Consider the following 72,089-nt stretch of genomic DNA (forward strand, 5'->3'; position numbering starts at 1 on the left):
CGCGGGAGGAGAACGAGACCCAAGTTCAAAACCACACAGGACACACACAGGCCACAAATGGGCAGACGAGACGAGACGAGACGAAGAAGAAGGTAAACCGATAAAAGCAGAGAAGGGCAGCGAAAGACGCATTGGGAAAAACCCAACGCCTAGTTATAAGCTGGCGTTTGGTGAATAAGTTGGCGTTGCATGCATGAACAGTGCGAATAAGCTGGCGTTCGAAGAGTGGGTGGCAGCGCCGTGATGAATAAACTAGCGTTCGAAGCATGGGTAGCAAAATCTTTTAGACGATAAAGACCGCCAATCGACCCCCGACCGTAACATTACCGCCGGCGACCACCCGAGAGAGAAGAGAAGAAAACCCATCGCGACGAGACGACGGCGGTAGCTGAGGAAAAAGGAAGGTGCTTCGCATCAACAACTTCAGCGCTGCGCCCTGAGACCACGTGGCGACGGGGTACCCCAAAGGACAGCGGGAGCGGACCTCAAAACTCACAACCGTTTAAGCAACAGGTTTTGGATCGGTGAGCATGAATTCCTGGCCCCTCATAGCTTAATCTAGTTAGGTATAGGGGGTGGGATAAGGATAAGGGGATTGTTTAATGTAGTTGTTTTCCCTCGATGTGCGGTGTGTTCTCCATTCCCATATAAGTGTAATTGTTTATGCCTGTAATTTTCATACCAGTAATTTTCATAAGATTGTTTTATTCTGCTTTTAATAAAATTTTGGTTTTCTTACACCAAACCACTTGTCTACTCGATTTTCTGTATCGCCGCCTGTACCTAAGTCCGGTGTCTAGAACCCAGGGGTGTGGGAGCGATTCGAACCGCTCAAAAGGGACAGTCAGAGGCGAAGCTGATTGGGCGCCACACGCCACCCCCTACATGGGAAACAGGTGATTAAAGCCTTGTTTTATACTCAGACCAAGTGCCTAGTAGTTTTCTTACGTCAGGCAGTTTCTATAACTGGCGGCTGATACGCGATGCCAATTTGTACACCCATGTGACAAGTTGAAAATCTACCTCACTGACTTTTGTGTGGTACTAATAATAGCGGTCAATGCATTAAAAAGTAATTATCCAGTTGTGGGGTTCAGCTAATGACAAATATCTCCCAGGATTTGTGACATATTTGAATCCCTCTGTTGGTTAACTACTTTATAATGCACAGGCAGCCAGCACTCTCAGTTTGCAGTCTCCTTTAGCTCATAGCGTACTCGAACATTTTTAGCTTCCAAAAGACTTGTTTTCTTTCACGTGTAACAGCTGCCAAAGTATTTTCCTACTCGTTTCTAATGGGGAATATTGCAAAGGATAAGTTCATCCATGTACCAAAACAAAGGACATTCTTTAGTTAATGGCAATCAGTGAATCGACTGGAAAAAAAAGGTAGACTTGTTCCAGTTTTAATTTCCATGCTCATTTATCAAAGAGTTAAGTGACACATGAGCTGGCTGGCAGGAGGAGGCCCTGCAGAACCTGACAACTAGGCCCGAATGTCCTGAAAGATACAGGCCTCAATCGTAACCACACACCCCCGCCCTACCCCACAAGGGGCAGCAGAGAGTGGGGGTTCAAACATCGGAATCGTGCAACCCGACCACAACCCGCCGCAGGTGCGACCACCGTCATTTTAACTCTGCCGATTATTGGGGCCAACAAGTCTCCCACTGTGGAGAGTTGGTAGGCTCATCAACATATTAAAGTCGGTGTCCTAGGGGGCGATTTCGCCAATGGGGGCGCGTTGGAGGCGGGACTGCTGCTTGTCGGGTCGATGTCCCGCCTCCATCAATTTGTGGCCAACCCATGCTATTTTCCCTTGATTGACCTTGTTAAGCCCACCCAGCGGGCTTAGCAGGCCAATTAAGGGGAAGCTGGTTACAGAGAATGTCAGTGTATGACGTTTCATCTGTCAAAAATTTTTGACAGATGAATTGTCATTGTTTGACAGCCCTGTGAAGCTGTCAAACACTGACATTCTCTGTAGTTTGATGAGTTCTTGAATTCAATACTCAACAAACCTCTTTCTTTAGCAGAAATGAGATGGTTGTTGCATTGGAGAATGTCATCTGTGCTGCGGAGGTGCGAGACTCTCCGCATACCCAACCCTTGAAGCCTGCAGGAAGAAACAAAGGTAAGTAAACTTTTTCTAACACTTTCCACTCACCTCACATACTCACCGCTCCACACTTGCACCCATCACTTACCTTCACAGCGCACTTTTGTACCCCTCCGACCCCCGCAGACCCACTACTCACCTCAGTGACCCTGGCAGGGTTCACAGACTTCGGGAAGCCCGCACTTGTGTGGGCAAAGTGGGGATAATCCTCTTATCTGCCTGTTAATTACCTGTTAACAGACAGTTAAGTGGCTGTAATCCCCTTACCGCCTCCAAGGAGACGGGAACCGGCGCGGGTCGGGTACCCGCCTCCTGGTAAGATGGCGCGGAGGCGCGTTGGGGGCGGGATTGGTACCCGCTCCCAGATTCTGCCATTTTCCCAGCAGTCCCACCTCCAAACCCGCCTCCCCAGGGCTGGGAAAATCGCCCCCCTAGAGTCTGTAAATGCAGTAAAATGCTTACATGTGTGACAAACATGATCGCAAAATAGTATTTTATTGTCTAGTGATGAATGTTAACCTGAGCTTTTATCACAGTCGTGACACCACAAATGTGAGAAATAAGTCAACTCGTAGCTATGTGTGAGTCCTTCCAATACTCACGGAAACAGCTGAAACACAGTAAGTGGATGTCCCCACAACACAGTCATGATGTATACCTATTTATCAATTTTTATTTTAAAGAAAGTTTTCAACAGCCATTTTAAAAACAAAAATAAAGCCGGGGGAGGATTCAACGTAAATTGAAAAGCGAAGGTCCTGTGTATTACCATCTATAAAGTTTCTAATCTTGCATTTATAATGATAATACCCAACAGAGTTGCGGACAATATGCGAGCTGTGTATGTAACTGTTTCAGCTGTCTTTTGTCAATGCTTCTCCTCTCCCTCGAGGAAGCCCACATGCCAAAGGCTTTGGAAATGTTCTGCTTTCTATTGCTGTTCAGTTTTTTATTACAAATATTACTTTATTACAAAGAGCTGGATCTTTGGATGTTGGTGTACAGTGACACTAAAATATTCAAACTTTGTTAACATACACTTTGAGCGCACATTGTTTAGGCTTCTGTTACAATGAATTCTTGATCTGTAAGTTATGCAAGGGTTATAAAATGAGGATATCTTTGCAGAATTAAATCATACCATTCTTCAGCTCTCTGTACCTGGGGCTTTTAATGTTGCAAGCCTGAAAATACTATACACAATCTGCTGTTTTAATACTTTTACATTATACTTTTCTAGAAACTCACTTGACACGTAGATTTAAATGATTGTTAATAAAACTTTAAAAGTAAACCATCTTTTAAATTCAATGGGAAATTATAGGGATTATTCAACCGTTTAAAGCCTTTTTAGTAATGCACTTTCCATATGGCTTCTCTAAGTGTATTTATATATTCTAGGAAATGGACCTTAAGTTAGAATATACTTTCATTCACTTTTTAGCCCCATAAATACTGAACTTCCTTTACAGCTTTGAAAATACGCACGCTCTCCATCATAATAACACTCGCGAAGGTGGAAAGAAAAGTCTCTTTAGTTGCTATTATTGAATATTATAAAACAGAACTAGAGAAACGTGAGGAAAGTTGCAGAAATCCTGCTCAGCATAATCTCTGAGAAATGAATCACACTTTAATGAGCTGCACTGTGTTCAGTCAAAGCAAGGCAGTTTATAAAAGAAGTACAATAATATTTTTAACTTTCTTCAGGAGTGCTGACATAATAAGTAAATCTGATACTTGGTGTGTTTTATCGCAGGTGTTTCAAAATCACAAAATTCACTTAATCAGCTAAGAAATGGGGATAAATATGCCATCAAGTAGTCAGCAGAATAAAAGCCATTGCATTTGCTAAAGTAAAACGTCTGAACAAAGGCACGTATATTTATGCTTTATATAAAACTTTACTGCTCTAATGTGCAATGTTACCAATAAAGTCCACAAAGGGTGAAGCAAAAAGGTTCCATTATAAATCTGCGAACCTTTTATTTATCTGCAAGGTACTCAGGAATATTTTAATGGAAAGGAAAATGGCACTTGGAATAATTCTTTCTTCACTTAGTCAGAATCTCCGTGAGCCAATTCCAGAAACCTGCACTCCTACACTGCAATCATTTACAGTCACAAACAGCTGAGATCAGTTTGAATTCTGTAACCTGATCTTTCCATAGAAGAAATGCCACATTATCAGCCTCAAGACTTACTTCAATGCAATTTCTTTCCTTTTTTTTTGCTACATACAGTACTTCACATGTGGCACTTGGCGAAAGAAAGCTTATTGAACGGTTTGGGAAAGCTCCTTTTGTCGAGATTTATTGTAAGCAGTTTACTTTGCTCTTGCTGCATGCAACCAACTGGTTAGGGTTCTAGTCACGTTAAAAATAAAAATAAGAGTGAATGTCGGAAATTTACAGCAAATCTGTCAGCATCTGGAAAATGAAATGATTAGTTAACTTTTCAGGTAGAGACCTCTTGCCAGAACCGAAAGGGAAGGCAGGAGTGCCGTGATGTGGGATTGACTAAAATAGACTTCTTTGTTTTAGTCATTCCTGTCCAGGATCTCTTCTGCCTTCCTTTTTAAAAAATTCTGACAAAGGGGTCTCTACCTGAAAGGTTAATTTTTTTTAAAAATTGTGCAGACTGGCTGTACATCTCCAGCACGTTCTGGTTTTTATTTCAGATTTTGTGCATTTGCATTTTTCCCTTTGGATCTCTACATACATGAAGTGCGATTAGTTTCCAAAATTTGCTGTCTGTTTCACTCTTGAATCTCATTCCCGGCGGTTGTAAGGAGTTCCACTTAAAGGGACATGATGTGCTTTTGTTAGCATGTATAAGAATTAGTGAGCAAAGTATTCCAAGCAACACCAACGGGAGAAGTTGCTTTACATTCTATTAACGGTGCGATGCAAAATCCTGTCAAATTTATTCTTCTTCTTGGTTGAGTAGTTTAAAATCTTTATTGTTCAAAATAAATCTGTGATGCAACCACAACTAATTTTACGAGACGAAGTAGTATGTCAGATGTGTTAACCGTACAGATATTGTACAGTATGTTGGATGGTAACAAGTGGGTACTATATATAAAAAGGTGTTCAATTTAGTATAGAGGTGTTAATCTGATTTTTGGTGACTTCAATTTAAGTAGATTAAGAAAAATTGAAGCATGTGATTTAAAGGAGCCGAATTGGGCCTACATTATTTTTTTCCCCAACTAACAGAATTGAAATCCAGTGTGTATTTTTACACTGCATGCAACGAGTGTCTGTAGAAATTTAATTTTGATTTAAATAAAGTAAGTTTTAAAAGGGCAGTGTCATCATATTTCAGGCAGGCTCTGTTCTGGAACTACTTGCTCTGAAAATTTACTGCAGTGTCATTTTCATGGCCACCCAGGAATGTTCACATGTCAACTGGTGATATCTCTGTTGCCAGGCAAAAGCCCACAAAGCAATCTTCTGATATTTACAATTTTTATTTAAACTGTAAAGTGATTTTTGAGGCATCAGACACCACTGATGATACAGTGGCATAGTCACATTGCAGATTGCATCACCGCACTCTTCTAAGTACAAACGTAGCAAAATGTCTTACACAGGTGACACCTCCGTGCCCCTTTAAGGTGGCACACTCTTACTGGTTAATCCCAGCAGTTTCTGGATTTTTTTATGGTCAAGCACAGAGGCAGGCATGGTAGTGAGCCCAGTAAATCTCTCCTCTATTATACAGTAACTCCAGGGGAATAAAGTCAAGCATTTGTAGGGGAATGGGTGATGGTACAGGCACAGTTTCCCAGATAGATTCAGTTCCAAGATGGCAGATCTATTGCTGGGAGCAGTCTGGACTATTTCTCTCTCCACGGATGTTGCCTGACCTGCTGAGTTTTTCCAGCATTTTCCGTTGTTATGGCAGGTCTATTGCTGGGATAACCAGTCACTCTTAATTTTCATTATTTTTTTGTCTTAGAATTTTTAGTGGTTATTAAAATTTTAAAAATCACATTCTGTTTTCTACTATTTGTTAGCAGTAGAATGATCAATATTTGTGCTACTGTCAATTCCATCTGGACTGAACAACTCCATTAGAGGGGCTTTGTCCTAAGCAAATTATAAACTTTTTTTTAGTTTGGGGAGGGTCAAGAACCAACAGAGCTATGGGTTATTTTCAATGACAGTGGCATCCAATGCAAGTAACAGGATGATGTCTTTTGATGCTATTCCATCATCGTGTCATGTCTTGTATACAACAATAAAAGGTGCGTCAAACACTCTCTTATTGGTTGCTTAAAATCTTGAAGTTGCAGAAGGCTAGAGCAACTGTTTGTGACATGATCAATGGAGGATTACACGATTAATTAAAGGCTACTACAGGGTTTTATTAAACCACAGTTTACAGGGTTATTTTCCACCCAGCACATATTATGAAACAGATGTAGTCTTACTCTGTTTCTCTCTACCCTGACAAGATCTGAAATTTGAAATCACTTTTCTGGAACTAGGTAAAAGGCTGCACTGTAATAGTGCAAAAACAGGGTATAGGACTTTTAAAATTTACTATAACAGTAAATAACCCTATAATCTACTATAAAACAACTCATAGTGGTCCATCTTTTCATATTCAACAAAAACAGCACCAATCACTGTATAAAATATTTTCATGGGAATAATTCCTGGGAATGAATAAAATGGGCATCTTCAGTTTTGCATGTTTATAGTTGTGTGATGCGGTTATGTAAATCACATTAAAACGTTATATGATCCCGCTTGCTCATGACCAAGACTCTGCTACCCGTTTCCTAACTCGCTCCAAGTCCCGTTCACCCATCACCAAAGTTCCCTCTTATTTTTTCTTTGGGTGCTCGGCCCCTTTAAGGGGCTGTGCGGCCTATTCACAGTTTCGCTCATGCGTGAAACTTTACACTGAAAAAGCTGGTGCCATGCTGCGCGGGACTGGTAGAGAGGCGCCCTTGTAGGGAACGTTGCCCATCACCCCTGTGCCCACTAACCTACAGTGGCTCCTGGTCCACCAATGCCTCGATTTTAAAATTCTCATTCTTGTGTTCAAATCCCCCATGGCCTCGCCCCTCCCTGCCTCTATAACCTCCTCCAACCCTCTGAAAGCTCTGCATTCCTCCAATTCTGGCCTACTGTGCACCCCCCACTTCCTTGGTCCCACCATTGGCGGCCGTGCCTTCAGCCACCTAGACCCTAAGCTCTGGAATTCCCTCCCCAGATCTCTCCGCCTCACCACCTCTCCTCCTTTGATGGTGCTTAAAACCTAGCTCTTTGACCAAGCTTTTGATCACCGCTCTTAATGGCTCCTTCTTTGGCTCGGTGTCAATTTTTGTCTGATTACGCGCCTGTGAAGCGCCTTGGGACGTTATTCTACGTTAAAGACGCTATATAAATGCAAGTTATTGCTGCTGACATCATTCTGATTAAAATGATGCACAACTCTCTCCTCAAAATAAAAATATGAACACTTCCTTACAATGCCCTTTTACAGCCCATAAGAGTCTCGGGGTCACATGACCTTCATAAACCCACTGAAACATTGCTCAATCCCGTCAATGACATCATCTGAATCTCTAAACAAGGTTACTGCCCAAGAGCTCGTTCAAGTATATTGTAATAATCTCAACGTTACCTTTTTTCCCCCATAAAACTTTTCCCTCTTTATTTGCATTTGGGGCTCCTTCCTTGAATGCATTTGGCTAAACGCATTCTGAAAATTGTAGTTGCAATATGAATTATTCCAAAATTGATGGTGCAGGTGTTTGCCATCCTGTAAACGTCCTGCATGTGGTTGTTGGAGAGGGAAAGACTACTTGAGATATATTTACAAATCATGTTATATGTGTTCAGTGTGGGCTTTTTTTTCCCTTTTCCCTGAGAATGCAACTTAAGGAGGGACGATGCTGTCTCACTTTCAAAAGTCTGTGATGTCCTTGGTCTGAAAAAGCCATTAAGTTGTGCATATAAAATTTCTGCGCATACAGTAATGCTGCTGATTAATCGCAGCAATGTTTTGCTTGGTTGGAGCAATCCAACATGTGGTGCCCAACCCCGCCCCTCTCACATTACACACTATAAACTTGTCACTTTTCCCACCAAAGCACTCAGAGGGAGTCAGTCTCATTGACTGCAGACATGTGAGCATTTATTTTTTTATTTTTAAAAAAAGGATCTGATCATTGCAAGCTTCCAATTGAAGACTTAAAGTGACAAAAGGCGCTGCAATTTGCAGAGATCTGCCATTTACAGCACTTTCAGTGCAGGGAAGCACCTTCCAGCCTTTCAATGGATCAGACCACAGGCAGCTGCATGCGCAATTCGCATTCCGGGGCCGCCGTCTGGGGCTGCATGAGAAATCCACATTCCGGGGTCGGGGTGCCCGGCCTGCACCATTATCCGTCTCCTTTCTCTTTTTACAAAAAAGCCGAAGCCGCCGACTTCTCCAGCAGCAGCTACTCGGAATTCACTTCGCCCTGCCTGGTGGCGGCGGCGGCGCACAGCTTTCCCGGCGAGGAGCGGCTTTACGTGGACCATCACCCGCCCCGCTTCCCCCGCGCCGAGTGGCACATTCCGCCGCAGCCCCCGCCTCCTCCTCCGACGGCGGCCAGGGAGCGACAAACCTCGTGCTTGTCCGCCCACTCCGCGAATTTCGAAACCGGCGGCTCGGAGCCGGCGGCGTGCGTCGGGACTGGGGATTACTGCGGCCACAGGGGTGGCGCTGCCTCGGAACCCGACAAGAAAGCAGCGAAAAGGAAACGCGACGTCTTAGGTGGGTGCAACATTTAAAGATCCAGTGGAAACCAAACATTGATTGAAATAAAGTCCAGTAACACGATTATCAAATAAAATGCAATACAGTAAGATATTATTTTCGATTAAGCCCTTAGTTGTTTCAAAAGTATTTCGCTTGCAACAAATTCAAAGTTAAATTTGGTTTAAAGGTGATGAACTGCACTTGTTGCAATCCCGCAGCCACGAAAAAAGCCAAGAAAGTCTCAAATTGACTTTTTCTCCCCCCAAAAAACGATTAAAAGTTCTGAATAAATCACAAGTGATGCAGCTAATAAACCAGAGCCTCGCAGTGTGGAGGAAAAAAAACTTTATAAAGCATTTTGTTTCCTCACCTGTCGAAAAGTTACATTCTCACCCTGTCACTAAATTAAACAGGAACAGAAGGAAACTTAACGCAGGTTCCCAAAAAAAAATATGCCTGCAGAAGATTTATTAGAATTAATTTCAGTGCAGTTTCTAATTTGAAGTTTCGTTTTCAGTACTATTAAATAGTATCAAAAAGTTATGCCCCCAAAATCCCATCCTGTTGGAGCAGTAATTGGTCCCATGCAGGTATACTGCCCTGACATTACTGCTTGAACCCAGGCTAGTTAGTGGAAATGCAACGAATCTTGCTCTATTCAGTAGCCGGGGATGAATTAAAAACGTGATATAACGGGACTGACTAGTTGCCGAATGAGTAGCCCAACCGGGGCTTGGCCCCAGTTGCAGGAATCAGGAGGTTGCCAGGAATCTGCTTCTGTCAGAACTGAACAGCGATGGCTCGTGCTGTGTTGTCAAAACCCCCTTCACCCACTTTAGATGATCTGATGATAAGTTCTGCATACAAGAGGCGTGCAAACACCTCAACAGTCGCAGCAATTGCGTGAAACAAAAGTTATCGATCTTCCTGGGAAGGACATCTAGATGTTTCTGATACTTTTGCAACACACAAAAACCAAGCGAAAAAGAATCTTCGCCCAAACTGCAAAATCTGATCAAATAATTACATGTATGGAAATATTTAACTGAACAGATGCCAAATAGTCGATTACAGGGTCAGTTCAGTTGGTTTAAATTACTCAAGCTTTTCTCTCAGCTTTTGACATCATTTGAACTCATTGATTTGGTTACAACCTTGTAACTCACTCCGATGTATTCACCATTCTATATATTTTCAGTTATTTCCAATCTTAATTAAATTAGCAATAAAAATATATGTGCAATAGCAAAATACTGCAGATGTTGGAAATATATGTGCAGTTTGTTTTAACATAATTCACATCAGTACATAGACTATTCCTAAAACTCTTTAATACAATCTGCATATGTTTTGGATTATCATAGTCTAATATGTGCTTTAAAGAGGTCCAGGTGCTAATGTGTAAAATAACTTAAATTGAGAACAGAATGAGCGTAGTAGTGCACTCATTTATGAAAAGTGATTCTATAAAAGTGAATTTTCTAAGCACGACATTATTAAATGTGTTCATTTTACACTTCAGACATGTTCCAAATCTCAGTGGTGACCTCCACCTTCATACAAGCAGGTGTGTAATGTACAGTTTAATATATATATATAAACACTGGTTTTGAATAAAGAAAGCAAATCAAATGCCATTTGAAACTACAGAAGCGTGTATGTTGGAGTAATGTTGCAGTTCCTACAACTTTCATTTTACTTTCAAAATAAAACGCTTGATGTATATTAAGTACTGAATCGGGGAGAAGGGTAAGTTAATAAAAAGCCATAACAAATACAAGACATGTGAGCAGACAGCTTGCCATTGACTAACACCATGAAATTACATTGTGGCATTTGTTGGGCCCCACCGGGTAGTATATGACTTAAATGAAAAATAAGGCTAGCAACATTGCGGAACTAAACACATCTCCAGTGCAGTATCCATGAATCTTTTGATCTAAACATAATTTAAGACAATGTAAATGAACATCACCTAAAATACTTTCCTAATGTAAAAAAAGTCTTCTTGAATTCTCTGATTTGAAGAGAGGATTTTCCAAAATCTAACTAAGTGTAAAATTAATTCTACTTGACGAAAAGTTGCAATGCCTTAATAGACACAGGAAGATGTTTTCTTATTGATTCTTGGTTCTTGGTTCATGCCCACTTTTCTATTTATTTTGTTGCTAATTTTAACGTTTTTTAGAAAATTTACTTTTGCAAAATTAGTAACACCCACACTTGACAATTTTGAATTTTAGAGAAATTTTCTAAATGCAAGAAAGTTACTTTGTTCATGAAGATATTGCAAGTGCCCGAGATAATTCTTCATCACATGCAATAGTTTTATTTTATATATAGTAGTTAGATTGTAAATCAGCTTCAGAAATATATTTGGATGAAGTGTTTTCATGACAGTCAAATAGGTTTTGATGGTTGTAATATTTCTGTGAACCTTTATAGTTTTTAGGATACATTGTCGGTCGGTCTCCCGTGTGATTGTTCACAGTGAAAAATATTTTTTTTTTAATTGGAACTCTATATGAAAATTGAGTTGGTCCTAAAAAGTGACTTATTTGTGTCTCCACATATTTTATTTTTTACCTTCTGCCTTCTTGCTTCTCTACTTTTCTTTCATTTTGACTCTATATTTTTCTCTCTTTCTGGCTTGCTAGCTCAGTCTTCCCTGGTTTTATTTCATCTTTCTTGAGTCTTTTGTTTGCTACTTTGGTTCATTTTGTTTTGCCTTACTCTTCATTTTTCAGATTCTGGTTCGGGCCTACTTTAATCATTGCTTAAAGCTACCCGTAATACCCGATACGATTAGCCCAGAGCAGATCCACGCTGGCAAATCTCATCATTGATAACATGATTACAATTTCCATCATTAATCACAATTTGCTGCATTTTATTGTGATATTTTATGTTAAGTAACCATGAGAGATTTGCTGCAATATCATAAAGATTTCACCAGCATGGTAGTTCTAGAAAAATCATAAATGTGTTTAAAAAGAACTGGTGTAACTTTTTACCTGAGATATTGATAAGAGGAAATCTTCATGAATGTATTTACAAGTTGTTCTAAAAAGTGAGCAGTGAAATCTTTCCCCCTTGTTTACCAAGGTTTCTGCTCTTGTGTTTTTCAGCATCGCGTGTGATTTGTGTAAGGGAAGTAGCCATAAAAATGAAGAGCAGGGGTATACTTTGCTTTTTTAATGCTCAGTCACGGGAAGGAGCTGTTCCTTTTACCACTAAACAAAGAATTGTAGAACGTGCATCCCCTGAGAGAAAGCCCCCATTTGAACAGACGTCCCTTTGAACAAACTGGGTGCCTATTCAGCAACACATAACGTTATCCCACTGATACCTTGGCGTTTCTTCCATTTTGCTACTGGAACAGCTCCTGAATTTGGTTGCTCCTGAATAACGTTTAGGTATTTTGCATTTATACTTTATAAGATATATACTGGACATAGAAACTTCCTGCAGTTGGCTGCATATCATTGATACCCTTACGTGAATAATATCATAAATCAACAATATGGTGCATAACGGCAACTGCTACCGTTGCAAAAATAAAACTGAACACCAATGAAACAAGGTGCATTGTAAAGGTGCATTGTAAAGGCCTCGGGTGACTGTCTGTGTGGAGTTTGCACATTCTCCCCGTGTTTGCGTGGGTTTCCTCCGGGTGCTCCGGTTTCCTCCCACAGTCCAAAGATGTGCGGGTTAGGTTGATTGGCTATGATAAATTGACCCTTAGTGTTAGGGGGATTAAATACGTGGGGTTACGGGGATAGGGTGGGATATGTGTTAGTGTTGGTGTAGGGGTTACGGGGATCGGGTGGGATATGTGTCGGTGCAGGCTCGATGGGCCGAAATGGCCTCTATCTGCATTGTGGGGTTTCTGTGATTCTGTGATATATCACACCAACAGGGTGTCCCCTAATTTTAGGGTCTAGTTATAAACGGCTTGAACTTGACTCAAGGTTTATGACATCAGTTATACTTCGTGAGTGGATAACACATGCCGAGCTAATCTTGAGGTAATCAGTGTGATCTGCTTATTAACAATAAAAGGGATTTTTTTTTTAGAAAGCAACATCTGGATAAAATTGATTCAACCTTATTCCAAATTTGATTGGACGTATAGTTAGGTGGAAGGTTTGCAAAACTGGTAGTGCGGTTATGTTTGGTATATTTCAAAGTTAACCATCATCACACATACTGTACTAGGTACTCCTTTTACCCACTGATTACACTTAGAATCCAGTGTAGACTTATTTCCAGAATTCAGATGCTTTATTAACCTTATTAAAATAAATCTTGAAAATTTAAGGGTGCAGACGGATTACTCAAACTGGATCAATAACATTCTATGTTTCTGGAAAATGATGCAGTATGCAGTTGCACGCTTTCAAAATCAGAGTGAAACATCGTGCTGGTTATGTTTGTTCTGGTTGCTGCATAGTTCAGGTGCCTACAGAAACAATTGTAGTCTGTCTTTGGCACGGGATCTCAACCAGATTCAGGAGCTGTTCCAGTATCAAAAATGAAGAATAACCAGGGTATCAGTGGGATCCACTAAACGGCAGAATTATAAACACACAAATCAGCAAAACATTTCTACAAAGTTAGTTGTAAACTCCATGAGTGTTATATTGTTTTCTGCTTATGACAGCACTATAATAAACCTCCTGAATTTTGAATGTGTCATTATTATAGTGTGAAAGATCTGCTCTCCATACAGCTTTACTTCTGCCTAGACACATTGTAGAAATTTTGTGTATCGCAAATTTCACAAGACACGAAAGTCACAACTTTTGAAAATTCTCGATTACGAGATGACTTAAAATAATAATCTCACTTCAGAATCCGATTTAGATTTTTCACATCGCACATGCCATAATTAGCTTCTCTACTAATTAACATCACACCTGTAAGTTAAAGCTTGTGTTTTTTTTAAAACACCCCATTAGCACTAAATGCTCTGGGAATATGATACTTGTATGAAGTCTCGCTGAATTGATCATTTTTCATTTATTTCAGGAGTATGTACTTAAATTACGAAGACATCTTGGGTTTTTACAGTATAAAGTCCTAACTATGACTCTTTATTGCATTTGTTCTGACAACAACATAGTGATCTAGCAGGGTAGGTTATAATAAATCACAATCACGCTTTATTTATGGATCAATTCATTTGAGTCTTTCCTGGCTGAACGTAACCGAGAAACCCTTTCTGCCAGCACTAATAGAGGAGTTGCTGATTGAGCAGAGGAAGTGCTATTGTTGCAGGCTGGCCCTTCAATACATCAACACTTTGTCTCCTTTGTTTCCTCAATTAAGTGTTTTTTTTTTAAAGACATGACTTTTTATCATTAAGGTGAGAAACTTTAGTGCTGGGAAATGGAACATTTTCTCACTTTTTTTCTGCACCCAGTTTCTGCATCAAGTACTCCCAAGTCAGATAGAATGACATAGAATTTACAGCACAGAAACCGACCATTCGGCCCAACTGCTGTGTGCCGGTGTTTAGGCTCCACACAAGCTGAAAGAGACGATACCGTACAGACTGAACACTGAGTAAAGCTCCTCTACTTTGCTCCAATAATGGGATGTACATTTCCTCTTTTTGCAAGTGGGCTGAATATAAAGTGTAGTGTTCCCACTTCATATTTGTTCCGTTGTTTTTGCTAATATTTGCTAAATGGAAGGAAATATACCCCAATGTGCCTTAACCCATAGTAAGAGCACAGTTGTCGTATTGAGTGCAGTTTTGGACTCCACACTATAGGGAAGATGTTGAGGCAATAGAAAGAATACAGCATGGATTCACTAGGATGCTGCTTGGTATGAGGAAATACAAATACAAAGAAAGACTTAAAAATTGGGGTTGTTTTCATTATAACAGAGGGGATATTAGGGGTGATTTGATAGAGGTGTTTAAAATTATGCAGCGATGGGACAGAGCATATAGAAACAGACTGTTTCCAATGACTGAGGGGTCCAGATTGAGGTATAAGATTATATTTAAGGTTTAGGACAGAGAGTTGGAGAAGAGGTTAGGTAGGCGGTTGAAGAAATGGGAATAAAGGGATATGGGAACAGAGTGGGCTCATGTGGAGGATAAACGTCAGCACAGACTGGTTGGGCTGGATGGCCTGGTTCTGTATTGTAATTTCTATGTAACCCCAGCTTCAGGAGTGAAGCCCCCAACTGCACCAGTGTGAATTTTTCCAATTCCAAAATGAATCGTCTTTGTATAATCTCTTAGTGATAATGATCATTTCATCTTAATTAGTGATGAAGACTGTATAATTTTATCCTTGGAAGTCACAGCCTGCAAAAAGGGACTTCCAACTTTTCAGTATCAGTTGAAATCAAACCTCTGTCCCAGAGATGAAAGAACGTTGTGCGAACCCACTGATACACCCAGTCCCCAGGCAATGGTATTTCATTTTTACAGTTTAAAATGAAAATGCGTTTTGCCCAGATGTATTTTTACAGAAGCTGTTTACTGAGTGCTCCTGAAATTCCTTCTGTTTTTTAAAAATTACACATCGAGCGGGTCAATAACCAGAGGTCATAGATTCATTGGCAAAAGATCTAGAGGGCAGATGAGGAGAATTTTTTTAAATTCAGAGTTGCGGGGATCTGGAGTGCTCTGCCTGAAAAGGTGGTGGAAGCTGATTCTATGAATAATTTAAAAAGGGAGTTGGACAGGTACTGGAGGACGAGGAGCTCGCAGAGTTATGGACAAAAGGTGGTTGAGTGGTTTGGGACTAAGCCCCAGTACTCTTTCAAATAGTCCGTTTCTATGATTCTATGAAATAAGAATAACAAACTGTAGGGTTAGAAAGTTTGTATATTGTACAGTTAAAAGTTACTCTAATTGTTGAGTTGTAAGTATTTAAAAGTTGCGTTTTATTAGTGTTCTTTGAAGGTTACCTTTTGATACCTTGGGCGATCGTGTGAAATGGGCGATAGTGAATTCGCAGCCCGTTTTACACCCACCTAGTTTTCAATTTCGTTAAAGCCAAAATGGGCTGTTGAGTCGTTATCGCCCCTCATGTGCTAACGGCCGAGACTAATTTCAGCCCTGCTGTCTTTTGTGGTTGGATTCATCCTTTACTGCTCTCTTTCCCCATGTGTTAGTACGGCAGTAAGAATGTGAGTTAATGGGACGCACTCATTGAACTGAAACATTGAGGAACTGTTAGGAGGGAAATTTCGGATCCGCAGAAGTGAGGCAAATAATAAAACTACTTAAACATATGGAGCAAAGACGACGTACATCAGAGTAGGACACATTTTTAAACCAAAGTGAATGACTGACAGTCACTCCCAGTGAGTGACACTTGGCAGGGCTGTGGTAACTTGTAACGCATTAACTTCCTGTAATCAAGTCTATGGTAAAATTGTCACAATCCCACATTTTTACCAAGACTGTGCTGATATGTTGGGGAGTTTATTGACAGGCAACAGTCCTGGAATAGCCAAGAATTTCCTGCTTTGAAAATTCCACTCAAAAACGACCATGTTAGTCATCAGGGCAGATGTACATCTGCTACATTGCAAATTTTTACTGCACACTTTTTTTTTCCTTTAATTTTCAAGGCACAATTGATACATCATTACATAAAGATTTATTAGTAAAACATTGCTTTTTTTCCCCAAACGTACTGAGTGCGCATTTGAAAGAGTGAAAAGCAGTTGAGGAGGCAACGCACATTGTAGAAAACATCTTTCCTTCCACAGTCTTGGAAATTACTGTTGTCTTTGTTATCGTATAAAAGCTTAATGCATTTACAGCAAATTCTTCTCTCTGCTGTTTTAATGGAGGCATTAACACATTTATTGGTCAACACTTATACTAGAATAACAGAGCGGGAACCGAATAGCACAGTGGATCAGTCACTTATATTTTCCCTCTGGGACTTGGATTCAAATCGAGCGGATCCTAATAGGATGAAAGAAGCATCTGTTTGCTGGTTGTAAGAGTCTTCTCTGAAATGGGTTTGGGCAGGCTCCGGTTCCTGATACATGGGCCTACAACAAAAAAGTTGGCACTAATTGGAAATGCCATTCAGAGAGACAACAGAGCGGCTTGTGTGGAAAAATGATCACATTGGTGCAGAATAGGGTGTAGCTTGAAGTTAGGGCTGGGGGCTGAGATATGTTGTTGGCGAAGAGAAGGGTTGGGGTAATGTAGTGGGAGCTATACTCTGCATCTTTTTATTTCATTTGTTTCTGGGATATGGGCAATGATGGCAAAGATGCATTTATTGCTCATCCCTACTTGTTCTGAGAAGGTGGTGGTGGGCCTCCTTCTTGAACTGCTGCAGTCCTTGTGCTGGTGACGCTCTCGCAATGTTTTTTGGTGGTGGTCTACCTCACCGGGAAGTGCTTGATGCTGACAGTCAATGGAAAGTGTTCCATATCCAAGCACGAATATTCCTCATTGTGATTAGCATAAAATTAAAAACATAAGAGAGAGGAATTTGATACGTTTGTATGGTAACATCACTGCAAGTAATTTCCAAACAAGTAAAACAACAGCCAGTGTAGCAGAATTATTTTTAGTTATAGTCTGTGGGAGGAAAAGGCCTGATGGGCTGAATGGCCTTTTCTCATTTGATGCTTGGTTTAGAACGTAAGATTTATTTACACTGCATTTAAATTCCAACATCCTGGAGGAAGTCGCACTTCTTACCTGCTACCTGTATAACAATTTCAATGATATGAAGGCAAAAACTAGTGAGAAAGTCCTGCATATTTAATAAACAAAGTTGAATTGAAAATTTCAGCACGGGGTAAAAAAATAGTTTTCTCTCTAAATATGGTAACATTGACTTAATTACTAACATTTTACTGCAGTGAAATCATTGCCCCTACAAAGATGAGATGCTGTGGCAACTTTGCTTTACAAAGAAGTGTAAATCGTCAGAATCCTTATAAAAAAAAATTTTAAACTATTTTTCCCCCCCGAGGCTATTTCTCTGTTCCATCGGTGCTCCTGATCCGTGCACCATCTGTAGCTGAGAGGGCAGGCGTCTGGCCTGCTTCCCTCCCTCAGCCAGTAATGTTTCGAGCAGGCCAATAAAGAAGTGCATACCAGCTAAAAGATGACTCTGTCCAGTTCTCCCTGTTCCATTTCAGGACGAAGCCTGGCTTACGCTCGGCAAATCAGGATTGTTGCAATCAGGGTTCCTCTGACCCTACAATGAAATCTCTTGCAGCATTGAGGGTGCATTTCCCCTTCGGCAAGCCAGTGATTTGGTGCATTGATGGTTCAGTGCGTTGGAGCCACGTGGCACCTTTTAGTTCTGTTTATATTTGTGGTGGGGAAATGCAACTTGGATTGTGGATTCCAGGAAGGATTGATGGAGGAAATAGCCTGATTCTTTTAAAAGCAGATGGCATTTGGAATCCTGTCACGGTTGAGGTCATTGCAATTAAGACAAATTACTTTCTCGCTATGTTTGACGTGACATGTCTATTGTTTTTACACCTTCTAGACACATATGCCTTTCCTAATTGCTGCCATTCTTCCACAAACTCCGTACAATGTAGTACTGTATGGTTTGCTCCTCATTGTACACACTGCTTGGCTCATAGTTGCTACTCCAAAGCTATACCTTAAAAGGTGCGCTGCCCCATAGATTTCAGTATTTAGAACCAAGCCTATTTATATATCTTCAGCTGTTTAATTTGGAAATTATGAGGGCTCCCTCAATGGCTTTATAGGCAAATTTTACCTAGAAGGAAAGAAAGAGCTTGCATTTATATAGCGCCTTTCACAACCTCGGGATGCCCCCAAAGTGCTTTACACACAATGAAGTACTTTTTGAAGTGTAGTCACTGTTGCAATGTAGGAAATGCGGCAACCAGTTTGTGCACAGCAAGCTCCCACAAACAGCAATGAGATAATAACCAGATAATCTGTTTTAATGATGTTCATTTGAGGAACAAATATTGGCCCAGGACACTGGGGGCGGTGGGGGGGAGGGTGTGTGCAGGAATGCCCCTGCTCTTCTTCGACTAATGCCATGGGATCTCATACGTTCACCTGAGAGGGCAGTTGGGACCTCATTTTAACGTCTCATCTGAAAGATGGCAGTGCAGCGCTCCCTCAGTGCTGCACTGGAGTGTTTGCCTAGATTTTGGGCTCAAGTCTCTGGAGTTGCACTTGAGCCCATAAACTTCTGAATCAGAGGTGAGAGTGCTACCACTTAGGCTAACACCACCCAATTTACTTCTGATCCCAGACTGTGCTTACTTAGCTGATCTAAGTTGAGGCACTTGGTGGGGGTGGGGGAGTACAATAATTAGACTCAGCACACTTGGACTGGGGAAGGGAAAAATCATTCAGCATTCCTACTGATGAGCTCTGACGTAAGAAAACTACTAGGCACTTGGCCTAAGCGTTAAACAAAGCTTTAATCAACAGTTTTACAACATGGAGGTCTAGTTGTGTCCTTCACTAGTTCCTGTTAAGAATGTCCTGCGCAAGCTGGGCCCGTGCCCGAGTATTTATACTCTCCCTGGACAACGCCACCCGCAGGCTGCTCAGTATTGTTTCATAAGTCTTTCTTTCATGAATGACTGATTCGTGTCAAGCTCCTTCTGGTGATCCTGCTAAAAGGTGAGTGTGTGTGTGTAGACCTCAGATGAGGACAACTACTGTCAATAGTCAAATGGCCACTGAAGTGAGATACTACAGGGCCACCAGTGCCCATGGAACTGTATCTCACTGTGATACAGAAGAGAGAAAGTTAGAAAAAAAATTGGAAATGGAGACCGCTGTCAACTTTATGTTTCAGATGATGCAGGAATTGCTCTAGGATTAAGAAATCAGGGTGGGATTTCGTAGCTGGTGGAAAGAGTGAAATTATTTTAAAATTGTATTAAGACAATTCAGCTCAGTTCTGACTGAAGTATTTCAAAAAAGTAACTAGTTGGCTATGAAGGCACCATATAAATCCAGGTTCTTTTTTCTGTTTTTTATCTTGCATATAAGGAGAATGGCACTGCTATTTTGTTTTTGTAGGTGCAGTCTGAACTTTTCCACCGCTGTCATTTTGTTACCATCTGCTCATTAACTGTAAACAGCACAAAGTGAATACAAATCACGAGAACGATTGATATTTACAGCACAGACGGAGGCCATTTGGCCTATCATGTCTGTGCTGGCTCATTGCCAAAACAAACCAAAACTCGTCCCACATTGTAATCAGCTGATGAATATCATCCAATGAGTGGCCAGTGATTGTCACACTTGTTGAGCCTCAGTATGGATATTGTTGCTCAGTGGTAGAAGCACTGGCTATCAGTATTCGACATGACACTCAATGCCAGGAACAGTAAACTGTTCCAGAACAGGATCAGTTCTGTGGTGTATATTGTAACTAATAATGGGAGCAATTTCAATCCCATATGCTGGCTTCATTGTTCAGAATAACCGCTACAAATCTGCAGTTTAAGTGTCAGCTTGGCTCACTCGCGTCTCTGAGCTACATAAGAACGTAAGTAATAGGAGCAGGAGTAGGCCATTCGGCCCCTCGAGCCTGCTCCGCCATCCAATAAGATCATGGCTGATCTTCTACCTCATCTCCACTTTCCTGCACTAGCCTCATATCCCTTGATTCCCTTAATATCCAAAAATCTATCCATCTCTGTCTTGAATATACTCAACGACTGAGCCTCCACAGCCCTCTGGGGTAGAGAATTCCAAAGATTCACCACCCTCTGATTGAAGAAATTTCTTCTCATCTCAGTCCTAAATGGCCGACCCCTTATTCTGAGTCTGTGACCCCTGGTTCTAGACTCCCCAGCCAGGGGCAACATTCTCCCTGCACCTACCCTGTCAAGCCCTGCAAGAATTTTGTATGTTTCAATGAGATCACCTCTCATTCTTCTAAACTCTGAGAATATAGGCCTAGTCAATCAATCTCTCCTCATAGGGCAATCCCCCATCCCAGGAATCAGTCTGGTGAACCTTCGTTGCACTCCCTCTATGACAAGTATATCCTTCCTTAGGTAAGGAGATCAAAACTGTACACAATACTCCAGGTGTGGTCTCACCAGGGCCCTATATAATTGCAGTAAGACGTCTTTACTCTTATACTCAAATCCTCTTGTAATAAAGGCCAACATACTATTTGCTTTTCTAATTGCTTGCTATACCTGCATGTTAACTTTCAGTGATTCGTGTACAAGGACACCCAGGTACACCAACATTTCCCAATCTCTCACCATTTAAAAAATACTGTGCTTTTCTATTCTTCCTACCAAAGTGGATAACTTCACATTTCTCCACATTATATTCCATTTGCCATGTTCTTGCCCACTCACTTAGCCTGTCCATATCCCATTGAAGCCTCTTTGCATCCTCCTCACAACTTACATTCCCACCCAGCTTTGTATCATCAGCAAACTTGGATATATTACATTTGGTCCCCTCATCCAAATCATTGATATAGATTGTGAATAGCTGAGGCCCAAGCTCTGATCCTTGCGGTTAAAATGTTTCGGGCTCAAGCTCCACTCCCAGACTTGAGCATATAGTCTAGGTGCAGAGGCAGTGCTGCATTGTTGGTGGTGCTGTCTTTTTGGATGGGACGTTAAGCCAAGGCCCCAGTCTGCCTGTACAGGTGGACATAAATAAATCCCATGGAACAATTCGAAGAAGAGCAAGGAGTTCTCCCCGTGTCCCGTCCAATATTTATCCTTCAACTAACAATACCCAAATGGTTTAACGTGTCAGTTATCACATTGCTGTTTGTGGGATCGCACTGTGCACAAACTGGCTGCTACATTTGTCTATATGACTGCACTTCAAAAGGAAGTCATTGGCTATAAAGCACTTTGGGACATCCTGAGGATGTGAAAGACGCTACATAAATGCAAGTTCCTTCTTTCTTACGATGATGCTACTTGAACCTGACAATTTTTACAACCTTGTAATCTCTCCCAACCAACAATTATAAATAATAATTCTTCCATTGATTCAGCACCTTATCACATCAAAGCATTCCAGGCAATGCATTGTTTCTGAAGTGAAGGAACTGTTGTGTAAGCAGATGTGATGGCCATTCTGTGCCAGCAACATCCCACAAACAGCAATGAGATGAATGACCAATTAATCTGTTTTTCGGTAAAAGTGATTGAGGGAGGAATGTTGACCAGGACATCATGAGAACTTTCGTTTTAACATCTAACAGGATGACTTCTCTGACGACGCGTCACTTCCTCGGTGTTACACTGGAGTACCGGCTTACATTAGGATCTGAAGCACTGATAAAGAGCTGAAACCCCCACAATCTCGTGAGCCAAGCTAAAACACAACCCATTACTCTCTATACGCACCATGCAACTCAAGGAAACATGGATATTATTTGTAATCATATGTCGTTGTAACTTGTTACAGAAACTCAAGATTCGAATTACAAGTCAGAGTCTAACAACAAGGCCAGGAAAGAAAGGACAGCATTCACAAAAGAACAGATTCGCGAACTAGAGGCTGAATTTGCCCATCATAATTATCTGACCAGACTGAGGCGATACGAGATAGCAGTTAACCTGGATCTCACAGAAAGACAGGTAAATATTTTACTGCTTCCAATATTGTTCCATCTGGTTAATAATCGTGGATGCTTGTTACTTTGTTTTTTTTTTAACCTATCTTCCACTACTTTTTACATATTTAGATCCCCCAACCTTCCACCTTGCTTCATGCCCTCACACTGCTGCTGAAATCATTGTGTTGCTGACTGCTGCGATACACGTGAGACTCGGGCACCAGTTTTCCCTCTGGCTGGGCAAGCAGCAAACCTCCACTTTTTTTCTGATGGTAAAGGTGACTGGGGTTGTGCCACCTAGGGAACGAAGGGCACAAGCCGGCATCCTACATTCCCTGGCGCAGCACATTGGAACCTGTAAGTGCTCCGCACCAGGGCACTGTTCACATATTATTTCTGGGTCAATTTTGTGTTGATCAAAGTGAGGAATGGCAGTGCTGTGCTAGTGTGGCATTTCCTTACCTCACACTAGCCGTGCTTGTGGAGTCTGTCTGAGTAAGACTGCCAATTGGTGCTGAATTATGAGCTCCATACTGTGCGCCCCATGTCTGCAAAGACCTTGCTCGAGACTGCTTGAATTCATGTTGTATAGAGTCCTTATAGGCAAGAGCGAAAGGAGATTGGTATCTTTTCAGTTCAGAGCCAAATTCAAATGCAAGTCCTAGAGCTGAAAGGGTAGTATTCTACACACTGAGCGACCATATCTCTCTCATACAGGCATGATGGGTATGAGAACCGCAAGCAATGTGGGAGTCTGACCCAGCGATCAGGCGGCTTGTCAAATGTTATTATTTTTGGGCTTCATATTGAGGATTTGCAATGGAACTTCTTAAAGTGCAAAACTGCATTCCTTGGAACAGCACCAGGGTTTTCCTGAGTATAACCTGAGAAGTACTGAAATTGGGAGTAGGTTAAAGACAGCTGTTTGGTGAAGAAAATGGGGAATTGAAAGAACTTGTCCTCTATCCGTACACAAGCGGGGAGCTGACCACGGAGAAAGTATGAGCATGTTTACAATTCTGCTACACCTAGCACTTCAAAGAAATCTCCCCCTGGAAAAGTTATGAGGAGACACTAATAAAAGAGTGGGATTTTGTATTTGCCAATTTTCTCCCCATCTCTCCCGAAGGTGATGTTGACTGCTGCTGGGTTACGGTTCTACAGGCACCAGTTCCCCCCCGCCTCCCCCCTGCCCCCACCCAGTACTTTACCCAGCTGCCTATTCTTCACGTGTGAACCTAGACAGTGAGAACCGGCAGACAATGTCACTGTGGAGGGTGAGTTTATCTATCTTTGCTGCTCTCGCTCACCGTTGAGCAGCTGATTACGGCTCAGACAGAGGCTTCAAAGCAGGACCCCATCAGAGAACAGTGCAGGGAGCAGAGGAACGTAAGTCTACATAAATACAAAGAATCTTCTCCTTCTTAGGCAGTCCCTCGGAACCGAGGCTGACTTGCTTCCACATTAAAAATGAGCTCGCAGGTGGCTAATTAGTCCAATGCGGGACCTACAGTCTCTGTCACAGGTGGGGCAGACGGTGGTTGAAGGGGCGGGTGGGTGGGGTGCTTGGGTTGACGTGCGCTCCTTGCGCTTGGCTTCCGCTTGCTCCCGGCAAAGACACTCGAGGTGTTCGGCGCCTTCCCGGATGCTTCTCCTCCACTTTGTGCGGTCTTGGGCCAGGGATTCCCAGGTGTCGGTGGGGATGTTGCACTTTTTCAAGGAGGCTTTGAGGGTGTCCTTGAAGCGTTTCCTATGCCCACCTGGGGCTCTCTTGCCGTGCCGGAGCTCCGAGTAGAGCGCTTGTTTTGGGAGTCTCGTATCGGGCATGCGGACAATGTGACCCGTCCATCGGAACTGATCGAGCGTGGTCAAAGTTTCGATGCTGGGGATGTTGGCCTGAGTGAGAACACTGACGTTGGTGCGTCTATCCTGCCAATGGATTTGCAGGATCTTGCGGAGGCAGCGTTGGTGGTACCTCTCCAGTGCTTTGAGGTGCCTGCTGTACATGGTCCATGTCTCTGAGACATACAGCAGGGCAGGTATCACTGCTGCCCTGTAGACCATGAGCTTAGTGCCGAGTTTGAGGTCGTGGTCTTCAAACACTCTCTTCCTCAGGCGACCGAAGGCTGCACTGGCACACTGAAGGCGGTGTTGGACTTCGTCGTCGGTGTCTGCCCTTGTTGACAGTAGGCTCCCGAGGTATGGAAAGTGGTCCACGTTGTCCAAGGCCTTGTCGTGGATTTTGATAATCGGGGGGCAGCACTGTGTGGCGGGGGCAGGTTGGTAGAGGACCTTTGTCTTACGGATGTTTAGTGTAAGGCCCATGCTCTCGTACGCTTCGGTGAAGGTGTTTACGATGGTTTGGAGTTCGACCTCCGAGTGAGCGCAGACGCAAGCATCGTCTGCATACTGTAATTCGATGACAGAGGATGGGATGACCTTGGTTCTGGACTGGAGGCGATGGAGGTTGAACAGTTTCCCGTTTGTTCTGTAAATTAGCTCCAATACAAAGAATACTTTCCAGAACGCCAGTAATAAGAAAAAATGCACACAGAATGCCAAAAGAAATGTAAGACTATTTTGGTTTGAGGAAATAAAGTGATTAAGACATTTGCTTTTATTGAGGAACAGCATTTGTGAAGAACGTTTTGCATCCAAACATTCAATTGCCCCCAACAGCGCGCAGCAGCAAAAGTGCTAAAACAACACAAAACCTGCCGTGCCTCATTTGAGTGGCATCTGGTTACAATTGATTCCTCCTAAAACAGGCCATAACCTTCTGCCCATTTTAAGAGCAATTGCTCTTTTATTTTAAACGCTGGGTTGCGATTTGCAGTTAAATCGCTTGAATGGGAACAGCTCGGTGTGGGTGCGCTACAGCATACCTGACCTGGAGAAACAAAAAGACATGGATTTCGAGATCCAAATTCTTTCTGTTATGGAGGCAGATTCTGTGAGTTAAAAGTTCTGACTTAACGGGGAATCGCTACTATTTTGATGAGTGAAGATGCAGAAAACAGCCACTCATCAGAGAAATCATAAACCAAAAATATTTTTCAACAGGGGAATTTTTTTTAACTCATCACACCAGGAATAGCATTGCCAAAGCCTGAGATACACTTTGGGATTTCTGCCACTTGCTTTTGCTCTTTAATGTCAAGATTCACACACAATCTTTTTGAAAACTACATTTAAGTATCCCTCATGAATCGCAAGCATTTAAAAAAAAATGTTCTCCAAATTGTGGGACTTGTGAGTGAATGGCAACAGCTGGAAACACTGTAGAAGAAAGGGAGGGTTTCTGTAAGATTTCAGGGTAATAATGCTTCTTTGAAAGAACGGCAAAATAAAACAGAAGACAAGAAACTTCTTTGAAGAAGCCAGGAATTTAAACCTAAGTTGCAATTTCTAAATCAGAAGCAACGTGACCTGTTGGCAAAAAAAATATTAAATTATATTTGTTCTGAATAGCTGACAAATTCATACTTCTGTTGAGTGAGTCGGAACAGTTTCCTGTTTACACTGGCTCTGTTTATTCCTGTAGGTGCGAATTCCTGTTATTTGAGCCTATTTTCCCCCTCACTTTGCTCTGTGCCTACAGTGCCGCTTTTACTTGGCTGCTGGCATTATTGTTTGCAAGTGCAACAACTTAAAAAGATACTGTAAATCTCTTCCTCGCGCTAATGTTTCCAGCAACAAGCTGGCTATGGGAAGCCTCAACAGCAATGCTTCCATGCGAATTCCATGTACTTCTGGTAAGTGAATACAGTTTTGTGGAAAACTGGTTATTCATGGATTAGGAATTTGGTTGTATAAATGCGGTATTGTGCAATCTACAGATTAATCCCTGTACGAGCCCTCAAGCTGCTAGTTGTGGCATTTGTTGTTCCAGTGTCCCTATATGTTAACTGAGGTAAGAATTAACCCGTTAAATTCCAAATTGATTTGAAACCGTAGTTTGATGGGGGTTCATCCGTTTGGTGCAGTGTGTCCCCATAGTTAGAGAAGGTTAACACAACCCGAGAGTCGGCACTTAATTGTTTGGTACTGCAGGAGGACATTGCTTTGGTTTTCAAAATCTGAAGTAATATCTGAAATATTCCGCCGCTTGGTCATTAAATTGGAATGTAGTGCGTATTGTTGTGGTGCCCACACTCCTAACATAGAAACATAGAAGATAGGAGCAGGAGTAGGCCATTTGGCCCCTCGAGCCTGCTCCGCCATTCAATGCGATCATGGCTAATCATCCAAATTCAGTAACCGGTCCCTGCTTTCTCCCCATACCCCTTGATCCCTTTAGCCTTAAGAAATATATCTAACTCCTTCTTGAATATATTTAATGTATTGGCCTCTACTGCCTTCTGTGGTAGAGAATTCCACAGGTTCACCACTCTCTGTGTGAAGAAATTCCTCCTCATTTCTGTCCTAAATGGCCTACCCCTTATCCTTAGACTGTGACCCCTGGTTCTGGACTCCCCCGCCATCAGGAACATCCTTCCTGCATCTAGTCTGTCCAGTCCTGTCAGAATTTTATAAGTTTCAATGAGATCCCCTCTCATTCTTCTAAACTCCAGCGAGTACAAGCCCAATCGACCCAATCTCTCCTCATACGTCATTCCTGCCATCCCAGGTATCAGCCTGGTGAATCTTCGCTGCACTCCCTCCATGGCAAGAACATCCTTCCTCAGATAAGGTGACCAAAACTGCACACAATACTCAAGGTGTGGTCTCACCAAGACCCTGTACAACTGCAGCAAGACATCCTTGTTCCTGTACTCAAACCCTCTCGCTACGAAGGCATGATGTAACAATGCTTACAAGCGTGGCACCCCTTGCCATGCCTCTTTTATAGGCAATGGTCTGAAAACGTTTAGAATGGCACAGAAAAAGTATTCATTTGAGTACCTTTTTAAAATAAGGTTGCCCCGTGTCACCAAGCAAAAGTGCCCACTTTTTAGAGGGGCACAACTAATAAAGAACTAAACCATAAAAAAACAAAGGAAACTTATAAACTTAAATAATAATATTATTATCGGTGTCCACTACACACTCCAGTCCCTGCAGCGCCCACCAGTCGCTGAAGGCCTCAAGCGTACCAGCCGACACCGCGTGCTCCTTCTCCAGGGCCGCCCTGACATGGACAAGACCACGAAAGAGAGGCAAGCAGCCAGAGTGACCCACACCCCACCCACTGGCTGTGTCCAACCTGGACCTACAGATGGCCACCTTGACCAGGCCCAGGAGCAGACACAAGAGGAAGTCCTCCGACTTGCCCGTGCCCACCATCGCCCCCCCACACCCCATCCCTCCACACCGATTGGCCAAAGATCAGGAGCATGAGCACTTGAGCCATGCAGAACAGGAAGGTGTCGAATTTGATTGTTGCTGCATTAGCTGATGCCAGCAAGACCACCAGTGGAGGCACTACAATTGGCATCAGAACTCCCGGATTAGAGAGGGCGAGAAATCAGCCAGTGTCTCCGCTCCTGGTCCCTGTCTAGCTACCCCACCACTGGAAGTGAGCATGTGTGGACATTGGTTGAGGACTGATCAGGTTTGACTGTGATGATCTTATGGTTGAACAGATGACCGACTTTCACTGTCACGAAGCACATATGAATTATGGCCAGCAGAGCAACCACCACAGCATGACCAGCACCTGTGGGTCTGTAGCCCTGTGATACCTCCATCCGTTCATGGAGGGGAGGCTCAAAAAATGGTGGAACAAAAAAGTAATTAAAATAAGAAATTTTGAGAATATGGATCCTGTTTGAATCTCTATTTCATTGTGGCCATTATACTTTTAAAAGCTTTATTGCAGTGAATTACTCGCTGATGGTTCAGCTTATAAATCAGCCCAGATATGGAACAATAATCGCTTTGGTTGGCCAGTATTTTGACTGGGGGAATTAGGCATGGAATTGATGAGTTGATATTTGGGAGGAGGGGGAATGAGGGCGCGGAGGACATAATGGCCCAGAAATTCGGGTCCCCACGCGTGAGTACGCACTGGGTACTCACGCGTAGACCCAACAAAAGTGCCGATTTCGTGCATGCACTGCGCATACGCGGGAAAGCGGAACTTCCGTTCCCTTGAAAGAAGGGGTTGACAGGTGGAACGCGTGCGCCGGAGAGGCAGCGCGTGCGCATCGAACTTACGTTTTTTTTGCAGGGTTCTCCGGGAGGGTAAGTCTCCAGCAGTTACACTTTTAAGAAGCAGGCGCAAGCCCTGCTTTTAACAAGGTAAGTGGTGAATTAATTAAAATTAAAACATTTTTTCCACAGGTTTATTATTTTTAAATACTTTAAAGAAAGGTAAGTTTATTTTTAGCCCCGTTAGAAAATGTAATTAATTTTTTCAAATATTTAAATTATTGTTTAGAATAGTTATTTCATGTAATTTATAGTTTATTTAAAAATGTGATTTTTTAAAATTTATTTGAAGTTTTAGTGATGTTTTGGGGATTATAGTATTTATAGGTTTGACAGCTCTTCCTGTCAAATTTATGAATGAAGCATTCCCTGCTACCATTGGCTCTCCATGGCCCATGTGATCCCAGGGGACACTTCGAACTACCTGCGTCCCTGGGGTATGCAAGCACTGCGCGCCGGCAGTTGGAGGAGGCCCAGGATCGGAATCGCACGCAGGCCCACAGCTCAACGGCCGGCGCGCAAGGTAAGTGCAGGTCGGAGGCTTGCACCCGCGGGAAGCCCCCGACCCGAATTTCTGGGCCAATAGCTGTAATTTCCTGTTCTTTATTCTGTAGGTAAAGGTCTGGTTCCAGAACCGAAGGATGAAGTGGAAACGTGTCAAAGGTGGACAACCCATTTCACCACAGAGTCAAGAACAAGATGATGTGGACTGCGTGACTCCTGACTCAAACCTCAGGAATGCAGATGGAAAGAGCCACATGGAGGGCTTATTGGACAAGAAGGAAACAATGCAGGACAGTATTAGATAAATCCATTGGCCAGGCCCATCAGGTTCAGACTCTAAAGTGCGCTTAAGTTGGGGGACATCACATATTTAATATCAGGTGTCAACTCGTTCAACCTTGAATGAAAATTTGAACATTTCGGAACACCACCTTGGACTCATCCAGCTTTGAAACCAAAATTAGGTGGTTGTTGACCATGAACGTTTCACTTCTGCAATATAACAAAGAGGACTCAGAACTGGATATCTATTGTACCATTAATCATTTCAACAAAATGTAATTAATTTTGTATTTTTTAAGAAAAATTAGCTTGCAGGTTTGTTGTATAAATAATGCGAGAAACATCAGTTCATACCACAATAAATTAAATAACAGCATATAGATTTATGGAGATGAAACCATGAGTGGATAGTTCCTCTGTAGTAGCAATTGTTCCAACATATATTAGGCGTATGTAAAATAAACTGATTCAGTAAAATGCAATATGTTAAATAATCATTTTATATCATTAAACCTTTGTCAAAATGATTTATAACACACATATTTCCAAGGGATTTATTTTTGGGTAGCATTTTTAAGCTCATCAAGATGCGAAATGTCAAATCATGGTGTACAATTGCTTTAATGTCTTTGTATGAAATTCTTATTTTAGCAAAGAAAGGAATTAATTTACGGGCTAATGTTTATTGTTAAAGTGATGAACAGAGGAATTTAACATCACAATTAATTTAGAACTATAAGAAAGACTTGCAGCTATATAGCGCCTTTCACGACCACCAGACGTCCCAAAGTGCTTTACAACCAATGAAGTACTTTTTGAAGTGCAGTCACTGTTGTAATGTAGGCAACACAGCAGCCAATTTGCGCACAGAAAGCTCCCACAAACAGCAGTGTGATAATGACCAGATAATCTGTTTTATCCCAGTGAATAGCGCACATTAAAATAATAATCAATAAACGTCAAGAAAATCGTAAGTTCTAACAATGGTCATAACATAGTGATTTTTATCAGCCATAATTTTCCGAAGAAAAAGAAAGAAAGACTTGCATTTATATAGCGCCTTTCAGGACCACTGGACATCCCAAAGTGCTTTACAGCCAATGAATACTCTTGAAGTGGAGTCACTGTTGTAATGTAAGAAATGCAGCAACCAATTTGCGCACAGCAAGCTCCCACAAACAGCAATGTGATAATGACCAGATAATCTGTTTTAGTGATGTGGGTTGAGGGATAAGTATTGGCCAGGACACGGGGAGAACTCCCCTGCTCTTCGAAATAGTGCCATGGGATCTTTTACATCCACCTGAGAGAGCAGAGGAGGAAGGGTTTAACGTCTCATCCAAAAGACGGCACCTCCGACAGTGCAGCACTCCCTCAGCACTGCACTGGTGTGTCAGCCTAGATTTAGGTGAGGTGCTACCAACTGAGCCACAGCTGACACTTTACAGAAGTTTACAGCAAAAATGGAGGCCGTTCGGCCCATTGTGTTTGTGCCAGCTCTTTGCTCGAGCGATCCAAAACTAATGCCATTACTCTGCTCTCTCCCCATGGCCCTGTATCGTCCTCTGCTTCAAATGTTTATCCACTTGTCACTTTGGAACCCAGTATCGAGCACTTTCAATTCACATAGATTAGATCTATCTGCCTTAATTCCAACTTGAGGAGACCCCCATATACTGTGATATTTTCATTTCCCACCCTTATGACCTTTCTCAGTGAGACTGCCAATTTAGGGCCAATCCAAGAAATTTGTTGGTCAAACAAGGAAGTGGACTAAGGCTGGTCAAGTTCATATCATTAAAGGCCTTTACAGTTGTCAGAAAGAAGATTCTTCGGCCCGATTTTAACTCCAGGTGGATTCCCCGCTCAGGCCCATGTTAAAATTACAGTCGGGTCTCAATGATGTCATCGGGCCGCAACATGCATATGTAATTAAGGACCCTGTTGGCTCCGGGCGTGTGTCCTTGCTGCCTGCTCAGGAGAGCAGGTTAAAATTCCAGATGTTGCAATCATGGCGGCTTTTGGACAGGTAAGAGCCAGGGCAATTTTAACTGTCCACCCGCCAGGTTTCTGCTGAGCGAGTAGGGTTAAAATCACCCTGGTTATCTTGGAATCATAGAGCACAGAAGAAGTACATTTGACCCATCATGGCTGTACAGGCTCTTTGAAAGAGCTATCCAACCAGTCCTACTAATTCCCCACAGCCCTACAAATTTGTTCTTTTCAACTATATATCCAATTTTTGAAAGTTACTATTGATTCTGCTTCCACCACCCTTTCATGAAATGCATTCTAGATCATAACAACTCGCTGCATAAAAAAAATTCTCCTCATCTCCCTCCTGGCTCTTTTGTCAATTATCTTAAATTCACTCTTTCGAGGCTAAATTTGAACTGAGCTCCCAAAGATGAAAGCACAGTGTTAACCCACTACGCTGCCCAATACCCACTCATATAACGTCTTTACCTAGAAAAGACGTTTGATAAAGTGCCACATAGTAGGCTTGCCAGCAAAGTTGAAGCCCGTGGAATAAAAGGGACAGTGGCAGCATGGATACAAAATTGGCTAAGTGACAGTAAACCGAGAGTACTGGCGAACAGTTGTTTTTCGGACTGGAGGAAGATATACAGTGGTGTTCCCCAGGCGTCGGTACTGGGACCACTGCTTTTCTTGATATATATTAAGGACTTAGACTTGGGTGTAGGGGGGCACAATTTCAAAATTTGCAGATGACACAAAACATGGAAGTATAGTAAACAGTGGGGAGGATAGTGATAGACTTCAAGAAGACATAGGTTGGTGGAATGGGCAGACACCTGGCAGATGAAATTTAACACAGAAAACTGTGAAGTGATACATTTTGGTAGGAAGAACGAGGAGAGGCAATATAAACTAAAGGGTACAATTCTAAAGGGGGTACATGAACAGAGAGACCTGGGGGTATGTGTGCACAAATCGTTGAAGGTGGCAGGGCAGGTTGAGAAAGCGGTTAAAAAAGCATACAGGATCCTGGGCTTCATAAATAGAGGCATAGGCCAGGATTTTCATTGGGCCATGGAGTCATTATTGGAGGCGTGTGGGGGGTTAAAATCCCGAAATCGGGGGGGCACGAACCCATCCCGCACCCAACCCGCCTCCATGCCAGTTTCAAAGGAGGCGGGTACCCGCCCTGCACTGGGACCCGCCTCCCCGAGGCGGGAAGGGGATTAGTGCAAATTAACTGCCTGTTAACAGGTAGTTAACAGGCAGTTTTTAGCCTAATCCCTATTTTCATTGTTGAAATATGGGATTCCCGACGGCTCCAAACCACGCCAAGTTAGCGAGGCGGGCCGTCGGGATGAAGGGCTTGGGTTGAGATGTTCGGTGTTCAGGTGAGTAATGGGTGCATGAGGGCAGAGGTAAGTGTGTTTGGTCTGTGTAAAGTGTTTAAAGAAGTTTTACTTACCTTTACAGCCTTCCTTCAGGTCTCAGGAGTCCCTCATCTCACCGGCACAGAAAGCAGAATGGCCACCAGCTGTCAAAATCTGCGGCCTCTGCTTTCTGTTCCAGGGAGATCTCTAAACCATCCTGCGAGGAAGGAATTAACCTGGAGTACAGATTGTCAGTGTTTGACCGCTTCAAACAGCGGTCAAACACTGATATTTCATCTGTCAAAAGGTCTTGACAGATGAAATTTCAATCTGTGACATCACCTGTTGCCGGGTGGCCCTTAATTGGCCTGCTGAGCCCGCTGGGCAGGCTCAACAAGGTCAATCAAGTCTAAATCGCATGGGTTGGCTAGAACTCGATGGAGGCGGGACTACAACCCCAAGAGTTGTAGTCCTGCCTCCTACCCGCCTCCTCAATGAAAATCCAGCCCATAGAGTACAAAAGCAAGGAAGTTATGATGAACCTTTATAAAACACTGGTTCGGCCTCAACTGGAGTATTGTGTCCAATTCTGGGCACTGTACGTTAGGAGGGATGTGAAGGCCTTAGAGAGGGTGCAGAAAAGATTTACAAGAATGGTTCCAGGGATGAGGGACTTCAGTTACGTGAATAGACTGGAGAAGTTGGGGTTGTTCTCCTTAGAGCAGAGAAGGTTGAGAAGAGATTTGATAGAGGTGTTCAAGATCATGAGGGGTATGGACAGAGTAGATAGAGAGAAACTTCCCATTGATGGAAGGGTCGAGAACCAGAGGACACAGATTTAAGGTGATTGGCAGAAGAACCAAAGGCAACATGAGGAAAAACTTTTTTACGCAGCGAGTGGTTCGGATCTGGAATTCACTGCCTGAAAGGGTGATGGAGGCAGATTCAATCGTGGCTTTCAAAAGGGAATTGGATAAGTACCTGAAGGAAAAAAAATTGCAGGGCTACAGGGAAAGGGCAGGGGAGTGGGACTAGCTGAAGTGCTCTATCAGAGAGCCGGCACGGGCTTGACAGGGCAAATGGCCTCCTTCTGTGCTGTAACCATTTTATGATTCTAAAAAAAAGTCCCATGGCGCTCCACGGAATTGTAATCAGATAAAAAATCGATGATGAGCCAGTGACTGTTTTAGGAGAAGGCCATGAAAAAGTCAAATGCTGAAAAAAGACACTACTCAGTTCCCCATCCCCATTTAGGTGCACATTTGAGTCCAGCTTTCACAGAAATTTTTCAACATGTCCGAACCCCCAACTACAGTTTTCCATCTTAAGACACCATCAGCAGTAGAATGTTTCAACAGATGCTCGCAGAAGACAAAATGAAAATTCCAAAATCAACATTTGGGAGTAGAACCATAGATTTTCAACATTGCTGTAGCCAGTCGGAGTGTTAGTATTGATTCCCCGGTGATCTAATTACTAGATCTGTCTTGCAGCTAACCTCACAGTTAAACTCTTTCATAGAATTGTATTGTAACATATCCTTTTTCAGTTGTGGTAAAATGCACTGAATAATAGCGGAGGTAGTGAACTGGTAGCTCATTGTAATGTGGGATAAAGCAAAGTCTTTTTTTGGGGACTAATTAATCCGGTTAATAAGGTTGCACATAGTAGGGGGTACTAGGTGATGGAGTGTGTTAGAAACAGCGCTGCTATTTTACTTCTGAGACCCAAGTTAGCATTCAGCCCAGACAGAAGGTTTTGAAAGGCTCCCCAATCTAAGGGTGTTATGGTTCATAGGTGAAATGAGTTTTGGCAGCTTCAGCCTAATTCACATTAGACAGACATTCAGAACACCACAGTTACCCAGATTTAGGAAATAATTGGTGCTAAATTAGCAGGTTTTCTTGGAGAGGCCGTATGGATAGAATGTGAGGGAAATGGAAATATCACGTTATTGCTTTAGAGCTTCTAGTGTCAGGACTGTCCGCCCAGTGCCAACATTCTGCAATATAACTGGCCCATGCGGTACGTGACATACAGTATTGGTCTGTACTAACTATTAATTTGATTAGTGCATTCATTAAGAAACAAAATGATCATTACTGCTTATTTTGAATACCCTTTGATGGTGTGAGGAGCAGGTTATAATGTGCCAGTGTTCTGCTTCCACAGATGAACTAGACAGAGCATCATTTGTTCCTTAGCTGAGAAATGATGAAACCCATCATCAATGTAATTGGAAAATTATAGTGTTAGCTTCTGCTGGGCTTCAAAGCTGTGAACATAGCAACGGGCCCAATGCTTTTTTAGCTGCAGTTACACTGCAAGCTTAGTGTTGCTTTGAAGCTATTTCACCTTTGCACCAATGCAAAATTGGCAGTGTAAATTCAGAGTCAGGACCCGAATTGATTCCAGAGTAAAAGTGTAGTGTCCGAGTATCAATAATACACGGACTGCAGGAGAACAATAAAACAGGTATTTACTGAACAGAGGGTAAACTTAAGACTGACGTACAGAAGCCTGCTATGGCTTTTTATACAGGTGTGGTCACTGCCGGTACTGCAGTATAAATCAGTTCTTCTCTTAAAGGTACATACACAACAATTCCTCCCCTTTTAGATAAACAGTACATAACATTCATTTAACAACTAAATAATAACTAATTACAATTACAATTTTCTCGGTACTATATACATCAACTGAAATAATTATTTATAAGTTCAGTCTTTGAGGAGGCTTCCTGATCCTAACTGGATAGCGCCTTTCTCGAGTATCCTGTTCTTGCGGCGGAGTTGATTCTGGCTCATTGTCATTGGTTGGTTCGTCAGCTTCCAATACCACTGCTTCTGAGGTAGACGCAATCTGTACTTCGGGTTCATTACCAGGTGCACATGCTCGTGGTATGAGTTTGGCTTGTTCCTGTGACTCTAGAATCTGGTCAGCATGGCATCTCACGATGCTCTCTCCAACATCCACTGTGTACATTAGTGGTCCCTGCTGTGTGCATATCGTTCCTGGCTGCCATTTTTCTGTTCGGTAGTCGCGGGCCAAGACTGGTTGCCCTATCTTGAAGCTCCTGGTTGGCTTCTCATTGATGTGCTGGAATTGCTTATCCTCAACATCTCGTCTTATGTTTGGTTTGAGCAAATCCAGGCGACATCTTAGCCTTCGGTTGAAGAACATTATGGCTGGAGCTTGGTTGGTGACTGCATGTGTCGCATTCCGGTAAGCAAACAAGAAATTATCTACCTTGTGTTGTAGTGGTATGTCGTCGTTATACATCGCCTTTATTGCTTTTTTAAAGGTCTGAACAAACCTCTCAGCCAATCCATTTGTGGCTGGATGATATGGGGCAGATGTGTAGTGTTTCACCCCATTATTCCTCAGAAACCTCCGGAAACCCTCAGACACAAACTGTGGTCCATTGTCGGAGCAAATCTGTTCTGGCAAGCCATTCCTGGCGAAGATGGTCCATAGGACTGCAATAGTTTTCTCCGTGGTGGTGGAGGACATTTTGATGACCTCTGGCCATTTCGAATGGGCATCCACGGCAATTAGAAACATTGAGTCCATAAATGGACCAGCAAAATCAATGTGTACCCGTTGCCATGGAGATGAGGGCCACTCCCATGGGTGTAGCGGGGCCTGTGGTGGAGCGTTTTGGACCTTCTGGCATCCTGTGCATCTCTTGGTTATATCCTCGATTTCTTTATCGATTCCCGGCCACCACACAAACGCCCTGGCTAGGCTTTTCATTTTTACCCCTCCCAGATGACCCTCATGAAGCTCATTGAGCACTCTATCTCTCAACTTGGGTGGAATTACCACTCGGGATCCACACATCAAGGTCCCCCGGCACACTGACAGCTGTTCTCCCCTTGGCGAGAATGCTGGCAACAGTGAGTCGCCATGTGCTGGCCATCCCTTCACCGTCAAATCATAGACCCGAGAGAGTGTCGGGTCATTTCGGGTTTCCTTCTCTATACTTGAGTTTGTAACAGGTAGACATTCGACTATGGTCGCATGGAATATCTCAACAGGGTCCACTGCAGGTGCTTCCTCTACCATAGGCAACGGTAGGCGCGACAGCCCATCAGCGTTTCCATGCTGTTTCGTACCCTTGTACTCTATGTCGTACTGATGTGCCCCTAGAAAAAGTGACCATCTTTGCAGCCGTTGCGCCATCATCACCGGAACGCCCTTCTTTGGGTTAAAAATGGAGACCAGGGGCTGATGATCAGTCAGTAGGGTGAATTTCTGCCCGTGCAGATAGTGATTGAACTTCTTCACCCCCCACACCAGGCTGAGGGCCTCCCTGTCAATCTGGGCGTAGTTACGCTCGGCTGAGGTTAACGAGCGCGACGCAAAGGCTATTGGCCTCTCTGAACCGTCAAGGAATTTGTGTGACAGCACCGCTCCAATGCCGTAGGGAGATGCATCACATGCCAACCGAATCGGTAGTGTTGGGTTGTAGTGGGCCAATACTTCTTTTGAAGTGATTAGGCATTTACATTTCTGAAAGGCACGCTTACACTCATCACCCCATTTCCATGTACACCAGTTTGCAGCAGGGCGTTCAGTGGGTGCAGGATTGTAGATAAATTCAGCAAGAACTTATGGTAGTAGTTCACCAACCCGAGAAACGACCTCTGTTGCGACACATTTTCCGGTGCTGGAGCCTTGACTACAGCCTCAATCTTGTCTGGTGACTTATGCAACCTTTCCTCATCAATCATGTGGCCACAATATGAGATTTGTCTCCTGAAGAACTCGCATTTGGGGCGGTTGGCTCGTAGCCTATATTCCTGCAACCTAGTGAGCACCTGCTCCAGGTTGGCAAGGTGTTCACTGTCATTTTCGCCCGTAACCAGGATGTCGTCCAAATAACACTGGGTCCCCGGGATCCCTTGCAGGACTTGTTCCATCGCCCTCTGCCAAATAGCTGGGGCTGATGCTACCCCGAATACCAGTCGATTGTACTGGTAAAGGCCTTTGTGAGTGTTTATCGTGAGGTATTTCCTAGATGCTTCTTCCACCTCCATTTGTAGATACGCTTGGGCCAGATCAATCTTCGTAAAGCGTTTCCCTCCAGATAGTGAGGTGAAAATATCTTCTATCCGTGGAAGTGGATATTGTAGTGTGTGCAGTACTGGGTTCACAGTTACCTTGAAGTCCCCACAGATGCGAACCTTCTTCGGCTCCCCAGGCGTGCTGCTCAATGATTTCTTCATTACAGGAATGATGGGTGTGGCCCACTCGCTCCAGTCCACCTTGGACAGCATACCCGAACGCTCCAGACTCTCCAGTTCTGCTTCAACGGCTGGGCGGATCGCGTACGGTACCGGTGTGGCCTTAAAAATTTTTGGGTTTGCGTTATCTTCGATTTTTATCGTTGCCTTTACTCCTTTTAGAGTCCCAAGTCCTTGTTGGAACACCTCTTTCACGTCAGTTAGAATTTTTGACAGCCGTCCAGGTGTGACGTCATCATCCTTTTTGTCAGTCACAGTTAGCGCCTGAATGGAATGCCAATCCAATTGTATTTTTCGGATCCATTCACGTCCCAATAATGGTGGTCCTCCACCTTGTAGTATATATAGATACAGTTTCTGTGTTTCCTTGCCGTTGTATTTAACTGGCACCCTTATTTTTCCTCTGGGGTAGACTTTTTGCCCCGTGTATGTCTTCAATACAATGGACGTGTCCTTCAAGGGTATGTGTGAGAATAGCCGCTCATAGTCTCGTCGATTCATGACAGTTAGGGCTGATCCTGTATCCAATTCCATCTTTACTTGGGACCCTGCTATCATGAGGGTGACCCAAATGGTTCGGTGATCCTCCTTTGCGATCACGTTGTGTAACTTTAGACAACTTAGTCTCCTGCTCCCGGAGTCATTATCATTCTCCTGATCTTCCGAACTACTGTCTGTCATTTTTTTTACTTTCTTGTACTTTTGGTTAGTAGTTCTTGTAGTGTTGGTTTTCTTTCCCAACCTGCAGACTTTTGCTATGTGTCCCATTTTCCCACATTGCCTGCATACTTTGTCCTTAAACCAGCAGTCCTTCTGATCATGGGTTGTTCTGCCGCAGTGATAGCACTTTTCTGCTCCATACGCCATTTCGTTAGCGCTGTATTCTTGTGGTTTCTGTTGTATTTCCGCAGCTCCCCGTGCTGCTGCTTCGTAGGATACTGCCACGCTGAAAGCCTGTTCTAGCGTCAGGTCCTTTTCCGAAAGTAGTCGTTTCTGGGTTCCTTCACTCTGGAGCCCACAGACAAACTTATCCCGTAAGGTGTCTGCCAGTCCTGCTCCGAACTGGCAGTGCTTCGATAACTTGCGTAGTTCCGTAAGATAGTCAGCATTGTTCTCATCTTTGTGCTGGTTTCTTTTATGGAACTTGAATCTTTCTGCTATCAGCAGCGGTGTAGGGTTTAGGTGTTCCTGTAAGATATTAACAATCCCTTCAAAACTTTTCTCCATTGGTTTAGCTGGGGTAATTAAATTCCGCAACAGGCCGTACGTTCTCGCGCCCATCAAATTTAATAATACCGACGCCTTCTTTCCATTGGCCACCTCATTGGCATTGCAGTACACTTCAATTCTTTCCACATACGTGGTCCAGTCTTCTACCTCGTTGTCGAAAGCAGTGATACTGCCACTCTTCGGCATCTTGGGTGATTTAAAATGGCGCCTCCCGCGCTTTTTCTTCTTCCCCAATGGAATAAAATGGCGCCTCCCGCGCTTTTCCTTCTTCCCCAATGGAATAAAATGGCGTCTCCCGCGCTTTTCCTTCTTCCCCTTGCTGCCACGCTGCTCCTAGCGTTCTACAGGGTAATGGCGGCGACCCGCGGCTTCGGCGCGTCTCACTTTTCCTTCCCTTCGTTTTATTTTCTCTACGCTGCCCGGTTCTTGAGCACCGACCGCGCCCTGTGCGCTCCACCCTCTCTCTCTCTTTCCTCCCGACGACGCTGCGCGGCCCCTTTGCAGAGCCGCTCGATCGAGCTCGAGCCCGCCACAGTCCGGAAGGGTCAGCGCACTACCTGCTACCAGCACGATTTGCTGGAACACCTTGACTGGGGAGCCAAGCCCAGCTCTCCACAGCCTCTCCTGCAATTCTCCGAACACCGATGGATCCTTGGGCGGTTGCCCGCGGTCGACGCCCGTTGCTCTGACTTCGACCTCCAAGAAGCTTCTTCTCAGGGAAAGATCCCCGTGAGGTGATGCAGTACTGCAGGTGAGTTCGAACCTGCTCGTCGCCAGTGTAGTGTCCGAGTATCAATAATACACGGACTGCAGGAGAACAATAAAACAGGTATTTACTGAACAGAGGGTAAACTTAAGACTGACGTACAGAAGCCTGCTATGGCTTTTTATACAGGTGTGGTCACTGCCGGTACTGCAGTATAAATCAGTTCTTCTCTTAAAGGTACATACACAACAAAAAGTGCAATCAGACTCCCCAGTGGCCATAGTCTCATATCATGGAGTGTAAACCCAGTGCAGTGTCAACCCTAGTTTGCAAAATGCTCAGGGTTGTCTGTTGGATCCTCTGGGTCACTTTATAAACCTTCCTAATCTTAATTTAAATTTGTAGAAGGGAGATAGCCTACCCTCCCCTAAACATTTACTCTAACTGCAGGGAGAGCACCCTGAACATCCAGGCATCTGTCAAACCTTCTCCAAAACAAGTTATTGTTCCAGCCAGGCAAGAACTAAGCAGTGTAATTAAGAGTCGGCTTGGCTGGGACCTGGTCTCAGACAGTGCTGTGTAAATAGGCCTTTAGATCCCCTGGTCTCCACTTAGCCACAAGGCCAAAGTCCTGAATCGCTGGAATATATTTAAACATCTTAAGGTCAAAAGTTGGGCCCTGAAATTATGCATCAGATGTTAATGTATGAATACCTAACAAGTTCTCTGAAATTTCTCTCTCCACTATTTTGGTATGGTTGTTAACCCATTTATTTTAAATGGGCTAACTCTGCCACTAAAATAGCAGAGAGGGAAGATTCAGACAAACTCAATCAGTGTTCATAAGTTACTATCTCAAGTCATAATTTCATGCCCCTAACTTCTCCTGTTTACATTACCCCAAATCAGGCACCTTGCTCTGTGACTGATGTATCATATCAATGATCAGAGACATCTCTAGCCATGCAACTATGGAGACAATTGTAGAGATGTGTGTGGATCAGGGACATTTTTCATTTGTTCTTATCAGATCTGCACACCAATTGCACACAGTTTTTTTGTTTAATGCAGCATCTGCAGAAGCCTCTTTAAGTGCAAGTATGACCCAAGAGTGAAGCTTGTTCTCCTGTACCACTGTCCATGTTGCACCATATGAACAGGAGGAGGGATGGCCATTAAAATATGGGATTACAGATTTAACCCTGGCTGGTCGGGTTTCCTAGGCCTTGGGAAACCCGGTAGCTCAAGGGAAGCGAGGATATCTTCAGGGAAAAGATAAGTCCCTTTACAGCACTGCCTGTGGGCCAGGAGGAGCAGGCGTGCTTCTCCCCAGCCTCCAAGCTTAACTGGTTCCCTTTCATCGCACACCCACCCCATCCAAAGACCCCTCCCCCATTTGGGGATCAGACCCCCCCCCCCAACCCCGCCAAGATCGGAGTGCACCCCCCACGCCCCCTCTAACAGAGCAGCAGGTTCCTTACCTGCTCTTGCGGCTCCAGCCTCCTCCAGAGTGCTCCCTACCCGACTGGGAGCCAAGCCCATCAATCAGACTGGCTTCCAGGCGGGGATCCTGTTAAAAAAAAGAGGCACGCTTGTAAAGCATGCAGATAAACCCTGACTTCCGGGTTTCCCAACCAAAACTCTGCCCCCTCCACTCGGAAAATCTGTCCCTATCAATGTCGGGCCCATTGTGACACTAGGCTTTCTCAGACCTCGCTCAGTTGAAGATCACCAATGACTCACTTTTGATCGGTAAGTGTTTTTAATACGTAAGTGTATCACTAAAATGGCTTGTGTAAATCTAGGCCTAGAAATTCAGTTTGGGGCGCCCAGCTCGCCTAGGCGCCGGAATTACCGCTGCGCGCGGATCCACTTGCGCAAGCGGAATATTCAGTTTCAGCGCCCCAAGTGGAAGGCGGCCGCTAAACAGGGGTTTCGGCGCCCCGCTTGGGGCGCTGAAACTGAATATCGGCGGGAAAGGTGCCGCAGCGCCACCCGCTGCGGCATGGCAGCCTGCGGTACTGCAGGCCTTCCTCTCACCCTTAAGGGGGAGGTGCCTGCAACAGCGCGATCTCCGCTCGCGAGTGCCGGCAAATGAGCCCGGCACCAAGGAGAAGTGCCGGGCTCTCTGGAAACAGCCGGCAATGCCGCGGGGGGGGGGTGTAGGAGGCCGGGGACGGAGGTGCGGGCAGGCGGCCGCCGAAAAAGCGACCGGCCGCACCTCCACTTTAATTACCGCCACTACCGCCACAGGTAGGCCCTGTGTATCGGTCGCTGTTTGCGGCCGGCGCTGAAGAGGCGGGCGCGACTTAATATGGTGTTCGGGGCGATAGCGGGGCGCAATATGGCCAGCGGGGCGATAGCGGGGCGCTGCGCACACCGATGATGTCGTCGGTGGCGACGCAGCGCTACAGCCTAACGCCGCCATTAGCGCACCGCTGAATTTCGCCTGAAGTTTGCAGACTGGCGCAAAAGCCCTCTTTGGGCGCAAACTGGTGGCACAGGCCACTGAATTTCTAGGCCCTAATCTTTTATCTCTTGATCCATATCAACAAAACCATCCAGAGTAAATTTTAAATTCAACAAATTCTTTCCTCATGTTTAAGGTTTTCTGGATACAAATGTGAACTGATAAAGGTTCACTAACGCTGTATAAATGTATTTTAAATAAATAAAAACGTGTTAATTATTTATTGGGATTTCATGGGGGTTATATTTGTACCTATCTAGGTGAGGGATGTCGATGCTGGAGAAGGAACATTATTTAGCAGCAAAAAGTCAGTAGCAAGTCCTCCAACATCAGTACAGCGCAGAATACATGCAGGTTTCATCTGCCCTTATTCTGTCCCAACTATAGGAGATGATTTTCTTTGCACACTATGGGGGCGATTTTGTCAATGGGAGCGCGTTGAAGGCGGGACTGCTGCTTGTCGGGTTTTAGACCCGCCTCCATCGATTTGTGGTCAACCCACGCTATTTTCCCTTGATTGACCTTGTTAAGCCCACCCAGTGGGCTTAGCAGGCCAATTAAGGGGAAGCCGGTTACAGAGAACGTCAGCGTATGACGTTTCATCTGTCAAAAATTTTTGACAGATGAATTGTCATCGTTTGACAGCTCTGTGAAGCTGTCAAACACTGACATTCTCTGTAGTTTGATGAGTCCATGTATTCAAGGCTCATCAAACCTCTTTTGTGAGCAGAAATGAGATGGATGTTGCATCGGAGAATGCAGCGGCCATCTGTCATCTCTGCCGGTGAGATGCGAGACTCTCCGCATCCCCAACTGTTGAAGCCTGCAGGAAGAAACAAAGGTAAGTAAACATTTTCTATCACTTTCCGCTCACCTCACATACTGACCTCTCCACACCACTCCAGCAGACCTACTGCTCGCCTCGGTGACCCCGGCGGGCTTTCCCGACGGCGGGAGGGGTACCCGCCCCCAGATTCTGCCAGTTTCCCGGCAGTCCCGCTTCCAAACCTGCCTCCCCAGGGCTGGCCCTTAGTGTAATAAAATTGTAAACCGGTTTAGAAAGAATGGGTAGATGGCTGTGATTTTCCTCTGCGTTGCTCCCGTTCCAACAGTGTTACGTTAGCAGAAGTGGAGTGGAAACCCCATTTACACGTGCCAAAGGGGATACCGCCACACTTCCGGTGAAGTAACTCTAGTGAACGGGAACAATTCCGAGGAATTTCCGGGCCTATGATTTTGCTACACGAGGGGCACAAGAGAAATCTTCTCCCTATGGGCCTAACCTCAGAGAACATTCCCGACTGCACCAGTGAGACATTGACATTTCACACATATGCCATCTTTGTGGCTTGAGTTAGACTGGCAAGTTAATGTCAAATTGCCAGCAGTTTCCAGCTGTGGAGCCACTCCAACTAGGAGCTGGTTGAGCCTGCCCAAACTAATATAATATCGGACCTTGGCAGACTTTCCTCCCATCAGTCTTGACTGGATTTCAACCCAGGACCCATAGGAGAAAACATTATTTTCTAACCCGGACAAGAGCAAATCTCCAATTATAATTGTTTCTGGGAGAAGTGGCCTTGCGTATTCAGTAGTAGGTCACACTTCAATTAAACAAAATCTTTATATTTCAAAGTTTTTAACAGCCAAACAGATAAAGTTTAAATATACAAATCAAACAATAAAAAGAAATGTACACAATATATAAAAAAAAGCTCCCAAACAATAACCCCAGCAGTAACTGGACGATTCACTATTGACAATGTTAACATGGGATATGACATATAAAAAAAAATCGTTCCTAAACAAGCAGAACCTACATATTTATCTGCACCACAGCGCATGTAGGATAAAATTACTCAACCAGGTTGAGCCAAACCAAAACATATTTTGTTGACTCTGGGACCAGAGAACATATTCAAACAATTCAGACCAGAATCAACCCTCAAGTAGTTTCCTGAATTAAGAACGGTCAGCAAAGGTCCTACTTTCCCAAATGCTCAGAGCAAGACACTTGGGCAATGGTATCTAGGTTCCAAATTCAACAGTTCCCAGACTGACCCCCTTCCCCCACTGATATGTAAAATGTGACATTTCCATTGACACTATTTTAATGGAAGCATTAACCCAGTTCATTTAACTGGGTTACTGCCACCGTTAGCATGGCGGACAGAGAAATGTTATATGAACGCATTAACTGTTCCTCTGCCAATATCAGTAACAGTCATTTCTATGCTATAGCCACTGATGTTGGTTGAACCGCATAAAAGCTCATTTTAGGACCTACAGATTGAATTGCTAGATAAAGCATCATTAGCAGCCATGGCGCAAGACAAAAAATTGTGAGTAAAATGATCTTACAGAGCAGGTCAAAAAGGATTCCAAGCTTCCACAATTTGAACAATTTAAGCTATGGTTTAAAGGGACAGCATAGACGTTGGGGGAGAAATTGGGTGAGTAGCGCCACTTGTTAGCGGCTAAAGAGGCAGGCAATGGCTGTAGCGCCACTGGCTGCGCCTCCCGCGATATTGAGTTGGGGCGATAATGGTGGCGTTAGCCTTTTGCGCTGCGCCGCCACCGATGACATCATCGGTGTGCGCAGCGCCCCATTCACGCCCCGTTCACGATATTTGGTTGCGAACGCCGCAGTTGTGCCGTTCGCTACCCGCGCCCGGTTCACGGGGCCTTACTGTGCCGGCAGCGGCGCAAGTTAAGGTGGAGGTGCGGGGCTGCCTGCCAGCACCTCCATCCCCGGCCTCCTGACCACCCCCCCCCCCCCCCGCGGCATTGCCGACTGTTTCCCGAGAGCCTGGCACTTCTCCTCGGTGCCGGGCTCTTTTGCCGGCATTCGCGATCGGGGATCGCGCTGTTGCAGGCCCCTCCCCCTTAACAATGGGAGGAAGGCCTGCAGTACCGCAGCGTGCCGTGCCGCAGTGTGTGGCGCTGCGGCACGTTGCGCTGCGATATTCAGTTTCAGCGCCGTAAGAGGGACGCGGAGTGCCTCGAGCCTCGCCCCGTGTCCCTCGAGGGGCAATGAAACTGAATATCTGACGATCGCTGAAGACTCGAACGCTGCGCTAAATCCTGCGCTCAGGCGAACTTGGCGCCAGTTTGGCGCCTCAACCCAATTTCTAGGCCATTAAGTCCAAAATGTCCTGCGAGATTGCACCTGCTCCTACTGATTTACTATTTTTATCTTAATTTTAATTTTAAAAACATTTTAAATACACACTCAAAATGTCATTTTCATCGGATTTACCACAGTGTCCACAACAAAAAAAGAGCGACTGAGTTTTCAGGGCAGGCTGCTCCAAGAATCGAATCTGTCCAAAATCTGCCATGTAAGGCAGTAATGCCTTTTTAAAAGAAGTCCCAAACTTAAATTATCGTCCTTTGTCTGCACTGCAATCTTTAGGTCCAGTCGCAAATGATCAATTGTCCAACAAGTTAGGCGGGTTGATAGAATGAAAATTTCTGTCTTGCAATCACATCAATTTCTGCCCAAACCAGCTTTTTGGTCTCTTGTGACCCATTTTATGCAACCAACTGTGTTCACTGCTTAATATTTAGAATAATTGAATCTGTCCACTAATTTGATTATTTGTCTATTTATATTGTACATATAAGCAAGTTACTTACTCAGAGATCTTGGGTGTGGCTAATTTTTTCATGTGCTAATTTTTGAGGAGCTGTGCTCATCAAGGTGCTGCATGTCACTGCTAGGAAATGGAGTATTTTCTCCAATTTTAGCATTAATCATTTAAAGTCAGTTTTGGCGCAGGTTTGATATTGTGTAAAGCTCTTCATCAACTAGACACCAGGGTCTGGAGTTTCCACTAGGTTTCGCTGGCAATTCGCCCCAAATCAACCAAACCAGCGCAAAAGATCGAAGATTTTCAAACGCAAATTATGTCCAGCGCAAATCGCGTTTCCGCGATCTTTTGCGCAGGTTTAAAAAACATCACGCTGGAAGCTGGCCCCGCCTGTAGTGTATGTACCTTTAAGAGCCCCTGTGTACTGTAATACCGGTAGTGACCACTCGGGTATATAAGCCTGTATAGTGTCTTGTATCTTTTAGTTCACCTCCAGACTTTGTTCAGTAAACACCTGTTAAACCAACTCCTGCATTCCGTGTCTCCATTAACACACGGATACAACAGTGGCGACAAATTGGAAACGGACTTACCTGCAATTCGGCAGCATCTCAAGGAGATCGATTCCTCAGACGAAGGTCGAAGAAAAAAAAAAGAAAAAAAAGTAAAACTGTGGTTTCACCAGCTAGCCGGGCTGGTGGCAGGTACTCACAGAATCACAGAATCACAGAATCTACAGTGCAGATAGAGGCCATTTCGGCCCATCGAGCCTGCACCGACACATAAGTACTGCACTAATCCTTCCTGGTCGGCGGGCTGGGGCTCGATCGGGTGGCTCTGCAGCGGGGCCGAGCAGCGAGTCGGAAGGCGGAGGCAAACAGAGACGGAGGGTGGAGCACTCGGGAGACGGCCGGCGCTGCAAAGCAAGTCGGCGTTCGGACCAAGCAGAGGGAGGGAAAAGTCCCAGAGAGTCCGGCGGGAACGAGTCTCCAACTATTAATATCTGTGTAAATAAAAACCGCGAGAACAGCGTTGTCAGCAGCGGCAGCGGCGGGAAAGCACGGGAGGCGCCATTTTTTTCTCGGCAGGGAAGAAAGGAAAGCGTGGGAGGCGCCATTTTTGATTTTCAGGATGCCTAAGACTGGCAATATTACTGCTTTCGATAGTGATATAGAGGATTGGACCACATATGTGGAAAGAGTGGAGGTATATTGCACAGCGAATGAAGTAGAGGATGATAAAAAGGCATCGGTACTTCTAAATCTGATGGGCGCAAGGACATACGGGCTGTTACGAAACTTAATCACTCCAGCCAAACCGATGGACAAGAATTTTAAGGAGATTGTTGATACCCTACAGGAGCACTTAAACCCAACACCGCTGCTGATAGCGGAACGATTCAAATTCTTCAGGAGGAATCAGCACAAGAATGAAAGTAACGCTGATTACCTCACCAAATTAAGAAAGCTGTCAAAGCACTGCCAATTCGGGGCAGGACTGGCAGATTCTCTGCGAGACAAATTCGTCTGCGGTCTCTTAAGTGAAGGAACACAGAAAAGGCTACTTTCTGAGAAAGATTTGACACTGGACAAGGCTTTCAGTATGGCTGTATCATACGAAGCAGCAGCAAGAGGAGCTGCAGAGATACAGCAAAAGCCACAGGACTTCGGCACCCATGAAATGACACGGGGTTTCGAGAGATGTTATCGCTGCGGCAGATCCACCCATGTCCAGAGGGACTGCTGGTTCAAGGACAAAGCATGCAGGCAATGCGGAAAGATGGGACACATTGCACGTGTATGCCGATCTGGAAACAAAAAATCCACTGACAAAAAAAAAATCAATAAGGAAAAGTACAGAAAGGTACAAATGATGACGAAGGCCAGAAGAGCGATAGCGACTCCGGAAACAAGAGACTAAGCTGTCTCAAATTACATAATGTCATTGCCAAAGAAGATTACCAGACCATTTGGTTTACCCTCACGATAGCGGGGTCCCCAGTTAAAATGGAGCTAGATACAGGATCAGCTCTGACCGTCATAAGTCGACGGGATTACGAGCGGCTATTTCCGCATATACCTTTGAAAGACACATCCATTATCTTAAAGACATATACGGGGCAGAAAGTATACCCCAGAGGGAAAATAAGGGTGCCTGTTGTATACAACGGCAAGGAAATACAGAAGTTGTATTTATATGTTCTGCAAGATGGTGGTCCACCTCTGTTGGGACGTGAATGGATCAGGAAGATACGTTTAGACTGGCACTCCATTCAGGCACTGATGGTGACCAGTAAGAAAAAAAATGATGATGACGTCATACCTGAACGATTAAAAGACATCTTGGCCAACGCCAAAGAAGTGTTTCAACAGGAACTAGGAAGCTTGAAAGGCGTCACCGCCTCAATCAAAGTGGAAGATGCGGCAATTCCCAAGTTTTTTAAGGCAAGGCCGGTGCCATACGCAATTCGTCCAGCAGTCGAGGCAGAGCTGGAGAATTTGGAAAAGGCAGGCGTGTTATCCAAGGTAGATTGGAGCGAGTGGGCAACACCCATCGTCCTGGTCATGAAGAAAACGTTGAATAATGATAAATCTGAAGAACAGAGAAAAATTCGCATCTGTGGGGACTTCAAGGTGACTGTAAACCCGGTCCTTCACATGGTACAGTATCCTCTTCCGAGGATAGAAGATATTTTCGCCTCACTATCCGGAGGGAAACATTTCACCAAAATTGACTTGGCACAGGCATATCTACAGATGGAGGTTGAGGAGGCCTCTAAAAAGTATCTCACGATAAACACACACAAAGGCCTGAACCAGTACAATCGACTGGTTTTCGGAGTAGCATCAGCTCCAGCTATCTGGCAAAGAGCTATGGAGCAAGTCCTGCAAGAGATTCCGGGGACTCAATGCTACCTAGACGACATCCTTGTAACAGGAGAAAATGACAACGAGCACCTTGCCAATTTGGAGCAGGTGCTCACTAGGCTGAAAGAACGGGGCCTACGAGCAAATCGGCCCAAGTGCGAATTTTTCCAGAAACAAATATCATATTGTGGCCATATAATTAACGAAGAAGGGTTGCATAAGTCACCTGAAAAAAATTGAAGCGGTCATAAAAGCCCCAGCACCTGAAAATGTCTCACAATTAAGGTCGTTCCTGGGATTGATAAATTACTATCATAAATTTTTACCGAACTTGTCAACTGTTCTGCACCCTCTTAACGCACTGCTACAAACGGGAGTAATTTGGAAATGGAGCGAAGACTGTAAACGTGCCTTCCATAAATGCAAAGGCTTGATCACGTCCAAGGAAGTGTTGGCTCATTACAACCCATCACTGCCAATCAGACTGGCGTGCGATGCATCCCCTTACGGCATAGGAGCGGTATTATCGCATAGATTCCCTGATGGCTCGGAGCGGCCGATAGCTTTTGCGTCACGCTCATTGAACTCAGCTGAGCGTAACTATGCCCAGATCGACAGGGAAGCACTCAGCCTGGTGTGGGGAGTGAAGAAATTCAACCATTACCTGCACGGACAAAAATTTACCTTGTTGACTGACCATCAACCCCTCGTCTCCATATTCAACCCTAAAAAGGGCGTTCCCATTATGACAGCGCAAAGGCTACAGAGGTGGTCCCTTTTCCTAGGGGCACACCAATATGACATAGAATACAAAGGATCAAAACAGCATGGGAATGCTGACGGATTATCGCGCCTACCATTGCCAACGGTAGAAGAGGCACCTACAGTGGACCCAGTGGAGATGTTCCACTCAACCATAGTGGAATATCTACCAGTAACAAATTCTACCATTGAAAAGGAAACGAGAAATGACCCGACTCTCTCACGAGTCTACGATTTAACGGTGAAGGGATGGCCAGCACATGGCGAACCACTGTTGCCAGCATTCTTGCAAAGAAGAGAACAGCTGTCAGTGTGCCGAGGAACCTTGATGTGTGGATCCAGAGTGGTGATTCCACCCAAACTCCAGGATAAAGTGCTAAAGGAGCTTCACGAGGGGCATCTGGGTGGAGTGAAAATGAAGAACCTAGCCAGAGCGTTTGTGTGGTGGCCAGGTATCGATGGAGACATCGAAGAAATGACCAAGAGCTGTCTAGGATGCCAGAAGGTCCAAAACGCCCCACCACAAGTCCCTCTACATCCATGGGAGTGGCCCTCATCTCCATGGCAAAGGGTACATATCGACTTTGCTGGTCCATTTATGGACTCAATGTTCTTAATCGCGGTTGATGCACACTCCAAGTGGCCGGAGGTAATAAAGATGTCCTCCACCACCACGGAAAAAACCATCACAGTATTAAGGACCATATTTGCCAGGAATGGGCTGCCTGAACAGATCTGTTCTGATAATGGACCGCAATTTGTGTCCGAAGAATTCAGGAAGTTCTTAAAAAACAATGGGGTTAAGCACTACATGTCCGCCCCATACCATCCCGCCACCAATGGATTGGCTGAAAGGTTTGTCCAGACCTTCAAGAAGGCCATAAAGGCCATGGGTAATGAAGAAATAAATCTACAACATAAGGTAGATAACTTCTTGTTTGCGTACAGGAATGCAACACATGTGGTTACAAACCAAACTCCCGCCATGATGTTTTTCAATAGAAGACTAAGATGCCGGCTGGATTTGAACAAGCCAAACATCAGAAGGGACGTAGAGAACCGGCAATTTCAAGGCATGAATGAAAGGCCAACTAGAACCTTCCGGATAGGTCAACAAGTTTTGGCCCGGGACTACCGTACCGAGAAATGGCAGCCTGGAACTATTTGCACACGACTAGGACCGCTGATGTATACCGTGGACATTGGGGAAAGTATAATAAGGCGCCATGCTGACCAGATCATAGAGTCATCCGAAAAGGGACAACCTACACCACAACTCTATACGCCTAATGATGAAGCAGAGATACCCATAGTATCTACCTCCGATCCGGTGATACTGGAACCAGATGAACCCGACACTGGCATTCAAGCCGAATCGACCTTGCCAAAAGAACCTACTACACCACCGAAAACTGCTACACCGCCGAGGCGTTATCCAGACCGAGTCAGGAAGCCTCCAGAGAGACTGACTTATAATTGATTAACTGCAGCAAATGAGTAGATTATTGTTCTTGTAAACATGTTAATTAATGATTACTTAAAATGTTATGTACCAATTATCTAAAAGGAGAGGAATTGTAGTGTATGTACCTTTAAGAGCCCCTGTTTACTGTAATACCGGTAGTGACCACTCGGGTATATAAGCCTGTATAGTGTCTTGTATCTTTTAGTTCACCTCCAGACTTTGTTCAGTAAACACCTGTTAAACCAACTCCTGCATTCCGTGTCTCCATTAACACACAGATACAACACCGCCCACAAAACTGGCCATGCTCCCAGATTGAATAAATCACCATGGCGAGTTTCCGCTAATTGCCTCTGTTCGCGATCCTTCGACGAGGCTCTTAAAATTAAGCTTTTTTTTTTAGGTGCAAGGGCACTAGTAGGCCCCTTTTAAAAGCTTTTACAAATAATTATTTTTTAATTTACTATGAAACTGACTACTGTACACCAATGAAACTAATAAATGGTTCTGTATAGTTTTTTTAAAGTCATTTTCAGTTATTTAAAATCGGGTTACTCACAGGCGGTGGACTCGACACTCCGATTAAAAATGGTTATTTTTTTGTGATAAACCCATTTGCAGCTGTATTAATAAAACTGCACCAGGTTACCAGTCTTAACTATATCAAGGAATATTTTTTAATGCAAATTAAAAATATATATATATTACATTCTAAAACGCTGCCCGATTGCACTGGTTCATGGAAGATTTTATGTTTGGTGAAATGCAAATGTGGAAACTTGAGCAAAAATTCACTTCTGAAAACGAGCACGATTTTGAGCGCCATTCGTGCCTGGATCGCCGATTGCGCCCAAAGCAGAAACTCTTGACCCAAGTCTTAACTATATTGACAGTGAAAGCAAACTCCTAGTGTATCAGTTACGCTCGCTGAGACTGCCCAACACAACGTTAATTAGTGCCAAATCATGTGCTGTTTCTTTCTGTGGATTCATTCCCACTGGGATCTAGATTGGGACAGCCCAAAGTAATTTCACTGAGAAGACTTACAACCATTCGCTAAAGGCACTCCCATTGTATCAGTCTGGATGGAAGGGAAGGGCTCAGAGGTGAACATACAGCGTTCTAACCCACTGAGCTACCCAGTCCCCTGAGCTTGCTTGGCCTCACTTGGACTTCTGAAGTTCCTCTTCACAAACAAAGATTTCCTTCAGATGAGCTTTCTGCATAATACACCCAGGTCACTAGTACGTCCAGCAAAATGAAACTGCGAGACACGATTTTTAAGTCATTAGGTGTGGATCTTTTTCTCAGGAAGTGTTTTTTTTAAGTTTGCCATTTTTTTTCCGATTTGTACAGCGGCTAGAAAAATACAGAAGTGCTTATCAGCTAGCCCAGGGTTCCTGTGAGTTTGGCAAAACCATGTACTTTTAGAACACTGGCTGGCACAGGAGAGAATGCCCATCATGCTTTCTTACTAACAATATTCAGGAACCACTGAATGTACATTATATTGACTCAATCGGGTAATATTTTATTCAATTGTCAATACAGAAAAGCATGTGCCCAGAGGTGAAATGTCACCAAACTGTAGCAATGCCATGGGGTCAAAGGCAGTATCCGTGGAAAGTAGACCCTCTCCACAAGACTGCCTTCGGGAGCTATAAAAGCATACTATACTGAGGGTTGTGTGATGAAAAGGGTGTTTTACATGTGTTCCCTATTAGTTAGGAAGCTATAAACAATGTTCTTGATTTTTTTTCTCAGCCGGTCTTCACACAGTTTGCATGCTATATTCTGCACCGTAACTTCAGAAAGCAATTGTTCCTGCTGCCACTTCGCTCTGAGATATGCATCGAGGACTTTAGTCAGTGTGTGATGTACTTTGCTTGCTGTGTGGGCATTGCCGCATGAGTACCAGTAATTGTGCCGGGGAATGCTCAGATTGGACTTTACTCGGTATTTAGGTTCCCAAATTGTCATTTTTTTTTACCAGAAGTCCCACTTCAGGCATGGTTAGATCTCTTGCCTTGCCAATATATTTTAGATATCTTTCTAAAGAACATCTCAACTGTGCAGGGAAAGACCAGATATTTTTCCCCCTTGTACGCATTTTCTGCAATGTCATGAATCATCTCCCAAGCTGAAGAAAGTCTTGCATTTATATAGCGCCTTTCATGACCATGGGACATCCCAAAGCACTTTATAACCAATGAAGTACTTTTTTGAAGTGTAGTCACTGTTGTAATGTAGGAAACGCGGCAGCCAATTTTCACACGTCAAGGTCCCACAAATAGCAATGTGACAACGACCAAATAATCTGCTTTAGTGATTATGTTTGAGGCTTAAATATTGGCCAGGACACCGGGGATAACTCCCGCACTCTCCTTCAAAATAGTGCCATGGGATCTTTTACATCCACCTAAGGGGGCAGACGGGGCCTCGGTTTAACGTCTCATCCAAAAGACTGCACCTCCGACAGTGCAGCACTCCCTCAGTACTGCACTGGAGTGTCAGCCACAGAGTGTCAGCCAAGTGTGTTCAAGCGTATGGAGTGGAGTTTTAGCCTGCAACCTTCTGTCTCAGAGACAAGAGTGCTATCAACTGAGCCATGGCATGGCTCACACCTGGAAAGTTGGGGAAAAAAACTTACACAAGCACAATAAACTACCAAATTATAGATATATATAGGTTTGGCACTGCTCGACCCTTATCCTTTTGACATGCTTTAGACCTGTAATCACGGCATATTTATAAATCTCTGTGGTACTGTCACCAATGCTGGACTGGAAGATCAGAGAAAGTGCAAGGCTGGCACTATGGTGTTTACACTACAACCAGGAAGAAGTAGAATTTGCAATGGTACAGTCAGTGTATCACAGTGTCCCAATGTGTGTTATATCAGAGGTCACAGCATCAAGTGTTTAGGCAAGAGGCTGCTACACAGAGAGTGTCTAGAGGTGTTTCTATGGAAATACTACCAAGGTGTCAAAAGGTTCTCGTATAGGTTAAAGAATTGAAATAGCCATATCAACAGCTGCTTGCCCTGGTTTTGTACATCGGTACTTGTGTTTGATAAATGGCTCCATTTAACAAGCTACAGATTAAATCCAGGTTGAGCAATGTCTGTTTAAATTAAAGCGTGTCCCAACATGGGCTGCTTGGACCATCTGTCCATGCTGAAGTTGTATGTTATTGTTTTGTGAAGAAACATTTTGTGCTTGACATCAAAGCAGGGTGACCTCTGAACTTGTAAATGCTGTGGTAACTGTGAAAAAAAGGTCATTACAGCTGTATGTGGGAAACTAGGCAATAAAACCTCCATACTGAAACATATGGTCCGTCCATACTGTACCATGAGTGTCTGTAACTTATCTGTAACAAGTAAGGATAAAAGGTCATGTAATATATCAAAGTGTTTTATCAGAGATTCATCAGGATAACCTGACCAAACAGAGAGATCTTATAATTTAATGATACACTGATACAACAAAAGCAAAAGGAACTGTTACATATTTTCTATGTTGGGTATCGATACAAATTAAAACCCATATTTGAAAATTAAACTAGTAACTGATATCAAGCCAAGGAACAGTCATGAGAGGATCATGAGCTTCAATCACCCTTGCTTTACTTTACTGGCTTATGGTAAACTATATAATATAATACAGTATTTTTGAAACTTTCATTAGGTATTTTGTTTATTTTGAAAATATTTCACAAGGCGATCTACATAAGTTTGCACATTACATTTAGATTGAGGGCTTGAAGCAGACTAATGGCGAAGTTTTGTTGGACTATTGAGTCCTTCTTATTTTATGATTAGTGCCATGGGGCCTTTATCATCCATCAGGACAAGCTGACAGAACCTCTGTTTAATATTTCCACCAAGGATGTTGCCCCCACACTGCAGGGCCCCTTCCTGCTTCCACCGTAATAAGGTATCAGTGCTACACATGATCTGAAATCTGGTTCACAGTAAGGGCACCATATACACTTCCTATCCTGGGTCTTCCTCAGCTGAGCACCATTCAAATGTTTAGTTTGGGGAGGAACTCGTGTACGTTTGCCGTTGTGGGGACTCCATTCCTATAGCTGAATGTGAGTGGGTTCACAGCTTGAAATTGTCAGCTTTTTTAGAAAGCCCCTCTAGAATATCCTCATCCCTACCATTGTATCAGTTTATGCCTATGGAGAGGCATGATTTCAATTGCTCATTTGGTCCTGATAAACGGAAGTATTACTCTATCTGCTTAAGGCTTGCCTTTGTTAAAGAGCTTGAGCTTTGGGTTAACAGCTTTGGCTGTGAACTTTATACTGTTACAAGTTTCCTGGGTGGCATGTGGTTGAGTTATGTAGACGCGCTGGGGGCGATTTTGCCGGCGCTCAGGGGTTGGGTTTGGAGGCGGGACTGCTGGCAAAATCAAAAAGATTGGCAGCGGGTCCCGAACCCACTTCCAACCCGCCTCCAATCAATCTTCCCGGGAGTCGGGTCCCCGATTTGCGCAGGGACCCAACTCCTAGCGGTGGGAAGAGGATTATAGCCACTTAACTGCTTGTTAACAGGTAGTTAACAGGCAGTTAAGAGGCTTTTTCCAATTTTGACACTTCCACTGCGAGCTTCCCAACATCAGGAAACCCCGTCAGGGTAATGTAGTGTATGTACCCGTCTATCTTTAAGGGAACTATTGAATGTAACCGTTCACCTTTAAGGGAACTACTTTAGGTGTGGCACTATTTGTTTGGCTTCTGTATACTGTAATACCGATAGTGACCACACCAGTATATAAGTGTTGTGGCATGATTGCTGGGGCAGATTCGCCCGGACCTTCGAATAGTAAAGACCTGTTTGTTGTTATTTCTGAAGTCTGTGTATTTATTAACTGCACAACCCACAGACTTTACAGTGGCGACGAGTCCGATCGTACCCTGCGGCAAGATTACCAAAGCAAGAAGAGCGTCGAAGAGAGGCAACTGCCCTCGTCATGCTGCTGGAAGAAAACACGAGGCTGCAGCAGGAGAAAGGTGGAAGACTTTAGCAACAAAAGCTTCCGTCTGCAACAGGCACTGACTACCCTTCTACCACGGTACAGAGTGAGCCGATCAGCAGGGAACAAGGCGGCCGAAGAGACTGTGAGTAGGGGAAGGTGTAGAGAATATCCGGAGGAAAAGGGCAGAGCACTCGACCTCGGTCGAGGGGGAGCTGAGCCGGTCAAAAGTCGGGTCCAACGGCGTCGGGTGACAGCTGGACCGCGATCGGCGGGAAAAATCCGGGCAGCGACCGCAGCCACGAAGCGCTGAGCCTGCGAGTAGGCGCGGGAAGAGAAACCCAGCCGCAGCCGGGGAGGGAAACACCGGTCTGCGAGAGGGCTGGGGAGGCGAATGGGAACCGTGCGGGTGAGAGCCGGGTGCGGAGAGAGAGACTGCGAGGAGCCAGTCCAGCGGCTGAGCTGTTCTCCACCAACGGGGTACTCAGAGCCGGCAAAACCGAACGTGCGGGAGTGGGTGAGAGACACAGCCGAAAATGGGGTGAGAGACTGCGCGAGAGCCAGTCCAGCGGCTGAACTGTTCTCCACCAACGGGGTACCCAGGGCCGGTAGCACCGAACGTGCGGGTGAGAGAGCGACAGAGCCGGGTACGGAGAGAGAGACTGCGCGAGAGCCAGCCAGCGGCTGAAACTGTCTGCTGTGGGGGAAGCGTACCCCTTCCACCGGGAAGAAACGCGGGAAGCCGCCATTAGGCGGAGAAGACGCCAGAAGCGGGAAACCGCCATTGAAGGGGGCGGGGCGAGAAAGGAAGAGCGGGAAACCGCCATTTTCGCGGGAAAACCGCCATCTTGATTGACATACCGCCATTGAAGTGGGCGGGGAGAGAAGGAAAGAGCGGGAAACCGCCGATTTCGCGGGAAAACCGCCATCTTAGAAACAAACAAATAAATAAGAATAGTTAAAGAAATACTGGTGCTGCTCCCAAGGGAAGAAAAATGCCTAAGCGAGGGAATATTAACGACTTTAATTCTGAAATAGAAGACTGGGCCACGTACGTGGAACGCATAGAGATCTATTGCGAAGCCAACAAAATAGAGGAAGACGACAAGGCGATAACATTGCTAAACTCGATGGGGGCAAAAACATACGGGCTCTTGAAGCATCTAATAGCACCAAATAAATCAGCGGATCAGACCTTCGAAGAGATTGTGGCTGTGCTGAAGGACCACTTGAACCCCACACCGCGGATGCTGGCTGAACAATTCAAATTCTACGCAAGAACGCAGAAGAAAGACGAAAGCAATGCGGAATACTTGGTCGAACTGCGTAGGCTAGCGAAGTACTGCCAGTTCGGAGGGAATCTGACAGAAGCGCTGCGGGACAAGTTTGTATGCGGATTGTCCAAAGAAGGGACGCAGAAGCGACTACTGGAAGAGAACGACCTCACACTGGACAGGGCTGTCCTTATAGCTGCATCGCACGAAGCCGCAGCGAAAGGAACGGCGGAAATGCAACTAAAGGCGGCGGCACTCGGGGTGGACCAAATTACGTCAAGCACAACAAAATGCTACCGTGGTGGGAAGACAACGCATGACCAGAATCAATGCTGGTTTAAGAACCAAGAGTGTAGGAAGTGTGGCAAACTGGGTCACATCGCGAAGGTATGCCGGTCCGGGAAAAAGACCCATAATCAAAGGAAGCCACCACCAGAAAAGTACAACAAGGTACACAAGGTGGCTGAGAAGAGTTCAGACGAACAGAATTCAGACTCAGACCCAAACAACCAGGAGCTGGGTAGTCTGAGAATCCACAATGTGGGTAAAGCAACGGATCTACAGGCCATCTGGGTCATACTAAAAATAGCTGGAGTCCAAGTAAGAATGGAGCTGGACACTGGATCAGCTCTATCAGTCATCAACCGAAGGGACTACCACCGGCTATTCTCTCACATACCTTTAAGAAATACCAAGTTCGTATTACAGACATACATGGGGCATAACGTATACCCCGTGGGGAAAATAAGAGTCAAGGTGAGAGATAGGGGTAAAGAACACCCAAGAATGAACTTGTACGTATTATCTGAGGGAGGACCACCACTTCTAGGACGGGAGTGGATTAAGAAAATAGACATGGAATGGCATTACCTAAAAGCCATAATGAGGGAGGACTCGGTGCAAGCTATTAGCTCAGATTCTGAAATGGATGATGATAAGACCAAGTCGGAAATGGAAGACAAGGCTAAAAGGGACTTGCCGACGATGGGAAAGAAAACGAAGACATGCAGAGGACTTATGGTACCAAGAAGAATAAAGCTGCAGAGCAGAACTCCAGGTTGACAGAGAATTCTGAGCCTGTTCAAGCAAAGGATTCATCCATGACGGAAGAACACTGAGCTCGGACGCAAACTTATGTCAAAGTACGACAACAATTAGAACAGTTGAGTGACCGTCTCGTACAGGAGATGAAAAATATGGAAAAGTTCTGGGACACCGAATGGGGGAACCTGGAAAGACTACAGAGACAGCTAGCTCAAGCAGAGAGCGACCATAGAGCCATCATGGTCAAATACCAATCACATTCCCCTGATGCTGTTCAGGAACTAGAATATTTACAGAATGAACCAAAGGAAGAGGAATCTTCAGGGAGCCAGGATTTTATTCCAGTTCTTCTCTACGACTCCTTACAAGCAGAGTGTGAGAAGTTGAAAGAACAGTATGAACAGGCCCAGGCTACAATTCTGGAGGGGGTTAACTCGGCAGCCTCCGAAAAGCTAGTTTCAGTAGAAGCATATGAACAACTAAAGGTTGAACATGAGCAAGAAGTCCAAAGGCTGCAGGAAATTCTTGATGAACTCAAGGCCAAGACAGACTCATCGATAGAAGCTCCATCCATAGATGAGCAATTAGAGGTGAAAATCATGGCAGAGCATGAAAGACAGGATGTCCAAGAACTTATAAAAACATTGAAGGACACCCAAGACAAGTATGAGGCAGCAATGACCGAGGTGCCACAACTTGAAGAACAGATTCAACTGGGAATCCTTTCAGTGGAAGAACAGGACACTGTAAGAATGGTCCCTGAACATGAACTAGAGAGCATCAGGGCGCAACTTTGCCGAGCGCTGAAAGCCAAAGTTCAAGAGGAACGTAAGGCGGAAGTATTGGAGAAAGAGGTGGATGAAATGGAGAAGACTCTGATCCACCGTGTTCCCAGGGAAGAGTTAACGGTCGGCCAACTCCTTCATATGCTGAAGGACAAGACTCAGCAAGGGGAACAATCTGAACACGAGCTTCAATCTTCAGGGGGAACGAGTTCGGAGCTCTCAAAAGTCACGGAGATAGCTGAGGTGGCAACACAAATTTTACAAGGATGCCAAAAGTACATTGAATCACGTCAAGGTGAACAGAAGAATGTGGAAACCGTTATTTCAGTAGAAGGGTTAAATAGCCTGATAACGCAATTACCGATGGAAAGGAAGGTATTGAACTCACAAATGAGGTCCGTCGTGAAGGAATGGCAGATAACCCAGGAAGAGCGGGATGAATATGAATGCATGAAGAAGGCTTTTCAAGAAAGATGTTTAGGGAAGGAACCACCGTCAGCTAACGTCCAGACGGGTGAGGAGGAAGAAGAAGTCTCTCTCGCTGGCCTAACTCAGGACGAACCTGAATATTACCATGACCTGTTGAGTGACACTGAATATTACGAGGATGTGGTCTGCCCAGCTTGTGATGAAAACTCTCAAAGTGCTGAAATCCGGATGAAGCACTTAAGGTCTAAGGAACATAGAGAGTTGGTGGCGCTACAGCTGGCAGCCGAGAAAGGAGCTCCGAGAGTTCCAAAAAGGCAGAAAAGAAAAAGAAGAAGCAGAAGATAATAACTGTCTAAAATATTAGCACTTCTACCATTCCAGGCGGGACATTACGAAAGGAGCTAAATTAGTTGAAAAACTGGAAAATGTCAAGACAGCCAGTTGGTTGTAAAAGTCCGCACTGCTGGTTCAACAGGACGAAAGTTCAAGCTGTTACGTCAAGAAAAAGGCTATGGAGGAGTCACGCTAGCCAGGTGAACCGGCTACACCAAAGAAATGTTGTTCGGAACGAGTCAAGATCAGAGACTGAATCTATGAACTGTTTCCGCAGAGACTGAACCTGTGAACTGTTTCCACCGAGATTATATTTGTAAATTGTTTTATATGACATTGACTCCACCGAGATTATATCTGTAATTTGTTTTATAGAAATTTGAAGATATGTATGTTTAGCGGGGACTCTGTAAGTAATAAGCTAAAAAGGGAGGATTGTAGTGTATGTACCCGTCTATCTTTAAGGGAACTATTGAATGTAACCGTTCACCTTTAAGGGAACTACTTTAGGTGTGGCACTATTTGTTTGGCTTCTGTATACTGTAATACCGATAGTGACCACACCAGTATATAAGTGTTGTGGCATGATTGCTGGGGCAGATTCGCCCGGACCTTCGAATAGTAAAGACCTGTTTGTTGTTATTTCTGAAGTCTGTGTATTTATTAACTGCACAACCCACAGACTTTACAGGTAAGTGTGGCGTTCTGTGGCTCTACTGTAATGTTTGTGTATAGATGACAGCTGCAGAGAGTGGTGTGAAGGATCCAATGGGATACTGGTGAGTTGCAGAGGTAAGAAAATGTTGGGAAAGTCATTTTTAATGTGTTTAGAATTTTCTGTATGTGACAAGCTTTGAAGTGTTTATGTGGTCCCACCTCATTGGGCGGCGCAGACACGATGGGCCGAAGGGCCTCTTTCTGTGCTGTAAAACTCTATGACTCTATGACTCTATGACCAGTGACAGATCGCTTCTGTAACCTCACCTGCAGCTGCCATCTGATTTAGTCTAAGGAGAGAGTCACTGAACAGCCTGGGTACAAGGGCTCACCTTTATACAGTGATTGTCAGTGTTTGCAACACCTCAATGCTATCAAACACTGAAAAAAATCATCTGTCAAAAAGGAATGGTAGTGGGCCCTTTAAGAAAACCGGCAGATGACGCATTATCAACTGATGTCATCTGACACCGGCTTTCTCTTAATTGGCCAGCAAGCTCACAGGGTGGGCTTAACAAGGCCAATTGATGCAAAATAGCGTCTGCATCGGACGGCGCTGGGGGTGGGACTAGAACCCGAAAGGCAGCAGTCCGGCCCCCGATGTACCTCTTCAGGGCTACCTCTTTGTAGCCCTGGCCACTGTCTTTTTTTTAATGCAGGGTAATTGCCTTTTTATTCTTCTACTATAATTTGTTAAAATGTTATTTTGGTTTAAATTTCTTGTTTTTGTTGTGATTGAGATCTCATTGATTTGCTATGAATGGTATAGTTTTGTTAATTGGAATTTTTGTGAAGTTAGAAGAAAGGGCTTCGTTTGATCAGAATTCCTGCAATGAAAGGAAGCACAAGTAGATTTCACTTTCAAAATCCCATGACTTAAATGAATCCATCTTGTCCAGAATTTTAGACCGAAAAGGAAATCTGTAGAAGGTACCTAGAGTGGCAATGAGCAGGATTGAAAGTGGAACAGGTCGAAGATCCACAAACCTGTAAATGTTTTACAGTTTTCAACAAGAGCCCAAGAACCAGTCAATAGACAGCTTCTTCAACTGAAGGCCACAAATTTTGGGCAGAAGTAAATCAGAAATATAAGCCTTTTGCAGGTTTGCTTTCCTAATAGAAAGTGTGTGATAATGTTGTGTTTAGACAATCAGATGGGGAAAGGGAGCAGAAACTAAACAGAATATGTTCCCAATTATTTTGAAAAACTACAGCCATGATTAACATGAATAACAGTAATGACGGGTGTTGTCTTTACATAATGGGGCCTTTGCTTTTGGAAATAATCAGATCCTAGCAGAGACTAATGCCGGAGAAAGGATATCTGTCATGGACTGTATCAATATGTAAAAATGAAAAGAAAAATAACCTAAGATATTTTCATAGGGTCTAAGGGATTCAAAAGGAGACATTTTCATAAACTGATCGCAGAGGCTGTAGTGTAATGTTGTGAAATGAAAATATTATAGTGAAATTCTGCATCAATCATGCTTTGAGATGTTTTCCTTTTATAGGTTTAAAGAGATCTTGGGCAGGATTTTCATTGAGCCGTGGAGTCGGGATTGGAGGAATGGGGGGGAGGTTAAAATCCCGAAATCAGGGTTCCTGACCCCTTCCCACCCCCAACCCGCCTCCATGCCAGTTTCAAAGGAGGCGGGTACCCGCCCCGCACTGGGACCCGTCTACCCGAGGCGGGAAGTGATTAGTGCCAATTAACTGCCTGTTAACAGGTAGTTAACAGGCAGTTTTTAGCCTAATCCCTATTTTTAATGTTGAAGTGTGGGTTCCCGACGGCTCCAAACCACGCCAAGTTAGAGGAGGCGGACCGTCGGTTTGAAGGGCTTGGAGGGGTTGAGATGTCGGTGTTCAGGTGAGTGATGTGTGCATGAGTGCAAAGGTAAGTGTGTTTGGTGTGTCTAAAGTGATTAAATAAGTTTTACATACCTTTACTTACCTTTTCAGCCTTCCTTCCTTTAGGTTCTGGGAATCCCTCATCTCACCGGCACAGAAAGCAGAATGGCTGCGAACTGTCAAAAGTGACAGCCTTCAGCTTTCTGTGCAGGAGAGATTTCTAACTGAGTCTGTGGAGAAGGACTCAGGTTAGAATTAAGACTGTCAGTGTTTGACAGCTTCAAACAGCTGTGAAACACTGATATTTCATCTGTCAAAAGCTCTTAACAGATGAAATTTCAGTCTGTGATGTCACCTGTTGCCGGGTGGCCCTTAGTTGGCCTGCTGAGCCCACTGGGCGGGCTCAACAAGGTCAATCAAGTTAAAATTGCGTGGATTGGCCACATCTCGATGGAGGCGGGACTACAACCCCAAAAGTTGTAGTCCCGCCTCCTGAGTTAAATTTCTGCCCCTTGTGTCTGGTACATTTATCACTCTTCAGACATCATACTTTGTTTAAAAAAACTACAAATAACAACCACATTTTGAAAATGTACAAAAAGAGAAAGAAAATCAGTCATTTCCTGCTTGTTTTTTCTGACTTTTAGATAACCTGGCCTCTTCCCCAAGGAGAAGAGCCAAGCAGCTGCCAATTTAGAGAAACTTTCAAAAATAATTAGCCTGTAATTGACCTCAGGATGTGTCTATTTAAACTACATTTCCACAGGGAGTACCTGAGCAGTGGTCTTAAGGGATAAACCAGGTAAGAGAAACGTGACAACCGAGCTCGATACCCAATTATCCATGAGCAACATCATGGGAGATAAGCTAGTTTTACACTGCTGTACTTCTTTGTGATAACTGTGATATACATCCCCATGTAACATCATTAGAATGTTTCTCACCTCCTCTTTAACCCAACCAATGGAGCACAGGGTTCGCAAAAATCTTCACTTTTATGACAGTAAAGGCATAGCTGAGGATTAATTAATTTGCAGTGGGCTAGAGAGCAGTAAAGACTGATTGAATTGAAGTGCACTGATGTTCTGGCCAGTCCCTAATTCGATGTGAAGCAGGACATTGCCTGAAACTGTTTCATCCAAACGGGATTTTCCACAGATTCTTTGTCCAGTTATCCCAACTGGAACGTCACAGCTGACAAATTTCAAATATGGTTCTCCATAGTAATATCTAGAATGGTGCAGGAAGATGTTATAGAAGACTTTCAGTGAAAATGATAATGAACGCAACACAGAGATGGACAAGGTGCCACCAATCATTTTGGAACTATCTTAACATCTACTGAAAACCACACATTATGCAAAAAAATAGAGTTGAGAAATTAATGGATGGTATGAGGCAGCAGATTAATATAACTGAATTTATGCCTGTAAATGAACGTCCTAATGAAAGTCTTTTTCATCACCTAGGTTTCACTTTTGGTTGATATTATCAGATTTACTTTATAGTGACAAACTGAAGAAATCAAGGAATGAGCCGGAAGTGTAAAACTGAATCTTAAAAGAATGTACCAATTAAGTTGTCTTTTAAAGTTAGTCATAGAGTCGTAGGGCTGGATTTTGCTGGTGCTCAGAGGGTGGGTTTGGAGGCAGGTCAAAGGGTAAAATCATTTTGATTGACGGTGGGTTGCGATCCCGACATCAACCCGCCTCCAAACAATTTTCCCAAGTGTCGGGTCCCCGATTTGTGCATGGACCCGACACCTAGCGGTGGAAAGGGGATTAAAGCCAATTAACTGCCTATTAACAGGTAGTTGATAGTAGTTGACAGACTATTTTTAAATTTTGCCGCTTCTGCCTTGGGTTTCCCGACATCCGGACACCACGCCAGGTAAGTGTGACGTGTTGTGAGTCTGCTGTAATGTTTCTGGATTGATGACAGCTGCAGAAGTGGTGTGAAGGATCCAATGGTGCACTGGTGAGTCTCAGAGGTAAGGAAATGTTGGGAAATTCATTTTTAATGCATTTACACATTTCTTTAGGTAACAAGTTTTGAAATCCATGTCCAGTGCCACCTCATTGGGAGAACCTCTCTCACCAATGACAGATCGCATCTGTCACCTCACCTGCAGCTGCCATCTATTCCAGCCTATGGAGGGAGTCATTGGAGAGCCTGGGTGCAAGAGCTCACCTTTGTACAGTGATTGTCAGTGTTTGTAGCACCTCAATGCTGTCAAACACTGAGAAATCAGCTGTCAAAAAAAAATTGTGCATGGTCCCTTTAAGAAAACTGGCAGATGACGCATCATCAAATGACGTCATCTGACCGGCTTCCTCTTAATTGGTCAGCAAGCCTGCAGGGCGGGCTTAACAAGGTCAATTAACATAAAATCACGTCTGTGGGCCGGATGCAGTTGGGGACGGGACTGGAAGTCGGAAACCACTTGACCCACACCCAACCTGCCTCCATTGAAAAAGTTGCGGCCATAGAGTCATAATGGCACAGAAGGAGGCCCATTGAATCTGTGCCGGCTCTCTGCAGAGCAATCGAGTCAGTCCCATTCCCCCGCTCTATTCCCGAAGCCCTGCAAATTGATTTCCCTCAAGTGCCTATCCAGTCTCCCCTTGAAAACATTGAGTGTGTCCACTTCCACCACTTCCATCAGCAGCGAGTTCCAGGTCCTCACCACTCGCTCAGTAAAAAAGTTTTTCCTCACATACCCCCTGTATCTCTTGCCCAAAACCTTAAATCTGTGTCCCCTAGACCTTGTACCATCAATTAGTGGGAACAGCCTTTCCCTGTCTAGCCTATCCAAACCTGTCATAATCTTGTACAACTCTATCAAATTACCCCTCAACCTCCTTTGCTCTAATGAAAACAAATCCAGCTTCTCCAACCTGTCCTTGTAGCTAAGATCCCCCATCCCCGGAACCATTCTGGTAAATCTCCTCTGCACCCTCTCAAGGGCCTTCACATCCTTCCTAAAGTGTGGTGACCAGAACTGGACGCAATACTTGTTTTTTTTTTTCCCTTTGAGGGGGCTTTTGGGATGATGGAATGGCGAAAGGATCATTGGGAAACCTATTCAGTGATTACAACTGGCCGGGCTGTGTTCAATGTTCCCCCTAATTTATTTTTTTGGGTGCGCGGCCACTTTAAGGTGCTGCGCGGTCCATTCACAGTTTTGCGCCTGCACGAAATTTAACATTGGAAAAGCCGGCCTGGGCTGAGCAGAGAGCTACGCAGCCGCGTAGCTTAGAGGGAACGTTGGCTGTGTTGTACAATTTGATTAAGTGATTAGGATTGCTGGGCACGCCTGTATCCGTACAAATTTTATGCTTGGAATTTTATTGTTTTTACCTCATAGATTTCTATTTCCAACTTGAGAATGATTGAGAATGGAAAACTGTTACACAAGGCGAGGTCTACTTTATAGGCCTAGGATAATAGCACTTTTTCGAGGTCAACATGCTTTATGTAAAATTTGCTTCTATATCTACAATGAATTAGGTTTGTATCTTATTGCTGTGTGGAAAATCTTCCAAGATGTTTCAATTCATTGCTTTGAGTCCTCCTTAGCTTTTGACTGCGTTTCAATAAAACTGTCAGAATCTGAATCTAGTTGGAACCTGAATCTAACAGTTACATAGTAACACAGTAACATTAGGAACAGGAGTAGGCCATACAGCCTTTCAGTTAGATCATGGCTGATCTGCATCTCAACTCCATTTTCCCGCCTTTGCTCCATATCCTTTGATACCCTTACCTAACTAAAGTCTATCCGTCCCAGCCTTGAAAGCTCCAATTGTCCCCCCAGCATCCACAGCCTTTTGGGGGAGAGAGTTCCAAATTTTGACTACGCTTTGTGTGAAAAAGTGAAAAAGTTCTATTGATACTCGGTCAAAAGCCGAGATTCAGGGCAGAGTCAAACCATTCTAGAAGAATCCTCACATTACATTGAATAAGGCAGAAAACCAGTTCATGGATGTGTAATTCTTGGCAAAGTAAGAAACCCTCTTTCAATAAATATACATAAGCATACACACAAATACTGAGCTGTGTTCATATGGAAGCGAGTCAACTCCCTTCGTGCACAGATTCTTCAGCAGAATCTGGAGTGGAGACTTCCAGCTGGCACTCCCCATCCCTTATGCTGGCAGAGTGTTCCCATGGATTCACAGGCCCAATCCTATTTTGTTAATGTTAATCGATGCAAGACTGATCCAGACATACATAACTTTATTTTCAACCATAAAGATACTGCAAGGGCCCTTGAAACTTAACTGGTCATGGAACACATTGTAGCCTTTGACCTAAAGTAGTAGTTGACCTCATAGAACTATTGTTAATGATTGGATTTTACATTGCAAGCAAGAGAAATGGTTCTCTTTATAGAAGTGCTTCTAAACTGCTGATTGAGTCAGTGTTGGATGACTAGTTCAGTGATAAATCAAAAAATTTGGTGATAGAGTTCACTGTCATACAACCAACTTATTACCCCTGGGCATGGCTGCCATCCATTTTAAACGACTGTGGTTCCACAGAAAACAGTAAACGTCATGGTTGTGTAAATGTACTTTATGGCATAAAGTATAAAGTACAATTCTGATAATGTGAATAACAGCAGAAAAAAAGACAAGCTATACATGCAACGCATACACTGATCTATGCAAAATGGTTCAGGCCAACAGAGTTCTGAGGAAGGGTCATCGACTTGAAGCGTTAACTCTATTTCTCTCTCCACAGATGCTGCCTGACCTGCTGAGTGTTTCCAGCATTTTCTGTTTTTATTTTATACCTAAATGAACTTGTACCACATCAATTCCCAAGCCTTTCACGTGCATACCAGTTGATTTGTAAAGAAGACATTCTGAATAAATACAGCTCAAATGTTTACAATGGTTTGACCTGAATTAATTCAAGTTCAACTCAAACTAAATCCAACAATGTGAATGGAGTAGTAACACACATTGATTCAATCTAAATCAACTTATTGTGCACATTTAATTGCTTCATCTGAATTGGCTGATAATTCAGAATCAACTGAACGTGACAATATTACTGTAAATATGTCGATGCAGAGAAGATTAATATATTGCTGCATGGGATATAATCACAGTAATCCCGCTGTGGTAATAGTTCAGCATAGGCAGCAGTTACACTGGTGCAAAACGTCAGACATTTCAGAGCCTAGTCACTAGTGTGACAACTTCATGTCACTGCGCTGACACTGAATGACATTCTCGATTGTCTGGTGCATAAATTAAATCAAAAACTTACTCAGAAAGATAAATCCACAAACCCCATTTGCATCATGAAGATATTAAACCCTTAAAATCAAGATATTTGTTTCATACTGGCAATATGGTAGGGGTGAGGGGTCATGCTGACAAATTTACTTCATTGTGGAGTTCATCCCTGATTCATCCAGTATGAAAGTAATAGACTGTACCAGAGAAAGGAGGTAGCTTCATGAAAAGAGATGCAGATGTGATCACTGCCACACAGACTCTTCCGGGTGATGTCATTCAATTTTTCTGGCCCTATTTAAAAGTATTATACTCCAATTATTTACAGCTGTGATAATAATCCTGGCCCGTAGTTGGCTGATTTAAAGTTGCAATTATCTTTTCAGAAATTCAACACAAGGGCAAGCTCCCATTCTTTTCTTGTTTAATCATCGACTGTTTCACAGATCCTACCCATTTTCAATGGTAACACTGCAATGAGAAACGTCACCAAACCTATATGTCACAATAATTCATAAACATTTATTTGTGGAAGCCACAAATTGAATTTAACAAAGATCAGACCATTTCAATAGCAAAACCTTATGATCCATTCCCAATGCAATGCAAGTTGGTTATAAGTATATTTAGTTGTCTATGAAAAGTGTAAAGACTGCTATTGTACTCATTTGTTTTTGGATCGTTGGAGAATAGGCAGGCACCGCCTGGATTCTTGAGCCCTCTCTTGTACCAGTGTTGGCGGACATTTAGGAACAGTATACATGGCTGCCAGTAAGACACTTCTCCTTTGCTTCGTTCAGATCAATATAGACTTCAGGTGCGAACATCTGCTCATCGCAGGTAAATGCAATAACAGATGCTGCCAGATGTTATGCCTGACACTGCCAGAAATAATGACGAATATAAAATTGAATTTGGATTTAATGAGCTTTGTCTAGTTTTACAAATTGACATAATCAATTCTGTGGCTCAGTGGATAGCACCCTTGCCCCTGCGTCAGAAGGTTTGTGGGTTCACGTCCCACTCCAGAGACTTGCACACCAAAATCTAGGCTGATACTTTAGTACAGTACTGAGGGAGTGCTGCACTGTCGGCGGTGCCGTCTTTCGGATGAGACGTTAAACTGAGGCCCTGTCTGCTCTCTCAGGTGGACGTAAAAGATCCCATGGCATTATTTTGAAGAAGAGCAGGGGAGTTATCCCCGGTGTCCTGGCCAATATTTATCCCTCAATCAACGTCAGTAAAAAATGGATTATCTGGTCATTATTACATTGCTGTTTATGGAAGCTTGCTGTGCACAAATTGGCTGCCCTGTTTCTCACATTACAACAGTGACTACACTTCAGAAAAGTGCTTCATTGGCTGTAAAGTGCTTTGGGACGTCCAGTAGTTGTGAAAGGTGCTATATAAATGCAAGTCTTTCTTTCTTTAATCAGATCTACAATTACATTAGTCAACGCCTAAAGTGAGGATTTGCAATTAAAATGAAATTGAATTGGTTCTGCTACAAATGCAAATTCTAATTTAGGACCGTCTTTTTTAATTATGAAGTTAGGATTATCAGATATTAAAGTATCTGAAAATGAACCATTCAAATCTCAACCATAGGCCAAAGTCCTGAAGCTTATTCCTAACAAATGGCAGATTCCTGGCCAGCAGTAATGGTCCCATTGGCCTGCAACAAACATGTGAGAGTGGGAATTCATTTTGCCTTTTGGAAGGCCCTAGCATGATCTGTGCGAGAGCCTCATTAATAAATTGAAATGACCCCTTGTGCAATTTCCTGTTGTTTAGGACAGGATCATGCTGTGCACGCTTGCCCATCTGGAGTGGGTGTAAGGGAAAGCTCCACACATGAAGGAGTTCTTAAAGGGGAAACTAGCAAAGGGTTTGTTGAGCGATTTCTTTTTTGTAATTTAAATTTTTTCAGTGACTTTTTATTGCTAGTTTTCTCCGGTTTTTGGGGGGTTTGGTATTAAGAACATGTAGGTAATGTTTATATAAAAACAAAAACAGCTGAATATTGCCTGCAAATTCATTGGAAAGCCAACCATAATTGAGGTATTGTCAAGAAAGCAACAGAATAGGAAGGTCGTAAAAGAAGAAAGGATATGAAAAAGGAAATTAGAAATGATGCATTCAGGAAACACAGGTATCTAACTGCAAGCTACAGAATCCCATGTCTTTATATGTGAGCTGCAGCCCTTTAAGAGCCACTAATGTGTGAGATATTCTGCCTCCTATTGGTGAGCTCGGAAAGAAAGGACAAATCCAGGCCAAGATCGTGGCATGCATATAGAAAGGGCCAGCTTGAAAGTTAAGGCAGGATTAGTCATGCACTGTTCATGGATACAAAGGCTGTTGCATATGGTAACATCATGGTAGCCAGAAAATCTACATTTAAATTATTTATTTTATATTTAAATATCTATAAAATTGTGTCCGTCACACTTCCAAGTGTCACATTATGTTACGGACACAAAACAATTTTTAAAAAACACAGAAAAAAAGCCAGTCATTTCTTTGCTGTCTTTTCTGATTTTGGGAGGAGCCAGATATTTCTAAACAGCTGCCAAACTGCAGAGAAACAATCAATCTCGAATTGACCTCTGGATGAGCCTAAGAGCAATTAACCCTTAAATGACCCGAAGAAATGCCTATTAGCAATTAGACCTTGCTGCCTTAAAGGGACACAGATCACCTTAGCAACAGAACAAAATATGATATAATAATACTTATAAAATGACATATCTTCCATACATCACGGCACATACAATTGTTAATAAAATACAAATGAAAGTTCCAGCACAGTAACATTGCAGGATGGACACCACAAGCTGACCAGTAAATATACATAAGACGTAGGAGCAGGAGTAGGTCATTCAGCCCCTCGGGCCTGCTCCGCCATTTAATAAGATCATGGCTGATCTGATCTTGGCCTCAACTCCACTTTCCTGCCCGCTCCCCATAACCCTCAACTCCCTTATCATTCAAAAATCTGTTTATCTCCACCTTAAATATATTCAATGACCCAGCCTCCGCAGCTCTCTGGGGAAGAGAATTCCAAAGATTCACGACCCTCTGAGAGAGGCAGCCATGTGAATACATGGAAGTGGATGTCTTGAGCATGAAATGGAGGATTATCCAATGTGGGATCTTAAAGCAAATGTTCAAACCTGGCTGCAATGTAATTTTTGTACATCCATTTTTACTTACAACAGTTGCCAAAATATGATCCCATTTACTAAAACAAAACCAATAAAATGTTTATGATGGTCTGAATTGGGAGATTGGAGCAGCACAACACTTTTTCTGTTGGGACAGAAAATGATGCAGCGCTGTGCATCAGGTGAACTGACCACCGTGCCCACATTCTCTGTATGTATGGGAAGCACGGATTTAAAGATTTCCACATGGAGCGAGGGAAAATTAACCACCAAAGTCACTCCGGGCTGCACTTAACCTCCTCTTAGGGACTAGTTCAAGAGCACCATTCACAGAAACCTGGGAGTAGGCTGCCTGTTGGCTCACTTGGTCAAGGAATAATGCGTGGTGTCAAAAAAAGGTGAGGTGAGAACATTTTATTAAAAAGAAATAAGGGGGGAGGGGGGGAATTAAACCAATAAATATGATTGTCAGAATTAAGATTCAGCAGAGTAACGATAACATCACTGGGCCTTAGGGTTTTGTGGTCCCACTACATCTGCACAGTTCAAGCATTGTTACTAAGTGTGGAGAAACAGCAATTGTAACCAGACCATCAGAAACATATTTTAAAAAGGTGGAAACCTGTGGCGTTTACGTTAGCTCGTCTATCTAGTGAAAACCAGTTGGATTCAGACAATGCCTCTTTAATAAACACTTTAATACTCTATAAAACCTACTTTTCATCGACATCTGCATCCTACTGTTATTTTTAGCCACCTGCTGTCCAGCCTTGGATGGTGGCTTTTATGAATGAACTGTTTCTTTCCTCCGCTACAAAATTTGGGAAGTTCACAGGAGTGGGTGCACTAAGGATTGCGGTGTCTTCTACACATCCTCCCACGGCACCAATTTTGAAGGAAAACTATGCAGCCTTAAAGAGCTGTGGAAGAGAAAAATGCAGCCTGAGTGCATGAGGCTAGGTTGAACTGAAAAGCAGGGTCTGCTTTGGACAAAATTTACGACACCTATGGGACAAATAAATCATCCATTTCCACCCATCCCATCACACTAGATGGGGTACATTCACGGAGCACAACATTAAATAACCTACCTTTCTATATTTTGTTCATTTCACGGTTTATTTTTTATGGTTGCTGTCAGATTTTTGGTAAATTTTATGTTTCCTGGCTCC

General features: G+C 43.8%; 1 protein-coding gene across 1 annotated transcript; it reads left to right on the forward strand.

Moving 5' to 3' along the window:
• The first annotated feature begins 8,223 nt into the window (after positions 1-8,223).
• On the forward strand, positions 8,224-30,009 carry meox1 (mesenchyme homeobox 1). The gene is made up of 3 exons (XM_085966385.1): positions 8,224-8,902; positions 22,302-22,474; positions 29,220-30,009. Exons 1-3 carry the CDS (start codon positions 8,419-8,421, stop codon positions 29,412-29,414), a joined length of 852 nt encoding a protein of 283 aa, XP_085822511.1. The 5' UTR covers positions 8,224-8,418; the 3' UTR covers positions 29,415-30,009.
• The last annotated feature ends 42,080 nt before the right edge of the window (positions 30,010-72,089 follow it).

This window comes from Somniosus microcephalus, chromosome 24, assembly GCF_052327205.1.
Source record: "Somniosus microcephalus isolate GS21.2 chromosome 24, FLI_Smic_1.0, whole genome shotgun sequence".
In the NCBI taxonomy this organism is placed as follows: domain Eukaryota; kingdom Metazoa; phylum Chordata; class Chondrichthyes; order Squaliformes; family Somniosidae; genus Somniosus; species Somniosus microcephalus.

What these genes read in the sequence shown, in the direction of transcription:
- meox1 (XM_085966385.1), top strand. Translation starts at nt 8,419, where the DNA reads ATGGATCAGACCACAGGCAGCTGCATGCGCAATTCGCATTCCGGGGCC. An exon ending in AAGGAAACGCGACGTCTTAG is followed by an intron (nt 8,903 to 22,301) that starts GTGGGTGCAACA and finishes AACTTGTTACAG; the next exon opens with AAACTCAAGATTCGAATTAC. An exon ending in TGGATCTCACAGAAAGACAG is followed by an intron (nt 22,475 to 29,219) that starts GTAAATATTTTA and finishes TTTATTCTGTAG; the next exon opens with GTAAAGGTCTGGTTCCAGAA.